At 34.4% G+C, this 54,137-nt stretch overlaps 2 protein-coding genes across 6 annotated transcripts; one reads left to right on the forward strand and one right to left on the reverse strand.

Annotated features, from left to right (window-relative positions):
- Nucleotides 1-1,514: 1,514 nt before the first annotated feature.
- On the forward strand, nucleotides 1,515-6,011 carry LOC128222302 (interferon-induced protein 44-like). Of its 4 annotated transcripts, none has more exons than XM_052931272.1 (7): nucleotides 1,515-1,581; nucleotides 2,020-2,549; nucleotides 2,724-2,792; nucleotides 2,979-3,176; nucleotides 3,479-3,622; nucleotides 4,999-5,170; nucleotides 5,475-6,011. In XM_052931272.1, exons 2-7 carry the CDS (start codon nucleotides 2,505-2,507, stop codon nucleotides 5,795-5,797), a joined length of 951 nt encoding a protein of 316 aa, XP_052787232.1. In that variant the 5' UTR covers nucleotides 1,515-1,581; nucleotides 2,020-2,504; the 3' UTR covers nucleotides 5,798-6,011. The 4 variants fall into 4 exon arrangements, with proteins under 4 accessions (XP_052787232.1, XP_052787235.1, XP_052787233.1 ...); XM_052931275.1 differs by having other exon boundaries at nucleotides 2,727-2,792; XM_052931273.1 differs by having other exon boundaries at nucleotides 1,533-1,581; nucleotides 1,887-2,549.
- Nucleotides 6,012-32,979: 26,968 nt separating this feature from the next.
- On the reverse strand, nucleotides 32,980-51,625 carry LOC128222630 (homeobox-like protein HDP1). 2 transcript variants are annotated; one of them, XM_052931718.1, is made up of 8 exons: nucleotides 51,379-51,625; nucleotides 44,084-45,942; nucleotides 38,710-38,834; nucleotides 38,139-38,250; nucleotides 37,366-37,497; nucleotides 35,635-35,742; nucleotides 33,622-33,829; nucleotides 32,980-33,309 (listed from the first exon to the last, which is right to left on the reverse strand). In XM_052931718.1, exons 1-8 carry the CDS (start codon nucleotides 51,455-51,457, stop codon nucleotides 33,029-33,031), a joined length of 2,904 nt encoding a protein of 967 aa, XP_052787678.1. In that variant the 5' UTR covers nucleotides 51,458-51,625; the 3' UTR covers nucleotides 32,980-33,028. The 2 variants fall into 2 exon arrangements, with proteins under 2 accessions (XP_052787678.1, XP_052787679.1); XM_052931719.1 differs by lacking the exons at nucleotides 32,980-33,309; nucleotides 33,622-33,829 and adding an exon at nucleotides 33,929-34,015.
- Between the last annotated feature and the right edge of the window lie 2,512 nt (nucleotides 51,626-54,137).

A 54,137-nucleotide genomic window follows, 5' to 3' on the forward strand; every position in this document is an offset into this window, starting at 1 on the left:
TGGAACTATATCCGAAATGAAGCATACAAAATTAGGGGCTATACTATTTACATTTTAAAGGAGTGCAACTTCGGTGTGTAACTTTGTCTGACAAACGAAAAATATATAGACTTGAAAGTTGGGGTGAGGTCCTTCACACCGTGAAAGGCTATTTTTGGTCATTAGTAGTGCACTCTGGTTGTAATTTGTTTATATCGTTTTTCCGGTTATGACATAGTAGTTTGCTAAGGCAATGTTCGTGACCCTGCTGCTTGTAGTTACAAATGAACTATGGCATATTACTGCTCAATGAGAAATTTGAAATAAACTCTACATTTAAAGTCGAATGCTGAAATATGTTTTAAATAGAAACTAAGAATTCTGAACCTTATATCACCAAGTATCTACCATGATAAACGTCGCTCTTCTCCACGAGTCACATCAGTTAAATATTGTATTCTTGTCCTTACACAATGTTATGCATGTAATTGTATAATGAATAAAAACATAAATAAATTTGATAAAACAATATTTGGCCAGCATAGGATACATACGTTCTCAATGCCAAACTGCGAAATATAAGTATATATATACATGAATATGTATATAATGTGTCTTGTTTCGTTTCAGAGGGCTTTGATCGATATGTTCCATTGTATGAGACCAATCAAAATGTTCGATCATTTCGACAACAAAACTACTAACAATTATAGATCATTAACGGCAACACGCATTACAAAGATATAATATACCTCTTCTAAAAAGCAAAGTTAATTAATTTCGGCCCGAAGACCGTGGCTCTCGGGATACATGTTGACAATTTCCGATACTTATCATAGGCGCATTTCTTTGATTTCTTATTATGTTATCGAGAAACCGCTTTGAAGTTCGTAAATAGTTAGAACACCGATATAAAATATGTTTATTTTTTTAAATAAAACGTTAGCAAGATATAGCAAGGCAAAACAACACATTTTTCGCTTACTTATCAATTAGAATTGTCGCTGATTAGACGCAGTGATTATTGAAAAGAAAGCAATATGCTTGAAAATCACTACATATTTACGCGCAAACCTGTCGTGTACGTTTTCATGATAATACAGTGTACCAGTCTCGGGTTTACAGAAGGCGACTACGCACTAGATATTGACATAAAGTGTATGGAACATTTTCCACACATTTATTGTCTGCAATTTAGTTGTTGGGGGGAATACGTTTTTTATTTAATCCGTAACATGTTTCTGGCTTGATATCATAATTTATTGTTCTACCGAGGTATACCAACTCATCAATTATTAGAACGTTAAACCTTTAAAACTCTTTTTATCCCCCCCCCCCCCCCATCATTCGAAATGCGTGATCAAACAATGTATTCTCACTTGAACATATCCTGATGCGTCTTTGATGTATTGATTCAAATTTCGTCTTCTTAAAGTATTTGAATAATCAAACCGTAATGAAAACAGCAACAGTTGTTCTGAGAAGTAAAACCGATATAACAAATACGACATAAAAGAGTAACGTCCCCTAAATTTCTGAAAGTCTACTTTCGCTTTCGATTTAATTACAGCGGTGGTAAAGAATTAATTAACATAAACACAGGTAATGTAACACTGATGAATGCTATGAAATATTAATTTCCATTATGCTTACGTGTATATGCACATCAAATGATTGTTTATTTATTTACTTATTTTATTCATTTTTATTTTTAGAAATGCACAAATTTAAATTTACAAAATCATAGTTTTGTTTTGTTTATTTATTTTGGCGAGCATATGAATACATATGTTTAACACAGAGCGGGTTTTAAAAACTCTTTACTGGAATGAATAGGGAAAAATGCTTGATAGGAATTTGTAATATCTGAGTCTGATGTTCGTTAATAATGGTCAAGTTCATAACAGCAGGTCAGCATCAACGATGTAGAATGACATTTGAGGCTTACAAATGGCTGGGTTCCCGAAACGGCAGTGATTCCATGATCCGGCAGGTGTTTGGCTTTTTATATAACATATATTTATAGCAACTGGCTTTCAGAATGACAGGAAAACTTACCAAATATCAGATGGACCAATTGGAAGCTTTTATTGGATCTGGACCAAAAGTATTCCGGCTCCTGTACAGCATAACCAGGGACGGTTGCGCCGCCACTGTGTTCCACCGGAAGTGTGACAACCAGGGACCGACCGTGACAGTTCTCTACAACCCACATGGCTCTGTATTTGGTGGGTACGCAGGCGTCAGTTGGCAGAGCAGCGTCGGTTTCCACACCGAGGATAATACTGCCTTCATCTTTCAATTGATGTACTCGGGAAAACGTGCTGTGAACATATTTCGACCAAAAGATGCGTCAAAAGCCATATATTGTAATTCAAATGACAGCTCAAATTTCGGATATCCAGATTTTAAAGCCTTTTCAAACACTGTGCCTTTGAATAACGACGGAACATTTAGTCTGAATGGCAGTATTTCTCTTGGACACTTTTATCATAACAATAACGTCTCGAACAAAGACATAAACAATGGAAGCATGGTTGTCACGGAAATGGAAGTGTATGCTGTTTTCGGTGAGGTTTTCCTCTTGCTTTCCATTATTTTCAAACTTTAAAATCTCATATTTAAGTGGATTATGTTTGTAAACGTAAGTCAATCATCTTAAAGTTTCTTCTGGAACTATGTTAAGCATATGTCGCAGCCTAGAGCATAAACTGAACACACTTAAATTTGGATTTTACCATCAGCAGATTACCCTCGAAAATCAACGGACACGCACAGAATATGGCGAAAAAACACCTGCTCTCACTGATGAGGTATATAAGTACTATAAAAATGTTTTATTTTTGGTTTGATGGATGTATATAATAGTCCCAATGCTTCGGTACACGCCAAGTTGACCGAAGCGTTCGTTTTGGATAATGTACGTTTTTGTAATAGTTTATCATCTCTAACCTGTCTGTGCTATTTTCTTAATGTTAATGGTTCTTGTCCTGTTTTAGTACATTTCAAAGTTAAAAGAAGAGCTTGCGTCAATAACTCCACCAAAAGGAAGTGGAATAACCGACTTCCAGTTATTACTTGTTGGCCCTGTCGGCGCGGGAAAATCCAGCTTCATCAATACCGCCATGTCCCCGTTCGCCGACAGAATTATGCATAAAGCCGCCGTCGGTACTTCATCGCAGAGCGTCACAAGAAAGGTACGGAATGGCACAAAACGTTTTTGATGGTTGTCTTATTCTTTGAAGCTAAGATATGATAAGTTTGTTCTGGAAATGAAACAAAGTAAAAAGTCTTAAATAGAAGTGGTTCTAAAGGCCATAATCTAAATGATGCTGATAATTCAAAAGTTCCATAAATGAATCAGAAATCCTTGTATACGCTCATGATAATGCATAAAACGACATTCGTCCAAACAAAAACCAAACAAAGAACATTCCAATGAACAGGTTTCTGTCTTCAACATAATGATAATCATGACGCATTAATATATTGTTTACAGTACATAACTTACCCAGTACGCAAATCTGGCGGCTCTTGTCTCAACCTCAGGCTTTGTGACACGCCAGGTATCGGGGACCATTCGGGATTGGATGCGTTAAACATTAACTTCCTGCTAGATGGTCATGTTCCCTCCTCCTTTGAGGTACTATTATATCATCAACGAATCAAATAGTATGAAGCTTCCGGTTAATTCATATGTAGCAAAGCTTAAAGCTATTGTTTTGATTAATTTGTCGTTTGAGGTAATTTCACAACAGGGGCTTCTATGAAATACCATTGCTGAAAAAGAGTGACACATTTGCTTTCCCAATTTTAGCTCTACTGGCCAAAGGCGAGAAGAGCTTATGCGATGGTAATGTGAACGTAGTATGTGCGTCTGTAAACAATTGTTTGTGAACACGATACAGGCTTCAGTTGTATCTCGATGGAACTTGTACAGTATCTAGATCTCCATTAGAGCTCGGTTCCTTTCGTAAACCAGCCAGATCCGCCCATGCATGCCTAGATTATGGGCCTTGATAGTATAAAAATGCTATTGTGTAAACAATTGCTTGTGAACACGATACAGTCTTCAGTTTTGATTTTAAGTCTATTATTTAGCCAGGTCCATATGAGCGAAGTCTATTTTTATCCAAGTTTACATGTCAAGTCACAATTGCGTGTGGATGTTTGTTCAAATTATGCCCCTGGGGTCATTAGTGGCCATGTCCCCGGGTTCACAGGTTTGGTATACTTAAATTGGGAAATGTTAAAAACCTTTTTGTCTGAAACAGCTGTGCAGATCCGTGCTATTTTGAACACGGCTTACATTCAGTGGTCCACTACCATGGTTGTTCAAATAATGCCCCTTGGGTCAAAACTGGCACTGCCCCGGGGGTCACAAGTTTCCTAGAGATTTATTTAAGAAATATTTTCAAAATCTTCTTGTTTCAAACCACAAGGCCCATACCTTTGCTATTCGTTGTGGAGCATCATACGATGACCGTCTAGCAAAACATTTAAAATAATGCCCCTTGGGCAAAAGCTGGCCCGACCCCTTTAGACTTTTTTATTTTTTAAAACTACGGCAATGAAATTTTGACCATGTGTACAGTTATGCAAACGAGCATCAATGTTGTCCTCGGATGTCCTTGACTTTGACCTTTTATACCAACTTTTTATTTTTAAAGCTACAGAAATGAAATTATGACCATGAGTACAGTTTTGAAAGCAAATATGTTTTACCCTCAGATTACCTTTACTTGGCACATATTAAAATAGTTCATGCAACTGATCTGCTTACAACACTCTGTCCTCAGATGTTGAACGAACAGCGTTTTCAGCTAACCCAAACACAAAAATTTAACTATATATTTGTTGCCTATTACCCATACGTACAATTCTCTGGATTGAAAATGACCACAAGAGCCATGCCAGTGGAGCATAGGCCCTCTTGGACCTCTTGTTTTATGATTTGGTATGTGTACCCTGTTCTAAAATGTAAAAATAACACGTGTTCACGTGTATATGCTCTTGCAGTTCTCTTGTTCGCGCCACATATCAGCAAAGACGCCTGGGTTTGTACACCGCCCATCGTTAGCTGAGGAAGCCCACTGTGTTGCTATTGTGCTGGATTCTTCTACAATAAATGACCTTCCCGCAGTGACCATGACCTTGTTAAACGACCTCAAAAACCTTGCGCTAGAAAAAGGTACGATGTTCATGACTTATATAGATATAAGCAAATTATTGATATTAACATATTATTGCAGAAATTAATCCGTCATTGTAAAATTTTATTTTTTTCAAATAAGATAATACAAATTTAATAATATGCAAATTAAGGCTGTTCTGATGTGCCATACTTTACATGGTCCTCATACTGACTTCTTTCGAATTTCAAACCTCTGTCACGTCCACTGATCGACATGTAGGTCAACACGTTTCTCTTCAACTAAAGTATCCACATTGTTCTCTTTTATGCCTTAAAATCAGTCTTGTTTTATCATGTATAGGCATACCACTTGCGATTATCATGACCAAAATAGACAAGCTTCACGAAGAAATTGCAGAAAATCTTGCCGACGTTTTCAAGCGTCCAGAGGTCAAGACTGCTGTTGACCAAGTCAGCGAGGCGTTTGGTATACCTCCAAACCACGTGTTTCCGGTGAAAAACTATCACAGCGAGATGGAAACCGAGATAGCAGTGCACGGGCTAGCTCTCCTAGCGCTTCGGAAGATGCTTTTTATTGCTTCAGATGCCCTGGAGGAGCGCACTTCCGCTAATGAAGAGAGGCAAGGGTCTACCGCCGACGTGACGGAATCTGATACTGCCTAGCGTGTTAAATCTTGGTCTTAGATATATTCACAGTTAACAATAGCGACATATACTAATGTCTTGATGCATTTTGGCAAACTGCCCACTTAAGAAAAATCGTGTTATTTCATGCACAGAAGGGTGCAACAAAGTTATATTTTATCAAATGTAGGGACATGGAAGTTTGCAAACAGACATTGAAGATGTAACTTGTTTGTGATAAAGATACAGTCGACATGGTTAAAATCATTTGATTCCCCTTAATCCACCGTCAAAAAGTGTCAACCACATTAGTCGTTGAATGAGTCCTTTAAGGTCCTCTCTATTTATCTATCCCGATATGGAAGAACTTCTTGTTTGTGTAGCTACTATTTTACAGAAGTATTGAAGATTTTGTGAAATCTCGGGCATATCAAAAACGCATGAAATTCATCTGCTAACAATAGCCTTTTCTCGTTGATTAAGCAGGACGCACATATTCTGTCATTTCTTTCTATGTTAAGATGCCGGCCAACTTCGATATTTAACCGGTGACTTGAACACCTAAATCGCGCGAGCGCACGAAAACAATTATGTGACAGGTTTATGGTAATATATTGTTCCGTATTGAGTAAGGATTTAACATGTTTATAGAGATCGCATCATGAAGATGTACTAACGGTTTCGCACCATCCCTGAGTCATACAGTTGATTAAGCGAAGTTTAAATTGCAGTTAATGTCGCCTACGTCTTGCCATAGCCAGACGTAGCCAAATCCATATTAATATAGAAATAATATTTCTCTTTTTACTTTTGTTACCCAATTTATTCTTCCAATGTCGTTTTGACGTAGTGCAACATAATTTCTACTTGCACATGTAGCTACGCCTTAAAAGAGGTATTAGAGAGGTTGTGAAACATTACTTCCATTTGAATATGTAGCTACGCCTTAACAGAGGTATTAGAAAGGGTGCGAAACATTACTTATTTTTGTACATGTAGTTATGCCCTAACAGAGGTATAAGAGAGGCTGTGAAAAATAACTTCTACTTGTACATGTAGCATTTAACTGAGGCATTAGAAAATATACCGAAGTAACGATCGTTAAAGCAAACATGGCGGCGGCCAAAGTGACCGCCGTGATGGTAGAAAAATGCGTCCATGGCCCTTCAAAACGGTGTACGAAGTCAGTTATCAACCCATCTACCGTCGGGGAAGTTCTTGCCGAAATTAACGTTGGGCATTCGAACTTGGAGACTGCTGGATTCACATGTATTGCCCATCGGGAGATTGGTGACGAAAATCCATTTGAGGTATAAACAAACACGATCAACAATGAGTTTCAATATAGAAATATTGCTGCTACATTGTGTAAACTCCTCGTATAAACAGACTGTCAAGTCTTAATTCCAGTCACACTTGTTGGCATCGAATTCGATCTGTGGAAGTTGGTCATCTCTTCTTTCCAAGCATGTTCGGAAATTGTTAAAAATGCACTTGTTATAGATCACCATAGACTCGATAGATCCATTTCCCAATGAAAGCTTCTCTGGCGCAATTGTTTGATGGTTTGTGGTGCTTTATGAAAGTAGTATGCCCATGCACCATTTAAAACCCCCCAGCCCATTCAACCTTTTTTTATTTGCCATTTAACAGGTTGGATAAATATTCCCGATGAAGGAACATACCTGGAGTGTTATATCCCGATGCAGGTATTTTGAAAATAAAGAAATGTGTGTATTCTCACTTTGATAGCCAAAGTCCACTACAACATGAAAATGCATGATCAGAGTAAAAGAACATTACACCAGAGCCGTAAACCTATCCATAAATAACGGTGACAGACTCATCCAGCCTTTCCTTGGAAAAGGTAGTTCGCTAATGCAATATAAGGGTACGGCGGACATGCGCTTTTGGGATATATTTGTACATGTTTGACGTTTCACGCGCATTCATTTGTTCGCAGTATATTGGTGTATATTTATTCATCGGGAATGCACCCAAGCCTGTTAAACAACTAACTAAATTTGAAAACAGCCACACATTACCCTGTGTGCCCATTTTGGCTCACCTGAAGCTATCACTGATGTGGAGTTGAAACGAATGTACAGAACAGTTTTGCTCTTATGTGATGATTGTAAAATGATGGGTAAAACACCAGTTGTTCAAAGGACAAATATGTAGAAAATATTAAAGAGATCACCACACATTGCAGTTGTCAGATGTTAAATTTGAATCAAACTGTAAGTAGTGTTCTGTTTTGTCAATCAAGACTGTATATAGGACCACGATTCGAACCTGGGTTTTACTCTCAGTAAACGATTGCATCCTGGCGCAATAATATGATTGAACATTATAGGGAAGTTTTTATGTCATATAATTAATGACAACTTAAATAGTTCCACTAAGATTTACTGCATAAATAGAATTGCTGTCTACAATGTGCATATAGCACACATTTATGACCTCTTATGTATGCTAACTGTAGCCACTGGAGGAACAAAGCCTACCTACCTACTCTTTTTCTTTGACCAATGCTGCCTAATCAGCACATACTGTTTAAGCTTTATATTCCTCGCAATGTCAACGTTTTTTTTCTAGATGACACGTTTATTGTAAATTACCTTGTTGACGAGTGCTACCTAAACCACACATTTTTTCGGCTTTATATTCCTCGCAATGTCAACGTTGTTTCCAGCTATAGATGACACGTATATTGTAAATGACCTTGTTGATTTTCTTTTTTCATGTAAAGAATAACTCTCTGCATTTCGTATTTTGAGCATTCAAATGCATCTGACAACAAAAAGCACAATTAGAATTGGTAACATACAGTAGATAAATTGGCACAATGACTATTGGTATCGTATATAAATTGACATAATGAATATTGGTATCGTACATAAGTTTTCACAATGAGTATTGGTTTGGTATATTACAACATCAAAACAAACAAAATGTGTATTGGTTTCGTAGGAAAATTGACACCATAAGTATTTGTATCGTAGATAAATTGACACAATGAGTATTGGTATCGTAGATAAATTGACACAATGAGTACTGGTATCGTAGATAAATTAACACAGTGAGTACTGGTATCGTAGATAAATTGACAAAATGAGTATTGGTATCGTATATAAATTGACAAAATGAGTATTGGTATCGTAGATAAATTGACACAATGAGTACTGGTATCGTAGATAAATTGACAAAATGAGTATTGGTATCGTAGATAAATTGACACAGTGAGTATTTGTATCGTATATAAATTGACAAAATGAGTATTGGTATCGTAGATAAATTGACACAGTGAGTATTTGTATCGTATATAAATTGACAAAATGAGTACTGGTATCGTATATAAATTGACAAAATGAGTATTGGTATCGTAGATAAATTGACACAGTGAGTATTTGTATCGTATATAAATTGACAAAATGAGTATTGGTATCGTAGATAAATTGACACAATGAGTATTGGTATCGTAGATAAATTGACACAATGAGTATTGGTATCGTAGATAAATTGACACAATGAGTATTGGTATCGTAGATAAATTGACACAATGAGTATTGGTATCGTAGATAAATTGACACAGTGAGTACTGGTATCGTATATAAATTGACAAAATGAGTATTGGTATCGTAGATAAATTGACACAATGAGTATTGGTATCGTATATAAATTGACAAAATGAGTATTGGTATCGTAGATAAATTGACACAATGAGTATTGGTATCGTAGATAAATTGACACAATGAGTATTGGTATCGTAGATAAATTGACACAGTGAGTACTGGTATCGTATATAAATTGACAAAATGAGTATTGGTATCGTAGATAAATTGACACAATGAGTATTGGTATCGTAGATAAATTGACACAATGAGTATTGGTATCGTAGATAAATTGACACAGTGAGTACTGGTATCGTAGATAAATTGACACAATGAGTACTGGTATCGTAGATAAATTGACACAGTGAGTATTGGTAGTGTAGATAAATTGACACAATGAGTATTGGTAGTGTAGATAAATTGACACAATGAGTATTGGTATCGTAGATAAATTGACACAGTGAGTATTGATATCGTAGATAAATTAACACAATGAGTATTGGTATCGTATATAAATTAACACAATGAGTATTGATATCGTAGATAAATTAACACAATGAGTATTGATATCGTATATAAATTGACAAAATGAGTATTGGTATCGTATATAAATTAACACAATGAGTATTGATATCGTAGATAAATTGACAAAATGAGTATTGGTATCGTATATAAATTGACACAGTGAGTACTGGTATCGTAGATAAATTAACACAATGAGTATTGATATCGTATATAAATTGACAAAATGAGTATTGATATCGTATATAAATTGACACAGTGAGTACTGGTATCGTAGATAAATTGACACAATGAGTATTGATATCGTAGATAAATTAACACAATGAGTATTGGTATCGTATATAAATTGACAAAATGAGTATTGATATCGAAGATAAATTGACACAATGAGTATTGGTAGTGTAGATAAATTGACACAGTGAGTACTGGTATCGTAGATAAATTGACACAGTGAGTACTGGTATCGTAGATAAATTGACACAGTGAGTATTGGTATCGTAGATAAATTGACACAATGAGTATTGGTATCGTAGATAAATTGACACAATGAGTATTGATATCGTAGATAAATTGACACAGTGAGTACTGGTATCGTAGATAAATTGACACAATGAGTACTGGTATCGTAGATAAATTGACACAGTGAGTATTGGTATCGTAGATAAATTGACACAGTGAGTATTGGTATCGTAGATAAATTGACACAGTGAGTACTGGTATCATAGATAAATTGACACAATGAGTACTGGTATCGTAGATAAATTGACACAATGAGTACTGGTATCGTAGATAAATTGACACAGTGAGTACTGGTATCATAGATAAATTGACACAATGAGTACTGGTATCGTAGATAAATTGACACAATGAGTACTGGTATCGTAGATAAATTGACACAATGAGTACTGGTATCGTAGATAAATTGACACAGTGAGTACTGGTATCGTAGATAAATTGACACAATGAGTATTGGTATCGTAGATAAATTGACACAATGAGTACTGGTATCGTAGATAAATTGACACAATGAGTACTGGTATCGTAGATAAATTGACACAATGAGTATTGGTATCGTAGATAAATTGACACAATGAGTACTGGTATCGTAGATAAATTGACACAGTGAGTACTGGTATCGTAGATAAATTGACACAATGAGTATTGGTATCGTAGATAAATTGACACAGTGAGTATTGGTATCGTAGATAAATTGACACAATGAGTACTGGTATCGTAGATAAATTGACACAATGAGTACTGGTATCGTAGATAAATTGACACAATGAGTATTGGTATCGTAGATAAATTGACACAATGAGTATTGGTATCGTAGATAAATTGACACAGTGAGTACTGGTATCGTAGATAAATTGACACAGTGAGTACTGGTATCATAGATAAATTGACACAATGAGTACTGGTATCGTAGATAAATTGACACAATGAGTACTGGTATCGTAGATAAATTGACACAATGAGTACTGGTATCGTAGATAAATTGACACAGTGAGTACTGGTATCGTAGATAAATTGACACAGTGAGTACTGGTATCGTAGATAAATTGACACAATGAGTACTGGTATCGTAGATAAATTGACACAATGAGTACTGGTATCGTAGATAAATTGACACAATGAGTATTGGTATCGTAGATAAATTGACACAATGAGTATTGGTATCGTAGATAAATTGACACAGTGAGTACTGGTATCGTAGATAAATTGACACAGTGAGTACTGGTATCGTAGATAAATTGACACAATGAGTACTGGTATCGTAGATAAATTGACACAATGAGTACTGGTATCGTAGATAAATTGACACAATGAGTACTGGTATCGTAGATAAATTGACACAATGAGTATTGGTATCGTAGATAAATTGACACAATGAGTATTGGTATCGTAGATAAATTGTCACAATGAGTACTGGTATCGTAGATAAATTGACACAGTGAGTACTGGTATCGTAGATAAATTGACACAATGAGTACTGGTATCGTAGATAAATTGACACAGTGAGTACTGGTATCGTAGATAAATTGACACAATGAGTACTGGTATCGTAGATAAATTGACACAATGAGTATTGATATCGTAGATAAATTAACACAATGAGTATTGGTATCGTATATAAATTGACAAAATGAGTATTGATATCGAAGATAAATTGACACAATGAGTATTGGTAGTGTAGATAAATTGACACAGTGAGTACTGGTATCGTAGATAAATTGACACAGTGAGTACTGGTATCGTAGATAAATTGACACAGTGAGTATTGGTATCGTAGATAAATTGACACAATGAGTATTGGTATCGTAGATAAATTGACACAATGAGTATTGATATCGTAGATAAATTAACACAATGAGTATTGGTATCGTATATAAATTGACAAAATGAGTATTGATATCGAAGATAAATTGACACAATGAGTATTGGTAGTGTAGATAAATTGACACAGTGAGTACTGGTATCGTAGATAAATTGACACAGTGAGTACTGGTATCGTAGATAAATTGACACAGTGAGTATTGGTATCGTAGATAAATTGACACAATGAGTATTGGTATCGTAGATAAATTGACACAATGAGTACTGGTATCGTATATAAATTGACACAGTGAGTACTGGTATCGTAGATAAATTGACACAATGAGTACTGGTATCGTAGATAAATTGACACAATGAGTATTGGTATCGTAGATAAATTGACACAATGAGTACTGGTATCGTAGATAAATTAACACAGTGAGTACTGGTATCGTAGATAAATTGACACAATGAGTATTGGTATCGTAGATAAATTAACACAATGAGTATTGGTATCGTATATAAATTGACAAAATGAGTATTGATATCGAAGATAAATTGACACAATGAGTATTGGTAGTGTAGATAAATTGACACAATGAGTATTGGTATCGAAGATAAATTGACACAATGAGTATTGGTAGTGTAGATAAATTGACAAAATGAGTATTGGTATCGTAGATAAATTGACACAATGAGTATTGGTAGTGTAGATAAATTGACACAATGAGTATTGGTATCGTATATAAATTGACAAAATGAGTATTGATATCGTAGATAAATTGACACAATGAGTACTGGTATCGTAGATAAATTGACACAATGAGTATTGGTATCGTAGATAAATTGACAAAATGAGTATTGATATCGAAGATAAATTGACACAATGAGTATTGGTAGTGTAGATAAATTGACACAATGAGTACTGGTATCGTAGATAAATTGACACAATGAGTATTGGTATCGTAGATAAATTGACACAATGAGTACTGGTATCGTAGATAAATTAACACAGTGAGTACTGGTATCGTAGATAAATTGACACAATGAGTATTGGTATCGTAGATGAATTGACACAGTGAGTACTGGTATCGTAGATAAATTGACACAATGAGTATTGATATCGTAGATAAATTAACACAATGAGTATTGATATCGTATATAAATTGACAAAATGAGTATTGGTATCGTATATAAATTGACAAAATGAGTATTGATATCGAAGATAAATTGACACAGTGAGTACTGGTATCGTAGATAAATTGACACAATGAGTATTGATATCGTAGATAAATTAACACAATGAGTATTGGTATCGTATATAAATTGACAAAATGAGTATTGATATCGAAGATAAATTGACACAATGAGTATTGGTAGTGTAGATAAATTGACACAGTGAGTACTGGTATCGTAGATAAATTGTCACAATGAGTATTGGTATCGTAGATAAATTGACACAATGAGTACTGGTATCGTAGATAAATTGACACAATGAGTATTGGTATCGTAGATAAATTGACACAATGAGTACTGGTATCGAAGATAAATTGACACAATGAGTACTGGTATCGAAGATAAATTGACACAATGAGTACTGGTATCGTAGATAAATTGTCACAATGAGTACTGGTATCGTAGATAAATTGTCACAATGAGTACTGGTATCGTAGATAAATTGTCACAATGAGTACTGGTATCGTAGATAAATTGTCACAATGAGTACTGGTATCGTAGATAAATTGTCACAATGAGTACTGGTATCGTAGATAAATTGTCACAATGAGTACTGGTATCGTAGATAAATTGTCACAATGAGTACTGGTATCGTAGATAAATTGACACAGTGAGTATTGGTATCGTAGATAAATTGACACAGTGAGTACTGGTATCGTAGATAAATTGACACAGTGAGTACTGGTATCGTAGATAAATTGACACAATGAGTACTGGTATCGTAGATAAATTGACACAGTGAGTATTGGTAGTGTAGATAAATTGACACAATGAGTACTGGTATCGTAGATAAATTGACACAGTGAGTACTGGTATCGTAGATAAATTGACACAGTGAGTACTGGTATCGTAGATAAATTGACACAATGAGTATTGGTAGTGTAGATAAATTGACACAGTGAGTATTGGTATCGTAGATAAATTGACACAGTGAGTATTGGTATCGTAGATAAATTGACAAAATGAGTATTGGTATCGTAGATAAATTGACACAATGAGTACTGGTATCGTAGATAAATTGACACAGTGAGTACTGGTATCGTAGATAAATTGACACAATGAGTATTGGTATCGTAGATAAATTGACACAGTGAGTACTGGTATCGTAGATAAATTGACACAATGAGTACTGGTATCGTAGATAAATTGACACAGTGAGTACTGGTATCGTAGATAAATTGACACAATGAGTACTGGTATCGTAGATAAATTGACACAGTGAGTACTGGTATCGTAGATAAATTGACACAGTGAGTACTGGTATCGTAGATAAATTGACACAGTGAGTACTGGTATCGTAGATAAATTGACACAGTGAGTACTGGTATCGTAGATAAATTGACACAGTGAGTATTGGTATCGTAGATAAATTGACACAGTGAGTACTGGTATCGTAGATAAATTGACACAATGAGTATTGGTATCGTAGATAAATTGACACAGTGAGTACTGGTATCGTAGATAAATTGACACAATGAGTATTGGTATCGTAGATAAATTGACACAATGAGTATTGATATCGTAGATAAATTGACACAGTGAGTACTGGTATCGTAGATAAATTGACACAGTGAGTATTGGTATCGTAGATAAATTGACACAGTGAGTACTGGTATCGTAGATAAATTGACACAATGAGTACTGGTATCGTAGATAAATTGACACAATGAGTATTGGTATCGTAGATAAATTGACACAGTGAGTACTGGTATCGTAGATAAATTGACACAGTGAGTACTGGTATCGTAGATAAATTGACACAGTGAGTACTGGTATCGTAGATAAATTGACACAGTGAGTACTGGTATCGTAGATAAATTGACACAATGAGTACTGGTATCGTAGATAAATTGACACAGTGAGTACTGGTATCGTAGATAAATTGACACAATGAGTACTGGTATCGTAGATAAATTGACACAATGAGTACTGGTATCGTAGATAAATTGACACAATGAGTACTGGTATCGTAGATAAATTGACACAATGAGTATTGGTATCGTAGATAAATTGACACAATGAGTATTGGTAGTGTAGATAAATTGACACAATGAGTATTGGTATCGAAGATAAATTGACACAATGAGTACTGGTATCGTAGATAAATTGACACAATGAGTATTGGTATCGTATATAAATTGACAAAATGAGTATTGATATCGAAGATAAATTGACACAATGAGTATTGGTATCGTAGATAAATTAACACAATGAGTATTGGTATCGTATATAAATTGACAAAATGAGTATTGATATCGAAGATAAATTAACACAATGAGTATTGGTATCGTATATAAATTGACAAAATGAGTATTGATATCGAAGATAAATTGACACAATGAGTATTGGTAGTGTAGATAAATTGACACAATGAGTACTGGTATCGTAGATAAATTAACACAATGAGTATTGGTATCGTATATAAATTGACAAAATGAGTATTGATATCGAAGATAAATTGACACAATGAGTATTGGTAGTGTAGATAAATTGACACAATGAGTACTGGTATCGTAGATAAATTGACACAATGAGTATTGGTATTGTAGATAAATTGACACAATGAGTATTGGTATCGTAGATAAATTGACACAATGAGTACTGGTATCGTAGATAAATTGACACAATGAGTATTGGTATCGTAGATAAATTGACACAATGAGTATTGGTATCGTAGATAAATTGACACAATGAGTATTTGCATCGTAGATAAATTGACACAGTGAGTATTGATATCGTAGATAAATTGACACAATGAGTACTGGTATCGTAGATAAATTGACACAGTGAGTACTGGTATCGTAGATAAATTGACACAATGAGTATTGGTATCGTAGATAAATTGACACAATGAGTACTGGTATCGTAGATAAATTGACACAGTGAGTACTGGTATCGTAGATAAATTGACACAGTGAGTATTGGTATCGTAGATAAATTGACACAGTGAGTACTGGTATCGTAGATAAATTGACACAATGAGTATTGGTATCGTAGATAAATTGACACAATGAGTATTGGTATCGTAGATAAATTGACACAGTGAGTATTGGTATCGTAGATAAATTGACACAGTGAGTACTGGTATCGTAGATAAATTGACACAGTGAGTACTGGTATCGTAGATAAATTGACACAGTGAGTACTGGTATCGTAGATAAATTGACACAGTGAGTACTGGTATCGTAGATAAATTGACACAATGAGTATTGGTATCGTAGATAAATTGACACAATGAGTATTGGTATCGTAGATAAATTGACACAGTGAGTATTGGTATCGTAGATAAATTGACACAGTGAGTACTGGTATCGTAGATAAATTGACACAGTGAGTACTGGTATCGTAGATAAATTGACACAATGAGTATTGGTATCGTAGATAAATTGACACAATGAGTATTGGTATCGTAGATAAATTGACACAATGAGTATTGGTATCGTAGATAAATTGACACAATGAGTATTGGTAGTGTAGATAAATTGACACAATGAGTATTGGTATCGTAGATAAATTGACACAGTGAGTATTGGTAGTGTAGATAAATTGACACAATGAGTACTGGTAGTGTAGATAAATTGACACAATGAGTACTGGTATCGAAGATAAATTGACACAATGAGTATTGGTATCGTAGATAAATTGACACAGTGAGTACTGGTATCGTAGATAAATTGACACAGTGAGTACTGGTATCGTAGATAAATTGACACAATGAGTATTGGTATCGTAGATAAATTGACACAATGAGTATTGGTATCGTAGATAAATTGACACAGTGAGTACTGGTATCGTAGATAAATTGACACAATGAGTATTGATATCGAAGATAAATTGACACAATGAGTATTGGTATCGTAGATAAATTGACACAATGAGTATTGGTAGTGTAGATAAATTGACACAATGAGTATTGGTATCGTAGATAAATTGACACAGTGAGTATTGGTAGTGTAGATAAATTGACACAATGAGTATTGGTATCGTAGATAAATTGACACAATGAGTACTGGTAGTGTAGATAAATTGACACAATGAGTACTGGTATCGAAGATAAATTGACACAATGAGTATTGGTATCGTAGATAAATTGACACAGTGAGTACTGGTATCGTAGATAAATTGACACAGTGAGTACTGGTATCGTAGATAAATTGACACAATGAGTACTGGTATCGTAGATAAATTGACACAATGAGTATTGGTATCGTAGATAAATTGACACAATGAGTATTGGTATCGTAGATAAATTGACACAGTGAGTATTGGTAGTGTAGATAAATTGACACAATGAGTACTGGTAGTGTAGATAAATTGACACAATGAGTACTGGTATCGAAGATAAATTGACACAATGAGTATTGGTATCGTAGATAAATTGACACAGTGAGTACTGGTATCGTAGATAAATTGACACAGTGAGTACTGGTATCGTAGATAAATTGACACAATGAGTATTGGTATCGAAGATAAATTGACACAATGAGTATTGGTAGTGTAGATAAATTGACACAGTGAGTATTGGTATCGTAGATAAATTGTCACAATGAGTACTGGTAGTGTAGATAAATTGACACAATGAGTACTGGTATCGTAGATAAATTGACACAATGAGTATTGGTATCGTAGATAAATTGACACAATGAGTACTGGTATCGAAGATAAATTGACACAATGAGTATTGGTATCGTAGATAAATTGACACAATGAGTATTGGTATCGTAGATAAATTGACACAGTGAGTACTGGTATCGTAGATAAATTGACACAATGAGTATTGGTATCGTAGATAAATTGACACAATGAGTATTTGCATCGTAGATAAATTGACACAATGAGTATTGGTAGTGTAGATAAATTGACACAATGAGTATTGGTATCGTAGATAAATTGACACAATGAGTATTTGCATCGTAGATAAATTGACACAATGAGTATTTGCATCGTAGATAAATTGACACAGTGAGTACTGGTATCGTAGATAAATTGACACAATGAGTATTGGTATCGTAGATAAATTGACACAATGAGTACTGGTATCGTAGATAAATTGACACAGTGAGTACTGGTATCGTAGATAAATTGACACAGTGAGTACTGGTATCGTAGATAAATTGACACAGTGAGTACTGGTATCGTAGATAAATTGACACAATGAGTACTGGTATCGTAGATAAATTGACACAGTGAGTACTGGTATCGTAGATAAATTGACACAATGAGTATTGGTAGTGTAGATAAATTGACACAGTGAGTATTGGTATCGTATATAAATTGACACAATGAGTATTGGTATCGTAGATAAATTGACACAATGAGTACTGGTATCGTAGATAAATTGACACAGTGAGTACTGGTATCGTAGATAAATTGACACAGTGAGTACTGGTATCGTAGATAAATTGACACAGTGAGTACTGGTATCGTAGATAAATTGACACAATGAGTACTGGTATCGTAGATAAATTGACACAGTGAGTACTGGTATCGTAGATAAATTGACACAATGAGTATTGGTAGCGTAGATAAATTGACACAATGAGTATTGGTATCGTATATAAATTGACACAATGAGTATTGGTATCGTAGATAAATTGACACAATGAGTATTGGTATCGTAGATAAATTGACACAATGAGTATTTGCATCGTAGATAAATTGACACAGTGAGTATTGGTATCGTATATAAATTGACACAATGAGTATTGGTATCGTAGATAAATTGACACAATGAGTATTTGCATCGTAGATAAATTGACACAGTGAGTATTGGTATCGTATATAAATTGACACAATGAGTACTGGTATCGTATATAAATTGACACAATGAGTATTGGTATCGTAGATAAATTGACACAATGAGTACTGGTATCGTAGATAAATTGACACAATGAGTACTGGTATCGTAGATAAATTGACACAGTGAGTATTGATATCGTATATAAATTGACACAATGAGTATTGGTATCGTAGATAAATTGACACAATGAGTATTGGTATCGAAGATAAATTGACACAATGAGTATTGGTATCGTAGATAAATTGACACAATGAGTATTTGCATCGTAGATAAATTGACACAATGAGTATTGGTAGTGTAGATAAATTGACACAATGAGTATTGGTATCGTAGATAAATTGACACAACGAGTATTTGCATCGTAGATAAATTGACACAATGAGTATTGGTAGCGTAGATAAATTGACACAATGAGTACTGGTATCGTAGATAAATTGTCACAATGAGTACTGGTATCGTAGATAAATTGACACAATGAGTATTGGTATCATAGACAAATCAAACACAATGAGTACTGGTATCAAAGACAAATCAAACACAATGAGAACTGGTATTATAGACAAGTCAAACGCAATGAGTACTGGTTTGGTTGATAAATTGACACAAATATTGGTTTCTTAGATAAATTGACACAACTACATGTATTGGTTTTGTAGATAAATTGACACATATATTAGTATCGTAAGTAAATTGACACACGTTTCGAATAGTAAATGTGTTAGCATCTAAGAATCGGTTAACTTGAAGATTCATATAATTGTGTTTATTTAACTATCTACAGTGGTGGATTCCTTCGTAATTAATTATAGATAAATTGAAACATAGTTTAATGATTAATGCTGTTGGTAACTAAGAGTCTGTTAGCTTGAATACATATACTTTCGGTTATATCATACCTATCGAAAGTGACGGGTACCTTCTTTTTGACTTACAGCGCCTTACAAAAATGTATTCATACATATTCCGTCAATGGGGTCTATTCATGATTGAGTCAACTCAGGGTAAATAGTGTTCCGACAAAACTTTCTTTCAATGGTAACCACATTAAATTAAATTCCAGGCGCATCTGTTCAATCTTGTCCTCTATTCCCGGACAGAAATGTTTAGACACCATCTTGAGTATTTCCATTCGACATTCGCGGAACCACAACACGTACAAACAAGTGTCGAGCATACAGTTGATTGTATAAACACCGTCAATAAACAGCTGTTGCAATCCTTTTGACGTGTCAAAGCCAAGGGATAATATAATAATTATTGCAATCGACGTTGAAATGATTATAAGTAAATATGCGAACACAATCATTGTTGCCTTATAATGTTGTAGCGATTTTGTGGTACTCTTAAATCGACCGGCTTTTGAAGGAATATGCTACATTCGCACAATTCTATATATTTTTATGTAGCAAACTATTGATGATACAATGACTCCAAAAATTCCTACAAAGAACATTGTGAAGGAAGCCTTGTTGCATGATCCGATGACGTCGAGCCACGTAAAATTTGGCGCAGCCAGGAAACATGCACCAAAACGTACACAGTAATATATTATCGACACTAAAAGCAATATGAAAAATACAATTTTCTTAATACTTGCAAGGGTGAATATTCTCATATATGTGTTTGGCCTGGTAAATACTATGAGCCGTTCAAGACACATTATTCCGACCATAAGATAGGTTAGCCAGGCAAAGTTGATGCTGAGTATTTGCACCATTACATTGGCAGTGTGGCCATCGATAAATTTTCGAATGGTAAATCCGATAACAGCTGAAACATCCATGGTTATCAGGACACTGGACAGAAACCTGCAACAATAAATTTGAAACATTTATTTCAACCGTTGAATACCAAAACATTTGTTTATAACATTTATGAATTATGGTGCTATCCGGGAACCTTGGATTCATTTCAATGAAAGAGTTGGCATTAAATTATTAATCTGTGTTGATCTACTGTGTTTTTATCCATAATACTGGTTACCTCTGATATTAGAGTATTAAAAAGGATAACTCCACTTCACGACTAAAACATATATATCGAAACGCAATTACTCCTTAGATTAATATTAACCTATTTCACCTCAAAACAACAAAAAATACACATGTAAAATATATTGACGAAGAAAACATTGCAAACGAGAAAAGAAAATAGCCGTTACTTCTACATTCATATATAGAGGTTATATAAATAAATAAATAAATAAATAAATGAATAAATAAATAAGTAAATAGAAAGATAAGATATATATGTATAAGAACGTATCTAACATCAACAAATTATTTTAGTTTTACAAGTTTACACATTTTTATTGGCAAATCGGCATCTAGCCTTTGGTCATTTACACATAGAATAAATATTGATTCGGCCAAGAAACAAACATACATAATATAATAATGCAAATATCATATCAAAATAACATTAAATTAAAAAGAATAGGTTTTATTTAAGGAATGAATTGCGGGGTTGGTGTCATTATTGGAGTATGAACGCAATTGGGCTGGCCAAAGTGTGTTGAGTCCGAATTCAAGAATTGTTAAAAAAATCTTAATTTCATTTAAGAATTTTTTTTAGTTATCCTTTCTTGCCCATTCTGTAAATAAAACAACTCGACTGTAACCGGAAACATTTTTTTCAAATGACGCCACAATAACGCGGGAAAAGATCAACCACTTAAAATCACGTTTAAACGTAAAGTTGAAACACTTATGGCAACAAACCATTTAAAATATAATAAATTAACTCTTTCTATAATGTTGATTTATAATTTACGGGACCTGCTTACACAATACAAACAATAACAAGATCAATAGTGTTCATGTATATTGTATTATGCGATGAATTGCGATCCGAACATATACGAAGATGACTGATGAACGCAATTGTCCAAAGGCAGTCCATTCAAGGAATGGAAGTTGAGGTGTAAATATATGCATATGAAAAACTATGTTGAGTACTGAAAAAAAAAAAATCAATAAACGAGTTAAACGATCTAAATCATTTTTAATTATTAACATTACTATTATTACCATTATAATCACTATTTTGATCATTACTATTATTATTATTATTATTATTTAAGCATTTTTTTCCTCTCAAATTCCATAGTTTCGGTAATAAATTAGCAACATTGTTGATAACCTTATCATTTTGACAGGATAACAAATGATTAAATTTGACTATGTCAGGCCAGTTTGATTTCATTTCATATTTTCTATGTGTATCAATTTAAGACAAACAACATAGAGGAAGGTGAAATTATAACTTAAAAGTATTCTGTGCACATAATTTACATTAACGTTCTGTCTTTATAACGTTGTTTCAATTTCCAAAATATATGAAGATAATCTGAATTGTAACCACTTATGTCTTAGTTGATATTATTATCGCAATTTATTTTCGTATTTAAATTCGCATTTGAATGTTTTATAACATATTTTATGTTGGGTTTATCTCTATAATTTTTCAAAATATGTGAAAATAATCTTAACTGTTCCAACTAATCTCTTAGTTTAAATTATAATTGCAATCTATTGTGTCGTATTTGAATTCACATTTATTTTTTTTATAATATTTTGTTTTGGACTGATTAGACCAAATATCACTTTATTGCTGTACGTAATGATTTCTTAGTCTTTGCACCAAATAAGGTATATATTTGATATCAGCATTAAACTAAATAAAATATTAAATAATAAAATACCCCGTTTAATGGCACAAGGTAAATGCCAAAGACATAGAACACAAAAAAAAACGCAATCACAAACCAGAAACGGAGAACAACAGTAGAAAACTCCACATGCACATATACTATATAAAAACACTAGGGGTATTTATCAAGGATTGTTAGGTATCGCCTTGGAACGGTCAGTAAAATGTAAAATTTTCTGGGGGTTTCAACCAGTTTGTGTGCAAAACCTCACTCTTGGCCATACAATCCAAAATACCACAAAACACAAAAGCAGTGTAGATATAAATTATGGTCTCGTCTTCTCAAAGGATTTATCTTGAATTGATAATCTTAAGTTGAAACTGTATTTAGTTTATAACAAGTCATTTGACACTGTATGTTGGCAAAGGCTTAGTCAAATCGCAGCTACAATTTCAATTGATCATGTTTTTTCTCTGATAGGAATAGACAAGAGGAAAAATTGCTACATGATATTTTAGAATTACAAAAAAAAAATTCAGAAACTAATAAGGATCAACTATTTATTTTAGAGACAGAGCTTAGTGAATTAAGAAACAATAAACTGAAGGGATTTGTAAAAAGATCTAGGGTAAATTGGGTAGAAAATGGAGAAAAGTCAACTACTTTCTTTGCAATTTACAAAAAAGAACTATTGCTGATAAGCATATACCATTTATTAAAAATGATGATGGTTCTCATATTTTGGAACAAGAGGAAATTTTGAAAGAAGCCTTGAAGGAAAATTTATCATGTGACTTTGATTTACAAACAGAACTTACTAATTTTAACTATAATGTACTTAACAATCAGCAGTTAAACTCTTTAGAGGGACTTTTAACGTACGAAGAGGTTGCAGATACTGTCAGACAAATGAAAAATGATAAAAGTCCAGGTTGTGATGTTTTAAAGTGAACTTTTATGAAATGTTTTGGAAAATTTTGAAAAGGCGTTTGATTCCATATATTTTAATTTCATTGAAAAAACTTTGTCTCTGTGTAAATTTGGTGATATGTTTAAAAAATGGATAAGAATTTTTATGTATAATACTGAAGTAGCGATCCAATTAAATGGACACCTTTCTGAGTTTTTTTAAGATAGAAAGAGGATGTAGACAAGGGGACCCTATCTCTCCATATTTGTTTATTTTATGTTCAGAAATTCTGGCAATTATGATAAGAAACAATTTGCTGATGATACATCAGTTTGGTTAGATGGTACTGAGGAAACAGTGAAAAAGGTTGTAGATTTGTTGTATCATTTTTCACAATTATCAGGGCTCAAAGTTAATTATGAAAAAACCAAATTAGTTTGGATAGGACCACTGAAATACTCATCACGGTCCATAAAAACGAAATTTACAATATTATCGGGCGATACTAGATTCAAATTGCTTGGGTTACATTTTGATGTAGATTTAAATCAAATGGGTAAGATGAATTTTTATGAAAAAATGTTAAAAGTTAAAAACAGTATCTCATATCGGAAAAAAAGGAAACTTACACCAATTGGCCGGCTTAATTAAGTCACTTTTACTACCATTATTCATACACCTTTTCATTAGCTTACCTAATCCAACAAATTATTTTATTAAAGAGCTAAACGATTTAATTTTTGGGTTTGCGTGGAATGGAAAAGCAAAAATTAAGAGTAACATTTTCAAAAAAAGATTTGCCAGAAGGTGGTATTAATATATGATATCAAACGTTATATTTATAGCTTAAAATTAAAATGGATAAGAAATTGTATATTGAATGGTTATACTAAATGTTTCGAATTAATGTCTGTATTATTTGATGTAAATAATTTCAGTGTACCTTGATTCAGGAAAGATGGAAACACAATTATATAGCAGAATATTTATTAAAATGAAACAAGCGTATGCTTTAGCGGATAGACACAAAAAATTATGCATAACTGTAGGAAAAGAAAAATATGACAACATTTAATATACCAAATACCAGTGCTGTTGAACCTAGTTGGACATATGGGAAGGCCAGTAAATGTATATATTGTATACGTTATGTGTTTTGCACTATATTCTCATACTGGGTAGCAACGTACACATGAACATTACTTATTTTTCTCGCAATATCAACGTACACATAAACACAACTTATATTCCTTGCAATGTCAACGTACACATGAACATTTCTTATATTCCGCACAATGTCAACGTCAACATGACCACAACTTATATTCCCTGCAATGTCATCGTACACATGGAAGGCTATTTATATTCCTCGCTATGTCAACGTACACATGGACACATACTTATATTCCCCGCAATGTCAACGTTCACATGGAAAATACTTATATTCCTCGCAATGTCAACGTTCACATGGAAAAATACTTATATTCCTCGCAATGTCAACGTACACATGGAAAAATACTTATATTCCCCGCAATGTCAACGTACACATGAAAAAAACATTATATTCCTCGCAATGTCAACGTAACCATGAGCAGTACATATAATACCCGTAATCGCAACGTACACTTGAGCACTAGATATATTCCCCGCAATGTCTACGTACGCATGTTAAAAATATTTATATTCCTCGCTTTGGCAACGTTGTTCCTACACGACGCGTACATTGTAAATGTTGTCTTTGTTGATTTATTTTTATTTTAAAATAAACTCTTTGCTTTTCGTATTTTGAGCATTATACTGCATATAACATCAAACAAACACAATGAGTATTGGTTTCGTAGATAAATTGACACACATATTGAATGAGAAATGTTTTCGGCATTTAAGAATTGGTTTACTTGAAGATACGTTCACTTGTGGTTTTATCCTCACTATCTAAAGTTGTTGATACTTTTTTCGTCCTTGATTGTAGATACATTGAAACACATTTTGAATGATTAATGCTTTCGGTAACATACAGTCTGTTAACTCAAAGATACATGGAATTTTGGTTATATCATCGCTATCAAAAGTGACTGCTACCGCCTAACAAAAATGTACCCATATATACTCCGTCGATGGGGTACAGTCATAATTGGGTCGACATAGGGTTAATAGTGTTCCCACGAATCTTTTCTATGGTAACCACGTTTAATAATTCCAGACGCATCTGTTGAATTTTGTCCTCTGTTCCCGGACAGAAATGCAGACACGCCATCTTGAAAATTTCCATTCGACATTCCCGGAACCACAACACGTAAAAACAGGTGTCGAGTATACAGTTGATTGTATAAACACCGTCAATCAACAGCTGTTGCAATCCTGTTGACGTGTCAAAGCCAAGGGATAATATAATAATTATTGCGATCGATGTTGAAATGATTACAAGTAAATATGCGAACACAATCATTGTTGCCTTATAATATTGTAGCGATTTTGTAGTACTCTTGAATCGACCGCTTTTGAAGGAATATGCTCCATTCGCACAATTCTATATATTTTTATGTAGCAAATGATTGACAAAATAATGACGCTGAAAATTGCTACAAAAAACATTGTTAAGGTAGCCTTGTTACATGATCCGATGACGTCGGACTACGTAAAATTTGGCGTCGTAAGGTAACATGCACCAATACGTACACATTAATATAAAATCGACATAAGAAGCAATATGCAAAATACAATTTTCTTAACATTTGATGTGGTGAATATTCTCATACAAGAATGTGGCCAGGTAAAAACTACAAGTCGTTCAAGACACATTATCCCGACCATTAAATAGGCTTGAAAGGCAAAGTTGCCGCTGATCAATTGAATCTTTATGTAAGCGGTTTTGGCCATCGGTGAATGTTCGAACGGTAAATCCGATCACAGTTAAAACATCCATCGTTAGCAGGACACTGGACAGAAACCTGCAACAACAGATTTGACAACAATAACAAGATCAATAGCTTTCATGTATATTGTTATGCAATGAATTACGATCCGAACATATCCGAAGATGTTGCGTTCATCGATTGATGAACGCAATTGCCGAAAGGCAGTTCATTTAAGGAACGGAAGTTGAGGTATAAATATTACGTGTTGATCTATTGTGTTTTCATCTATAATACTGGCTAAAACATATAAATCTAATCGGGGTCCAGGTGCAATTATACATTCGATTTCCATTTCTATAAATTGTGTTACTCGTTATATTGACCTATTTTACCGCACAACAACAAGAAAACCCTATAAAAAAATATTGACGAAGAAAATATTGCAAACGAGAAAAGAAAACAGCCGTTACTTCTAAATAAATAAATAAATGAAATAAAATAAAATAAATAAATGAAGATATATATTAAATAATTGAAAACAAACTTGTTTTAATTTTGCAAATTCACATGTTTCCATTGGCAAATCGGCATCTTGTCTTTGGCCATTTACACATAGAATAATTATTATAACACAAACATACAGAAAGAAATAATACAAATGTGCTGGCAAAATAAGATTAAATAAAATAAAATTTACCATTATCATCACCTTTTTGATCAGTACTATTATCACTGATATCAGCATTAATTTTTTAGAAAATATTACCATGGCCAAGATTATCTAACACACATTTGATTGATGAACATTTGTATTATTTTTATTTCTATTAAAATCATTTTACAAATTTCATTGTTCGATAAAAACGTTTAACATATGTGAATCTAGGTTATTCATGATCTTAGCCCGGTAGCCCAAGGCTCCTTTTTAAAAAAGAACAGAGAGTGGGAATCTACCCAGCTCATCAAACACAGCTGCATTCGAAGCCTTGGGCGTACTACTAAAAGCAATTTACAAAATTTGAGTGCAACTTACCACAACACATCATTTGAGTTGTTAATCCCCCATACCTCTGAGCCATACAAAATAATTGGTATGACATTTACTATCATTACCAACATCATCACAATTTTGATCATTACTATTATTTTTTATTTTGTTGATAACCTTGACAAGACAACGAATTATTGAATTTTATTTTATTCCATGCTTTCTACGTATATCACTTTAAGACGGGAAACATAATAAAAAGTGAAATGCTGACTCAACAGTATTCTGTGCAAATAATTAACATTTACGTTATGCCCTAAACCATTGTTGAAGCTACCTCTTTCAATTTACAAAAAAATGTGAAACTCTCAATTGTGCCAAATTATGTCTTAGTTTATATCATAATCGCAATCTATTGTTTTCGTATTTAAAATAGCATTTAAATATTTATCATATTCCGTTTTGACATGGACACTATGTCACTCCTTTGTTGTACGTATTAATATCTGAGTCTTTGCAACAAATTAGTAATATATTTAATATCAGCATTAAAATCATAGAAAATATTACAATAGTCAAGATAATCTAACACACGCTTGATTGATGAACAGCATAGGTTAGCATTATCATTAATAGTTCATAGAAAATATTACAATAGTCAAGATAATCTAACACACGCTTGATTGATGAACAGCATAGGTTAGCATTATCATTAATAGTTCAATTAATTTCATTATGGAACATAAGAAATCTGGGCTATTCATGATGACATAGTACATATAACTCCACACATGCACGTACCCATTCGCAACCGAAGAGGGAATGAAATAAACAGGATATATTCGGATGTGCCAATAATATATTGCAATACCAAACAACACAAAAGCAATATATTTAACTATTGGTCTCGTCTTGTCAAAGGATACTCCGAAATGTAAACTTTATTTAATTTAAAACAAGTCATTCGACCCTTTATGAAAGAAAGGCTAAGTCAAGCAGCAGGAACAATTTCAATTGATCTGTAAACTTGACTGTTTTCTCTGTAATTATTGCGGTTCCAATGAAATGCGTAACATTTGTATAAAGATGTTGAATAAATACCTGGCGTTTTTCGGTGTTCTCTTGGTCCGGTTGAGTGCGATGAGAGCAAGCAGGCTAAAGGCGATCAGCGGAATGTTGACACACGTGAACAACACCTTAATCCGCGTACTGTAGTCATCCAAGCTTGACAGAGAGGTCATGTTCACTGCCTGCGTTTCATTTGTCAAATACATCGTCCAGTTGCTACTTGTACTATTAGTGATAGCCATAACCGACGTTTAAACGTTCTGAATTGGTTCACGTAAGAATCCTGCTCCTAAGTTCAATTCAAAGTTAAGTTAATTTATTGTATATGTCTTTGATTAGGGCACAGCAGCTGAATATGCCGAAATGTACTGCCGCATGTAAAAAAAATTCCGTTATCATAGTCTTTAAGAGAAATGTCTTGGTTTCACATATTTACTGTAAATTACAAGGAGTACATTACTCCTTTTTATATACAAAGAATTGTTGAGCATGTACCACCCTAAACCTAATTGCCTTTTATAAAAATCATAATAATCACAACTTATACCGTGAGCATTGTTATTAAGTATTGTGTCCACACACTCTGTGTGTGAGAGATGGCAACTTTTACAAGAACCGGCAGAAATGTTAGTCAACCAACACATTTGCATTATAAGCATACTAAAGATATCACTAGTTGTTAACTACAAACTGTGGAAATAGTATTTAAATGATGGACTTGTGATATACAGAATGCATATCAGGTACCTCATTAGCACATTTTCACATTCAAGACACGTCAACATTTGTTACCATGATCATCAAACGTTGTCAAGTACAGACTGTAATTTGTCTATGCTATGCTGACATCATTACAATACGCATCCATTCTGGTATACGCCTTTTTACAATTCTTGAAAGAAAATGACATGGATGAAATAATCCATACACTGCCAACTTCGCGTTTCTTTGCAGATTTCGCACATCGCTGCGTTTTACCTTTACCGCGGACATCATCTTTTTAATATAATTTTCACTACCCAAGATGTAAGCAAAGATTTTTAACTCGACCCAAATCTACAAATCACTTGGTTCGTACACAAAACATAGTTTGATCCATGAAATTTATGCCAAAAATTTGCAACTGTGAACGTATTCAGACGCTAAAAAATTGTGACCTTATTCGTAAGAATCTACATTTTGAATACCCTCGTTAAACTTGTGTGCTTGTGAATAAATAATACATTGAATAATCCGTTTTTCAATCGTTTTACTGTGCTTTGTAATCTAATTATTTCCAGTTTTTGTATATGTGGCACTAAACCATACTTGTAATATTTGTTAAGAAGTAAATTAACAAATCACATTTAAACAAACACTTTGCTCTTTTTTGAATACAAACTAAATTCAATTTTGTTTTAGTAATTTTGACACTTACAAAAACGTACAATTATCTCTGTTCTTCCAATAAACCCCCGTGAAAAACAAACGGAGCTACTTGTACAAACTCTTCCTAAAGCCCTTTCGCAGATATGTTTTGGTATCAATGTCCTTATTGAACATACTTTCAACAGAATGGAACAGACACTTTATTCGACTTATACGATTATACATCGTCGTAATACAAAACGTTATATTTAACAAACACTACGCGATCGAGTGAAATCCTTTTTTCGAGCACGCTTCAATTTACCTGTACAATCTTCTATTTGTACCAACGGTACCTGTTAAAATACATTCATATCGCGGTAAGCCGCATCAAAACGATATGCCGCGTGCATGTTTTCGGAAGTCGTACGCGGTAGCAGCAGATGTACGCGATGATAACCCACACCACCGCGTTGGATACCGCGGAATATATCGCAGCGATGATGCAATCTCACCCGCAATGGCAACGCGTTTTTTTGCAAAAAAATAACAAAAACGTTTGGTTTGTAGTGTAGTGCTAGGGGAAGAAATATGTAGCATAGTGATAGGGGAAGCCATCCAGACTAGTTTCACAGTTAAAATCGAAGCGTAAACGCACACACTGGGCTGTGCTTCGAGGAAAAATAAAAGTTTATATGTATTACTATATGTTAATAGTTGGTTGTATTCACAGGGTGGAGCATATTAATTATAGCGTTATATATACTATTTTTAGTGTTGGCATATACACAATGGAGCTCATCTTCATTATCAACTTGGTCACAAATTATACAATTACGTTCAATTTATTGACAATTATGGGTCGCATATCGGCCAGTGCTTAATGGATGTACAGACATAAAATTGAAAATAAAGATTTTAAGTTTCAATCCTTATCAAATGCGTAGTTCAATATTTACTGGCACACATCTAAAGGTCAGTATTTTTGCTTTTCGTTATCGTTAAATATGAACCCACTTTTAAAAACACAAACATGTAAAGTGTGTTACATTCAAGATTTCTTGTAATGATGCTGAAAGGGCTAAACCCTGTTCCAAATTATGATGTTCAGAATCTTACGAACAATTCGAACGATGTATTTTAATTTTCTCGTTGTAGGACTTAAAAGTTTTGAAGCATTTTTATAACTTAAACACAAAAGTTTAAGAAGTTTACATTCATGTGACCTACTCACTGATTTCTATTTAAAGTGAGGATGTCAACCCCCGGTCCATGGAATCCGTAGTACCATTTATAGAAGGACTGATACCAAGGAGTCGGTTGTACGAAACCATCCGGAACTCCTCGGCCATTTTTTTCAAAAACAACCTCGGATGTATGCAGGTACATCAGTTGAAGTAGTTCGTAAAATTTTGAATTATATCATTAATTAAAAGTAGTGTTTTAGAGTTGTATTTATTGATCTAAGTTTAAGTTGATTGCCATTGAATTGAATTATTGCAAACATAATTAAGAATTCCAAGATTTAAGTCACAAAGTTTAACTGCTAAATAAAATTACTACGCGATCTACTTGCAGCGGACTTAAACGTACCACTTTTTGAGTATGTAAACCGTCCAAATACATCCGAGGTTGTTTTCGATAAAATGGCTGAGGAGCTCCGAATGGTACGAAACTTGGTGAACATGTCCACATGTTATCTTTTGGTTAGTTTGCACATATCAATGATTTGATTGGTTGATATTGTTAGTATTAATATCTTCTAATAAATATTGACCATTCAAATTTTCGGTTACATTTAAACAACCCGAAGAGTTAACTAGTTGTATACAACTGACCGCTGAATATGGAATAGTATAGTATCCAACAACAATATATGGACTTACAATCGTCTTACACTAAGCCCGCGAACATTAATAATGTTGATAAAATCTTGTGTATTTAATCGTCGTACGAGACTTATTTCCACGTTGGTAATGTTTTTCATAGCTCGAGAGAAGCCAACCATGTAGTCAGTGTATTCAAACATCTGGTAAATGCTCTGATAAACAAGTCGGTATGTTTTTCGTGGCTCGAGAGAAGCCAACCATGTAATCTGTGTATGCAAACATCTGGTAAATGCTCTGATAAACAAGTCGGTATGTTTTTCGTGGCTCGAGAAATGCCAGATGTAGTCAATGGTGACGAATTACTATCCACTCTCTTGAACGAGTTGGTATCTGAGCGAAATGTCAAACGCTGCCCGTGTACAAAATCGTAAATCCACAGTGCGGGCCAACGACATGCTTAATCATATTATGAGTCGAACCATTTTCACTGTTGACCAACATTCCTACGAAGTTTCATATGTGTAGGTCTACTACTAGTGTAGCCATATTTATCGCAAGACTTTTAGACATCTTTTTCAGGCATGGTTTTTACAAGTCCAGGGACATAACTCTTGTTTCAGGTGTGAAGGTGCAATACATTTGGAGCTAAATCCATAATAAAACTTTCAGATATTTTTAATAAGTCAAGGGCCACTACTCTTGTTATATACAGTCGAACCCCTTAGCCTCTGGGACCGGTGAAAATACATAGAGCCTAGGGGAATGCGAGCCAAGTGGGAATGCTTACTTAAAGTATAAAGAAATTGGTTCTGTACATCCATTCGAGCCAACGAGGAAATCGATCCAAACGATGTCGAGCCAACAGTGTTTAACTGTACGAAGTAAAATGCCGCAATAGTTGCAGGTGAACAATTTTACATGATGAATAACATTACAGTGTAATTGCATATGTGTAGTTGCAATTATATTGAAGTCGCTATTATCTATTTATGTAACAGAAAGACAAAAATACCACGCAAGGCTAAGTACATTCCCGACTGTTTTTCTATGGAAGACATACGAAAGAAGAGCAAACAATCAATAAAGTAAATCTCATTTAATAACAATAAATAAATTTGTTCCCCATATGTTCATTTTGAAATTTCAACATCAAAAACGTATCCCTCCCTTCTTGCCCGCTCTAGCAATCTCCTCGACTCCAAAATGAAAGTAGAAAAGTTAACTCTTGGATATTTCAACACCAATTGTTCCATAGTTGCCAAGGTAACCTTGTCACAACGAATAAGTCCGAGGTATTCCAAATACGCACACTGACTGGTTACACTTTTAACACCAATGTCAGTAATATCCTGACACCAGCCTATGTCAAGACACTTCAGGAACGGGCAGTTTGTGGCTACTGCTGCTATGCCTGCAATGTAATATTATTAGTAGTAGTAGTACATTGTAGTAGTAGCAGTACTAGTTGTAGTGGTAGTGGCAGTGGCAAAGCTACTATAGTCAACTTTGATAACACAAGGACGCCGGGAGCCGAGCTAGAACTGGAGTGATCTGATGTTTCGAACGACCCATTTAAGTCTTTTATAAAATGTCTTACAATGTATTTGCAAACATGTATATACACATATCAAGCAACCTTAAAAGCGAAGCTACTATATACACATAGCATGTACATCGTTATCATTTTATTATAAAATTAAGTAAAACCATAAAAGCAACAAACCTCTATCACTTATACAACAGGAAACACAGTACAGCCTCCATAATCCCGGCAGATTCTTACTGAGAGCCTCCAAGCAGTCATCATTAATGATTGCATTGAGAGAGAGGTTCAGACATCTGATATTCTTGCAATGGGACGAGATATAGGTCACAGTGTCTGGCGTCAGTCTTGGCAGATTGGAAAGGTCAAGGTTTGTCAATTTTGGCAGCTGAAACAAAAGAACATTGAATGTAAATTGAGTTTATCTTACTATCCACAGACAGTCAGCATTGATGATTGATTTCAGGGAGAAGTTCAGACATGTTAAATTCTTGCAATGGGCCTAGACATAGGTCACAGTGTCTGGCGTCAGTCTTGGCAGATTGGAAAGGTCAAGGTTAGTCAAATTTGGCAGCTGAAATAAAATAACATTGAATGTAAATAGAGTTTATCGAACTATCCACAAGCAGTCAACATTGGCAATTGCATTGAGGGAGAGGTTCAGACATGTGATATGCTTGAAATGGGCTGAGATATAATGTAGGTCACAATGTCTGGCGTCAGTCTTGGCAGATTGGAAAGGTTAGTCAATTTTGGCAGCTAAAACAGAAGAAAATTCAATGTAAATTGAGTTTATCCAACTATCCACAAGCAGTCAACATTGGTGATAGTGTTTTGGGAGAGATTCAGACTTGTAATTATACTGATATCTTTGCAATGGGCCAATGTCTATAGTGTCAGTCTAGGCAGATAGGATAAAAGGGTTAGCGAATTTGGGCAGTTGAAAAAAAAATAGAACGTTACATGAAACATTATGTTTATATAACTATACACAAGCAGTCAGCATTAATAATTGTGTTCAGGGAGAAGTCCAGAGATTTGATATTCTTGCAATGTGCTGAGATAAAGGCCACAGTGTCTGGCGTCAGTCTTTGCAGATTTGATAATAGGTTGGTTAAATTGGGCAGCTGCAAAAAGAGAACAAAGTTATTAATATGAATATTAAATTTATCTTAATATCCACAAACAGTCAAAATTGATGCTTGCGTTCAATACAAGTATGTATATTAATATCCACAAACAGTCAACATTGATGATTGTGTTCAGGGTGAAAGGGGAGTTTTTTACTGGACTGTAAAGAAACTTGAGGATTGTGAATTTGACAGAAAATACTAGGGATTATGTTTAATATAAGTAATAAGTTTCAACTTCCAAATGTTTAAAGTTTGTATGTATTCATAACCAAATTATAAGTTTGAACCAAAGCAAAAGACAAACTTTACAGACTTGAAAATTAAATTCATAAAAGGCAGTAAACTTAACTTAGCCATGTAATATCTAACTAATCTTGGTTCTTACCTTGCCAGGAATAAACAAACAATCTCAGTTCTTGCCTTTGCCAGATATAATCAACCAACCTTGGTTCTCACCTTGCCAGGAATAAACAAACAATCTCAGTTCTTGCCTTTGCCAGATATAATCAACCAACCTTGGTTCTCACCTTGGCAGAAATAAACAAATAATCTTGGTTCTTGCCTTTCGCCTGATATAATCAACCAACCTTGGTTCTCACCTTTCCAGGAATACACAAACAATCTCAGGGGTTGTCTTTGCCAGATATAATCAACCAACCTTGGTTCTCACCTTTCCAGGAATAAACAAACAATCTCAGGTCTTGCCTTTGCCAGATATAATAAACCAACCTTGGTTCTCACCTTTCCAGGAATAAACAAACAATCTAAGTTCTTGCCTTTGCCAGATATAATAAACCAACCTTGGTTCTCACCTTTCCAGGAATAAACAAACAATCTCAGGTCTTGCCTTTGCCAGATATAATAAACCAACCTTGGTTCTCACCTTTCCAGGAATAAACTAACAATCTAAGTTCTTGCCTTTGCCAGATATAATAAACCAACCTTGGTTCTCACCTTTCCAGGAATAAACTAACAATCTAAGTTCTTGCCTTTGCCAGATATAATAAACCAACCTTGGTTCTCACCTTTCCAGGAATAAACAAATAATCTCAGTTTTTACCTTGGCCAGGTATATTCCGCAATCGTCGGAGATGCCGCATGACATCAGGTTAAGGTTACGCATGTCTGTACAGCTTTTGGTTATGGATGAAAGGCCAGCATCTGTTACCTGTGCATGTAAATAAGGGATTGAAAAGTGGTCTAAAATCATAATCAATCATTTGAAATTATTGGTCAACAAAAACCAATTTTTGTTTTAAATAATTGAAAGCAAAATTTTCTTAAGATGTTAAAAAGAAGATACATTTAAATAATAAATGAACATGAATGCAAATTCCTACGTTGTAGTTTTGTTATCTTTAAATTGAATATTTTTTTCAGCAATAAAATATAATATATAATATATTATAATTATTCATCAGCTGCCAATATATATCCTTGACAAGTTGTCCACAGGTTATCTTTTGGCTAGGTAACGATTTGATTGTTTAGTATTTATTATTGGATATATATTGACTAATCAATATACATTTTGGACAACATTGTCCAAACCAAAAAGTAACCGGTTTCACACAATTGTCCATGATAACAAAATTATGCATACAGTATATAACTGTACACAGGGTTGGCCTACATTTTTTTATACATAAAAATGCCACACGGCCATAATTCATTCCAAGTTTATGCAATTGATTATTGGCAACCTCAATCTTAGGCCATCGACTCACTCACTCATGAGAGCTTAAGCAATTAATTAACAGCAAATTTAATCTTTAACGATTTACTCTCAAGATTTATATAATTTATGTAATTGATTATCAGAGACCTCAATTGTAAACTATCAATTCCCAGGTTATGCAATTGATAATTGGCAACATCAATCGTAGACCATCAATTCTGAGGTGATGCAACTGATTATCAGGGACCTCAATCGTAGACCATCAATTCCGAGTTAACAATTAATTATCAGCCACCTCAATTGTAAACTATAAATTCCTAGGTTATGCAATGATTAACAGCAATTTCATTCATAAACGATCACCTCTGAGATAATGCAATTGGTGATCAGTGACCTCAATCATAAACAATCGACTCTGTGGTTATGCGATTGATTATAGGTGACCTTAATAGTAAATAATCAACTCTAGTTATGTAATTGATTATCTGCTACCTCATTTGTAAACTACCACCTCCAAGGTAATGCAAATGAGGATATGAGACTTCAATCTTTAACAATTGATTCCAAAGTTATACAATTAATTAACGGCAAATTCAATCGTAAATGATCAACTCTGAGAATGCAGTTGATTATCGGTGACCACAATTTTAACAATGAAGGTATAAATCAGGAAAATTTACCCTGCAACTCTGATCTAGCTTTAGTTTTTATTATTTTGAGCAAAACATTGAAGATGTTATTATTGTCATATCCGTAACCATTGGACATTTTTAAAGATATATATTATATGTCAGAACTGCAAATCCTAACATATAGGGAAAATCTATAAATCACGAAAAATTACTCTGCTTCAGTGACTAGATAGCTTTAGTTTTTAGTATTTTGGGCAATACAATGTGGAATTAATAATTGTCATATCCGTAACCATTGGACACTTGTTAACATATATACAGTACGTAATAACTGCAATTCCTAGCATGTAGTGAATCAGAAAAATTAACTCTCCTACAGTGACCTACTTTTGATAAAAAAAATTATATTTTGAGCAAAACATTGTAGAAGTAATTATTGGAATGTCTTATCCATAACCATTCACAAATCAAGTAGACATACCCTACTGCAGTGATCAAGTTGCAGCTCTTGTAGTTTGGGGCAATACCTTGCAATGATCAACATGGTCCTGTCCGTGATTTTGGGGCACTGGTTCAAATGAAGTGTACGCAGTTCAGGACATGAAGGAAGCAACTGTAAAATAAACGTGGCTTATGATTAATTGAGATATGTCACAGAAACATGACAAAGGCCCCAAGTTGGACCCAATTATTGTATGAATAGCCTAGCCATTTGTATTTGTATTTTTTAATATATATACAAGGGCATGAACTTCATGAAAACATGGCTAAAACCCTATGATGTGATTTACCTTCATGCCATGAAGGTAAATCACATCATAGGGTTTTAGCCAGGTTTTCAAAAAAACAGGGTACTATAGAAAAAGGACAGTGTGCTAAGGTAGAAAAGGACATAATAATTATAGTGTCTGGCATTGCAGATTTCGAAAACTATGAACACAAAAAAGAGAGAAGGAAGTGTGCTTTATTTAAGTAATAATAAGTTTAAACTAAGTGTGTATAAGTTTATAATAATATTTTAAGCTTTAATCAAAACAAAAGATTTCTTTGATTTTCTTAAGCATTTAATTCTACAATTCTATGATAATCTGGACAACAGAAGTAAAAACATATATGTAAAAAATATATATTAATAGACATAAATTTGATAAAATGTATGAGATTTTTGTAAAAAAAAATCAATTTCACAAAGTTGAAATATTTCCCTTATGAATATGACCCAAGACCTGCCAATCATTTGAATGTATCTCTTACCATAGTGAGTGCATCATCTGTCACTTTACAGCAGCCATCCAAATACACATGTCGTAAAGCCAGGCTCTGCCTTTCGGCACTCTCAAATGCTGAGTCCATTATGTCAAAACACCTTAAAATACAAAATTGTAATTTGAAAATCCAAAAGAAAATGTCCTTATTCCTATGCACAAAACAAGTATCACAAAACCTATTCACTTCTTCCATAGCTGTGTATGGTCAAAACACATGAAAGACAGACCCAGCTTGCAACTGCAACTCCCTATATTGCAAACAAACACACTTATTTGGAGTATAGCAGCCTGAGCATGCGTGCTGTAAAAAAGGCGCTGACATTATTGGCTTATTGGCCAAGAAACAAATTTTATTTTATTTAAGTTTAGAGTTATGGTAAGCACAAAAAATATCCTGGGCCTTTAATAGGACATGCGCGCCTAATAGGACATTTACGGTATGAAATAACTTTTGTGGAATAAAATAAAATTGGAAAATTGATATTTCCTCTTCAAAAGAAACTTTCGCTACAACTACAAGTCTTCATTCCTCTTTGCACAAACTAAAAATCACTCACCTGATAAGTTTTAATGTAGTCAATCGAGTGGCAAAGTTCAACAGGTGAAGTACCCCATAAGATGAGATCAGTCGACAGTCGGTCAGGTTGATGGTTTGAATCCTGTCGTTGCTTTGCCTAACCAGCTGCAATGTACAAAGTTGGAACATAATAACGTTTACACTCAACTGGGCGGGCCACATTAACATGCATGTAGTAAGTATGTTTTATGCAATTATGCAAGTATTGAGTACAAAAACTTCCAGCAATGATCACATACAAATGGGCTATTTCAAAAAAAATGGTTAGAAAAGTTGAAAAATGGTCTAAATTTAAATCATCATTTAATACAAGGCTGTATGCCTAGTTTTGATGAACAATCTTTGTAGTATACAAAATTGGTTTTGTATAGAGAAAACAACTCATATTAACATTTTTATCCAACTTTTATTAAACTAAACATGGAATAAAAACACACAATACATGAACACTTTTAATGTCATTTTTTCTTGAAATAACCTAAGTTAACATGTCTCCCAATTATTATTTTAGTAGCTCTTATGTCAGCATACATTAATAGAATGTTGAATTACTCAGTCGCTCAAAATTTCTGAAGAATTTGATTTTTTGTACTTTTTTTACTGATGAAATGTAATATTCAAAGGTATTTTTTTATTTTCTATTTAAATTGTGCAATTAAATTTTAAAAAAAATACATTTTTGTAGAATTCAAACAATAACAAGTAACATTTACAAAGAAATCATAAGAGGCATTATGATTTCACTTCATGCAGCAAAAATAAAAACAGGAACAATATTTTAAGAAATTGTTACACTCCTGACATATGTAGATTAAAACCATTAAATAGATTTCACTTAAAATTTCTCAGTATAAATTAAAAGACATGCAATAACAAAGTAATTGATAGCCAATGAAACATTATTAAACAAATTTAGCATTAACACATTGCGATTTTACATAATCTGAGAAAGTTTTTTCAAAACCATAAAAAAGTGTTACTGTTACTTAATTCTTGCTCAACTTGTAAAAATTTGCAAAACTCAATTGAAATAACAGTAAAGCACTACAACAGTAACACTTTTATTTCATTTAACTTATGGTATTCAGTGTAAGTAACTAGATACAACTGTTCCGAATTGTTACACTCCTGACGAAATATTTCAAGTTCCAAGTTACTATGTATCAAATTTCAATTTTAACCCAAAACTGAGACATAAGTGTTGGCAGTGATAGTTTTCTTAGTATATCATGCTTGGGATGGCCATGATATATCATTTGTATTTGATCAGGTGTACATCCCATTTAAGGTAGCTCACAGCATTAATCTAATCTAAATATCTGAGCCATCCACTTTTAAGACATGTTCATTAGCAAGTCATGTTCATAAAATATCTGTCCTTCTATCATATATGATGATTAATTTACCCGGTAATGATATAAATTTATTGCACATCTACTATTGAATATTTATATTACCTTTGCTACTTTAAGTCAGAATTACACTAATACAGTGGCACTGACGTGACATTCGCAACACTTTATATATATTGTGGCCACAACTTAGTAAATTGAGTCAACAACTTTGTAACTTGAGGCCACAACTTAATTGAGGCCGCAGCTTATTAAAATGTGGCAACAATTTAGTTAATTGTGACCACAATTAAGTAACTACTATTTATTACTATGTTGTGGCCATGATTTAATAAGTCATGACCTCAAGTTACTAAGTTGTGGCCAAAATATAAATAAAGTGATGTCACCTCTGTGTCACTGTAGAGACTTCTTCTTTCTGCATACTGTTGAATTACCAGCCACAAAATGATCTGGTACAAATTGAAAGTAATGGCTCATACAGATTATGAATATAGTCCACACCCCAATTCTCACAGTCCCAGGTATAGTGTCAAAAAGACATTATCATACTGATATGTCAGACAGCTCTCTATGGTTTGTAAATTTGCCTGGGCTGCCTTTTTCGACACATTTATCTGCTGTTCTAGACTTCAATTTTGAACTTAGCAAATGGCGTTTAGGTACTGGTACATGACTTCCATTTACATGCATGGTGGTTTTTTGGGGGGCATGATTCTTAAATGCAGCTTTCAAGGTATACAGCTTATCTTCCCAAGCTGCTGGTTTTAACAGTGTACTTTTCAGTTGAGTATCTTTCCTCTTCTTGTATCTATTTAGACATGACATTCTTTGGCCTGACTATTTTTCTTGTTTGCAGATGCCCACTTACTTTTGACATTTTTGTTCTCATACTTTTGGACGGCCAACTTTGCTTACTTCAAGTGTTTCCTCCACAACTTCATCTTTGTCAACCAACTTTGATCGTCTGTTAGAAGCTGCGTTTTCAATAAAAGCTTTATTGTCTTGGCACAAGCTCTGGTGTTTTCTAAAAGATTCTTCATAACTCGGCAATTTTCTGATTTTTGCTTGCTTCTTGTGTTTCCTTATTTCTTTTTCATTTTTTGAAAATTTCACATTGTCATTATTAATTTTTTCTCGGTGTTTCCTAATTCTTTCCTCTGTTGTACTTTTAATGACTTTCTTTCTTGTATTTTAACTTTTCTTGTTTCTTAGTGCCCCTTTGAAACCTGGAAGGCTTACAATTAATTTGTCCCTATTTCCTTTGATATTTCTTCTGTAAAAAAATAGTATTCACACTCAAAACCTATATTTGGTCAGGAGTGTAACATTGAAGGACATGTCAAAAGTCATGCTGGAAATTAAAGTCACATAGTTTTAAATGAATTAAATTATAGAACAGGGTCATCAGTTTGCCTCATTGTAGCCAAAAAATACCATTTGTTGATTGTCTGTCACTGCATGATTTTTCTATTAGTTGCATAGGAATTAAGTTGTTTTAAATTCAAACATTTTTGATAACATTTATAGGCATAAAATTGGTTAAAACTTACCTTATTTACATCAGATTGAAAATGTATCCTTCACTTCTCATTTGAAATCTTAACATTTGTACAAATATACTGTTATACTTCTGAAAATGATGATACAATAATACGCCAAAAATTTGCGAAAAAATGTTACACTCCTGACGGGCACATATCATCTAAATGCTCAGTAACCAACCACTATTTTCACTAATGATAATTTCTTATGATCACTCAATGACATAGACTTCCAGGAAACACCCTAATTAGTACATTTGTTAACTGTTTGCCAACACTGTGTTTCATTTTATACCAAATGTTACACTCCTGACATTTTTAGGCCAGCTTCTTTCTAGAAAGCTAAGCATCAAAAAGAGTAATAACACACAAACAATATTGTACACATGTAATAATGATATATTATCCGAAACTTTAAATCAATAAATTGTAAGTTATATGATAATTCATCCGAGCTATACTTCAAAAAGAGTTTTTTAAAGAAAAAAAATGTGGAAAAATTCCTAACACACATTATCAGTATCAGTAATATTTCATGCATAAATAATGAAATATCGCTTAAATTTTTATATTACCTTGAAGTCAACATTTGTGTTTTTCTGGTTAATAAAGTTATTACATTGTCATTCGCCAATGTTGTTTACAGTAACGCTTTGAATTGAGAGCTTTTTGTAAAGTGTCACGTTTTTTTGTTACACTCCTGACAATTTTGGCCTGTTTTTTGTGCATAACTTTTTTTCCGCTGAAGCTAATTTAGTCAAACTTCCCGGATTTTTTGATGACACAGAAATACAAGATATGGGAAAGAAGAAATTATGATAATTTGTATATTATTCATTTTATTTAGAAAATACTCAAACTAGCCATTTTTTTGAAATAGCCCAAATTATATTTTACTGTAACGACCATGTATGAACTATAAGAGAGCTGCAGAGTGAACATCAATGCTCGTCTGTTGTTTCATTTGATCAAGGGGCATAACTTAACAATTATTCATGCCAGAGTAATGGCCCTTGATGAACATACATGTATGTGTGTATGCTTATATATATAGAGATATTCAAACGGATTTTGGTACACATGTTGCAAGACACATTATATGTATATTATATACAAAGTGTGTCTAGCAACATGTGTTCCAGGTCAATATCCATTTGAATATCTTGAGAGTTCCATAGCTACATGTATAGCCAAGCTCTTGTACAACAACGCCGACAATGAAGGCTATAGGACAATACCTCAATTTAAAAAAAAAAATAGATGTGCTAAAGATTATAAGAAATGTTGAAAACTATATAAATCTCGGCGGATTAGATTCGCCACTAGAAAGTTTTGTCAATGAGTATTGCTGACTTTCATTACCACACAGGAATGGTTAGCTGTAAATAACAATTTTATTAACATGTGCATGAATCACGATATTATACTTCAGCAAAAAAAATGGTTTGGTTAGGTTAACATTCTTTTCAAAAACAGGTAGGCTTTTTTTTAAATTAGCCTTTATATTAGAACGTAATTGTCATAAATGGAGAATGGTGTTAAAGTAATCTTCAGTGTAAAGCTTTAAAGGTTTTTAACTACATATCAAAACAATTTTTTGTAATATTTTCTTTTCTTATAAAATCGGTAGGGTCGGTGCCTATTTTGAAGGTAGGGTCGGGTAACCCGAACCAAATGTTTTTTTAGACCTAAGTTAAAGTTACTCAAACATGTATATATCTGTTGTCTTTAAATGCGCACAATATCTATAGGTCACAGGTGTCCGTCACGTAGCTTGATCACTAAAATACATGGCCCTTCAGTTCTTTGATAAAACAAAAATTGATAAAATGACATTTCAATAAGTTTATTATATATATATATACTTGTATATATTGACATTTTTTTAAGTTATACTCTTAGAAATTTATTGAAATGTCATTTTATTATTTTAATTATTTTTTGTTAATAGTTTTTTTTTTATCTGGCCTAACATTTTTTATCTGCAGTCAAATTATATATTTTTTGTAATCATCATTAAAAGTAAATGAGTTAAACATGATAATGCATTAAAATTAAAAAAAAAAAACCTATAATGAGCAGGGGCGGATCCAGGAATCAACGTTAGAGGGGGCGTAGGTTAGGGGCGCAACCTTTTGACATGCACCCCTCCATCTGAACCGAAAGTGTATGGCATAAACTGTTTGCATATGGATTGGGGGTTAAGCAATCAAGAAAAAATAACAATTTGTAGTTGGAAATGATGCATTATGGGCGTATTTTATTATTTTTTATCTCCTAAATTGACATAAAAAGTAAACTTTGACGATTTTAGAGGGGGCGCGCGCCGGATGCGCCCCCCTCTAAATCCGCTAGTGATGAGGCTATATTGTGTGCCTTTAAAGCCTACTTCATCTGTAAATATGTCTTGTGGAGTTTAATTAATCAAAATTTAAATTACAATAAGATGTTACCTCACCTTTAGGAAATTTTCATCTGTAACTCGATGTTGATTGGTCAGGTTGACTGCCAACCAGAGATCAGCATCACGGGTTACATTATACCAAGTTGTGCAGACACGACAAACAACCCTTAACAATTCATACACATTGAAGTTCTGAAAAATTTGCACTAATAGAGGGTAATGTAGATCATTTATGTTAAGTTTATTAGCACTTGCATCATTTTCTTTTGTGCCTAACAATTCAACATTCAGACTTGAGTCTATTGCAACTTCTGAATATTCTGCAGTTTGACTAGAGTAGGATGATGCAGTCTTGCTCTTTCCTATTGACTGCAACACCTCCTTGGAGGTTTTTGGCCTTGGAAAATTAAAATCGGAATATGATCTGCTACTACTAGGATTTTGAGAAATAAATGTTTCAGTCACTCCACTCCTTTCAAAACTTGGATAATTTCTCCTCGTGTTGTCATGCCTATTTATTGCATTTGCCATTACACTGTTAGAAAACATTTCAATGAAACCTGAGTCAGAAAGGATCTCAGCAACACCGCTAGTGTTAGCTTCAAGCACCACAGGTCTTTTCTGAATAGGTCTAACAGTTTCATTCCCTTTAACCTCATTTAAATTGTCATGCTGATCACTGTCAGGCTTTGCATTAACGAATTCAGGCAACCTATTGGTCTGTCTGCTTGAAGCAGATGGATGAATACTAAATTTAGGTTTTTCTAATCTAACATTATTACAATTGTTCCTGTTTCTCTCTATTTCATCATCATCTTTTAACTGATTCTCAAAACTTTCAACTTGTTGTTCATCATCATCTTGATGAAATAATTCTAAATTTACATACAATTCTTCTCCTGCACTTGTCTTAAAACCTTCTGCACTATAAGTACCTAATGTCCTTGTCCTTGAACTGTTTTCATTCACATTAGATGACCCTAATTTTCCATCAAAACTTTCTAAAGTTCTATCATGTATGGTATGTTCTTTGTCATCACTTTCAAGCTTAAACAAAGATTTCTGAACACCACTCTTGCCTATTTCCTTAGCACTTTTCAGAATTTGATTGCTCTCAAATGTATCTTCAACAACACCATACAAATCATCACTAGCATCAATAACAGCTTCATTTTTCTCGAGTTGTTCACCTCCTCTAGCACCTAAAGACTGCTCCAATCTTGTACCAAAGGCGCCAATAGCAAGTTTCTTTCTTTGATAATTAGTCTCTGCCATAGCTTGAATATTTTCAACAGAATTAGAAGAAACTGGGCTCCAGTCCGGAGCCAACTGTGGTTTGAAGCATGTGATTTCATTCACACTGCTACTTTGCATTCCTTTAATGGCTTTCTCTGAGTCTCTTAATTCTTTATTCACTTTAACATTTCCACCACTTTCAGTTTCATCTTCTCCACTATAATGTATGTTAACATTGTTATCATGCATTTCTTCAGTTCTTCTTTCATTTTCTTTACAATCATGTAAGTTAACATTCAATGTATTAAAATCATTCAATTCTTCAGTTCTTTTTTCATTTTCTCCATTATCAAGTATGTTAACATTGTAAATATCATTCATTTCCTTCGATACCTCGATCTGTCCACTACCCCTTTTTTCATTCCCTTTACTATCATGTTCTTCATCATTGTTTACATCATTCATATCTCCAGTAACTCCAACAATATCCAAATTATCAGGCCTTTGAATTGCATTATCATCTTTAAGAATATAACAATTTTCTCTGGATGAAGCAACATCTACATATTGTTTTTCCCTATTACATAAGCTAGAATGACCAGCTATGCTTGCCACAAATCCATCCGATAGTTCTGAATTCCCTTCGGCTGATAAGGAAGTGATGGTCATACCAGTTTCTGTAACAAGAAGAATAGCATAGGAACATAACGATATGCACAGATTGGTACATGTTTATAAGTGCTTCAAGTTGCAATCGACCAATGACCTCTCGCTTTGAAGGCAAAAAATTAATTTTAAAAGTCAAGAAAATAGATTCAAGATCAAATATGAGACAACTATTTTTATATCTAATATGAGTAACAAAAACATTTTAGAGAGAGAGAGAGTGGTCTAGTGATATAGGTGTGTGCCTCTCACCCAAGAGGTTATGGTTGCAAGCCCCACCAGGTTGAGAGTGGCCTAATGGTATAGGTGTCCGCCTATCACCCAAGAGGATGGGGGTTCAATACCCACCAGGGTGAGAGTGGCCAAGTGGTATAGGTGTCCGCCTATAACCCAAGCGGATGGGGGTTCAATCCCAACCAGGGTGAGAGTGGCCTAGTGGTAAAGGTCTGCCTATCACCCAAGAGGATGGGGGTTCAATACCCACCAGAGTGAGAGTGGCCTAGTGGTATAGGTGTCCGCCTATCACCCAAGAGGATGAGGGTTCAATACCCACCAGGGTGAGAGTGGCCAAGTGGTACAGGTGTCCGCCTATAACCCAAGCGGATGGGGGTTCAATCCCAACCAGGGTGAGAGTGGCCTAGTGGTAAAGGTCTGCCTATCACCCAAGAGGATGGGGGTTCAATACCCACCAGAGTGAGAGTGGCCTAGTGGTATAGGTGTCCGCCTATCACCCAAGAGGATGGGGGTTCAATCCCCACCAGGGTGAGAGTGGCCTAGTGGTATAGGTCTGCCTCTCACCCAAGAGGAGTGGGGTTCAATCCCCACCAGGGTGAGAGTGACCTAGTGACATAGGTCTGCCTCTCACCCAAGAGGAGTGGGGTTCAATCCCCACCAGGGTGAGAGTGGCCTAGTGGTATAGGTGTCCGCCTATCACCCAAGAGGATGGGGGTTCAATCCCAACCAGGGTGAGAGTGGCCTAGTGGTATAGGTGTCCGCCTATCACCCAAGAAGATGGGGGTTCAATACCCACCAGGGTGAGAGTGGCCTAGTGGTATAGGTACCCGCCTATAACCCAAGAGGATGGGGGTTCAATCCCAACCAGGGTGAGAGTGGCCTAGTGGCATAGGTCTGCCTCTCACCCAAGAGGAGTGGGGTTCAATACCCACCAGGGTGAGAGTGGCCTAGTTGTATAGGTGTCCGCCTATCACCCAAGAGGATGGGGGTTCAATACCCACCAGGGTGAGAGTGGCCTAGTGGTATAGGTGTCCGCCTATCACCCAAGAAGGTGGGGGTTCAATACCCACCAGGGTGAGAGTGGTCTAGTGGTATAGGTGTCCGCCTATAACCCAAGAGGATGGGGGTTCAATCCCAACCAGGGTGAGAGTGGCCTAGTGGTAAAGGTCTGCCTATCACTCAAGAGGATGGGGGTTCAATACCCACCAGGGTGAGAGTGGCCTAGTGGTATAGGTGTCCGCCTATCACCCAAGAGGATGGGGGTTCAATCCCCACCAGGGTGAGAGTGGCCTAGTGGCATAGGTCTGCCTCTCACCCAAGAGGAGTGGGGTTCAATCCCCATCAGGGTGAAAGTGGCCTAGTGGAATAGGTGTCCGCCTATCACCTAAGAGGATGGGGGTTCAATCCCCACCAGAGTAACTATCACCAGGCATCTCAACAAGGACACAGTATTGGTTTCTATGAAAATTTCAGAAATGGACTAAAAAATGATTCATATCAGCTGTCTTCAAAATTGATCTGATAACCATTTAAAAATGTACTAGGATATGCTTTTTTGACAAGGGCCAACCATTGGAAACCACTTTGATAACTCAGGAGTAAAGTGTGCCACTTGCCAGGTCAAACCCAGGAATACCTGAACATTAGCATGATGCTCTATTGACTCTTGACCTTTTTATAATAAACATTGAATCATTGATATATTGCCTTTGTTTGTATTTCATTATAAAACAGCTGACAATTTTACAAGGTTTTAAACCATGACCTCTGATGTCATGCTCATGAGCAATACAATGTAGCGTATAATTATTTGACATTTTTTACAAAGTGTAAACAATGGTAAGTGATGTTTTGCGAAAAGAGGCAAAAAGGCCTTTAACCAGGGCTGTGAACATTGAACGCATGTGTGATCACAGTCTCTTTCAATATTGATTTTCAAAATTTAAATAATAACATGTTTCAGGAGAAAAGTACAACGTATAATAAAAAATTGTCAACAAGAGCAAAAGTCACGTTCTGAATGGTTCTACAATTTCTTATGGTAAGCTAAACATTGTATTTGAAACTTTTTCAAATATTTTCTTGGAAGTAGATTTATTGATGCTATAATAATAGAAATTATTATTCAAACAAAATTAAGTTTAGGACAGATCATTATCAGAGGGAGCAAGACAAATCGGCCCCTTACCAAATCGGCCTACTACCAAATCGGCCCCTAAGACGTTTCGGCCCTGCCATTTCGTCCCCTTAATTAAAATGACTCGAGACGTTTCGGCCCCTTAGTGATTTTCAACAGAGACATTTCGGCCCCTTAATTTTATTTTATTTTTATCTTGAGTATAAAAAACCCATTGTAGGTCGTATTATAAATGTAAATGAGATCTGTAAATAAGTTGTAAATAACATCTTTAAATTTACAAATAGATAAATATGCATGAAAAACATTGATATGACTGATATAAAAAATATAATTAAAATCTAAATAACTATTAACCCTGATTTTTAATATAAAATGTTAGAAAATCTAAGAAAGTTTATTTGTTATAACTGTTAATTATTAATTGATCATTAAAGACTTTAAAGAAAATGTGTCTTTGAACCATGCGTTCTTTACAAGGCAAACGGTAAGTGTTGTGGGTGTGAAAAAGACATTCAAAGAAGTGTGAATGAATAATTGTCTTTAATTTTTTAATGTTATTTACAGTTGATTAAAGAAGATTTGAGTAATATAATCACCGTAAGTACATATATCAAATTGTTTCTAAAAGTGGGTACCATTTGTTTTAAACGTGTTGCTGTGCTACTGTTAAATTTTCATGTATTGGACATTATTAACGCGTTGTTGTTCTACTTTTATTTTATTGTGTAATGGAATTTTGTTAAAAATTGTAATGTCTGATTCGGATTTTTGTATTGAGTATGATAAGGTTGTGAGACCGTTGGCAGCATCGAGTCTGCGATACAGGTAGGTGCAAGTAATATGTTTTATAGACACAAAAAAACGTATGTATATAAATGTATAACAGTATCCAGGTATGGCTATGTTTACCGCTAAGTACTTCCATAACTTATGTAATTTAGATTAAAATGCACGTACCGCCAAAGGTATATCAAAGCTGTTGTCATTGACACTGGACTGGCTTTCGTGGTTTTTATTTTGCAATCATTCCTGATTACACGCGTGTCTGACTTGTGATTCCCTAGTATAAATTCTTTGCTTTGTTTCTTTGTTATGTTTATTGTATCAAAAATGGTAGTGTTTAAACATAATTCTGTAGATCCTTAGGACATACGCGATGTACATATTCTTGTTTCTTTTGTGTTGTATGTACCTTGCGGTATGTATAACACCGAAATCATTACCTTTTCATATTATACCTTAATATCGATAACATTCTCACAATATTTTTTATCAAACTTATGATAGAATAGAACTTATGTTATTAAGCAAGGTTTTTAAAAATGCCTTTACGTTTCAACCATTAATTTGTTATGTATGTGGTATACTATTGCTCCAGAATAATTATAAATTATTATTTTTGACAATTAGTGGCTTATCTATGCATAATTAGGAAATAATGTTTGTTTTATAGATATGACTTGCAAACAAGTGACAACTTGATAGTTCTACGGATATTCTACAACAAATATGCATTTTAAAAAGAGTAAAACAATATATCCGTAATAAAATAATAATATTCTGTTTGAGGTGCGAAGAGATAATTGGTATTATTCTGTAAGTGTGAGAATTAGCGGTTGGGAAAGTCGGAACAAACCTTGTACACGTATTTATAAGCTTGTAAACACAAAGTGTCATAATTCCAACGCCTGATACCCCTGTGGAATGTGACAATTCGCCATAAGACCGTCTGTCTAAAAACACCTTTTAAGCCAGTATGGTTTTGCATACGTATTCAATATAAGATTAATAATAGTTTTTTTTTTCATCCTTACCTGATTTAAAATATAAATTCATAAAATGTATGACTTATGTCTTACCATGTGTTTGTTTATTTATTATTAAATTGTAGTTAATAAGAAGATGTACTGTATATTAGTTCTTATAAAAAATATGTTTTCTTCTTTTCATAAATCATTATCCATCAATTCAGATGTTTCGCAGTTCGCCACTGCGGGATCGTTCCTTGATGAAACTTTAAATGAAGTATCCGTTCTAGACGCCAGGATCATGGATGAGTGGGACTCATACGATTCGCATGATGTCACCTGCGAAGAGTTCCTGAAAAATGTTGGTGCCATCTACGGCGGGCGATAGGTGTTTGGTCAAGACTGATGTTAGACAATGGACATGTCATTATACATAATATTAGCAACATAGTTATTTATATTTAAAGATTATTTAAAAAAAAATGAAGTTTAATTTTTTTTTCTTCAACTCTATTTCGTTTTATAAAAATACCTCGTGAATAAATCTTTACATGTTTTCAAGTGTACAGATATTTTCTTTAAATCTATTATTATCTATACCTTTGTATGTATGTATATAGCTTTGTCTATTAAAATAAAAAAAATGAAATTACATGTTTTTTACTTATATTTAGAAATAAAAAAATAAAATATAAATAAGGGCCGAAACGTCTCGGTAATCAGGGGCCGAAACATCTACGGGATGGGGACGATTTGGTAAGGGGTCGAAAAGGTAACCGTTTGAGCTAGGGGCCGATTTGGTAAGGGGCCGATTTGTCTGGTAGCGTTATCAGATGTCAGCGGCATAAACCCATCAGAGGAAAGCCGAGTTTGTAATTCCTCAGTAGCCTGATCACCCTCCAAGGGTCTAACATACAAAATATTTGGAACGTGGACAGACTAAAAAATTCATTGTGTTGGGCTGTTGGCAGTGATAGCGAAAATCCGCTGAGGGAAACGCAAAGTTGGTCTTGTTCATTGAGTGTACTGTAAATATTGAGTTTTACTCAGTTTATTTGAAGATATATTAGCCTCTTTCCAAATAATAATCAATATTTACCATCCAAATAAATTTCACAGACAGACACATTTGATATGACACCTGACATTCCACACATTATGCGACCCCACATTTGTCATTTGTGAAATTTCTGTTGTTTGTGCATCCAGCCATCTTAGTATACCATGACAACCAAGGAAACAGAAAGCTATGATAACCAATGAAACAAAAAAAATGCACACAGGTATCAAACAATGTTCATGCTTAACATGTGCAGTTTATTTACCTTCATCTGTGTTGACATCTTCCATTTTTTGTCTTTTGACACTCGGAATCGTCCGACTAGATTTTCTCGTATTGTTCATGACATTTCATTTAACTTATAAATTTATCCTGAGTGTGGCAAGTATAATGCGCTTATGGCATTATGAATAACACATATTCATTTTTCAACCCGGTTCTAAACTAAAACAATGCATATTTTAAGTTTTCATCTGATATTTTGACCTTTTTGGTTATTTTTCTAAACCGGATGTGTGAATTACGTCATCAGTTTGGGAGTAGAAAAAGGCCAAACCCGGCGACCGGTTTCTTAAACTTAAATTCGGTTCAATCTCACACCAGGTGTTCTCTCCTGACACTTGAACCAGATGTCAGAGACTTTGACCAATATTATTACACAGTATAGGAAAAAAGCGCTGCATAGAGTTAAAAAAGCGGCCATTCGTACAAACACTATACAATACCGGACCTGAACAGAAATAAAGATCATAATAATAAATTAATTAAGCCATAAATCGTACAGCATGTGTTTGAAACATAAATGTGCATTTATGTTACAACACTGTTACATATAAAATTGTCATCGCATATAAAGGATTGGTTACTGACATCATAGATTGTTTTTATACAAACATTGTATTTAGAATTTCCTTATTGAGTACCAACGGAATATTCTTGTGTTACCATTCAATCTTATGAATATGATCCAATACAGCAATATCAAGAGGGCCAACGTAAAATATTTTTGCGGAATCATAAGTGAGGGACATGTTAGATGTGGAACAAAATGGAGGTATGTTAAAGTATTTTGGTGTTTTCGGAGTATATTTTGACATAGTTAGTAAGTGTATGTCACTTTCATCGCAATATAAATACGCCTACCCGGAGGCCAGACGTGTTAAAGCTTTTTTCGTTTTTGAACCTATGTTTCTAGAAACCACGAACCAAACTAACATGCACTAAGGCCGGGAATAGAATCCGGAACGCCTTGTGTGAATCGATCACGCGCTATAACCATAGCGCTTACCGGACAATGATACATTGTAGTACAAAGCAAAAATGCATTTTTTTTCTTTCGCAGATATTTTTTATACTTATAAAATAATATTTTTTTCTGTTGAAACATTTTTCGCTTGACAATCTTAATGCTATTTTTAATTTGCTTAAAATATTCTTAATTCATTTTGAATATACAAATGGTAAATTTCACCCATTTTGAATTGAAAAAAAAGGTTATATTGACTAAGACTTATATTTATATTTTAACTTTCGATGTCTCACCTAATAACAATTATTATTATTATTATTATTATTATTATTATTATTATTATATTATTATTATTATTATTATTATTATTATTATTATTATAAGTCTAGAGATATGAAAAAACACACCATTTCATGTCGCATTTCAGGTAAATGGTAATATTAAAGTGTGTCTCTAATTTCACACACTAAGGCATATGATCCTATTAAAAATATTTAAACAAATGTGCAATTACAGCATACAGTACAGTTTGAAAAATAATTGTACGCAATTTATTTGAAATAATTATTCTTCTTCTTCCATATACTGAGCTGGGCTCATCAAAGAGCGTAAGTAGCTCAACGAGACTAGGCGTGGTGGTGGCACAGAGTGTCTCAAATGTTAATTTTTTTAAAACTATATACAGTGTCTGCTGTCATGTCTGGTGAAGAAGTGTCAGGTTACTCCGCTAAGAGCAACCTGAATGCATCCATGGTGGGCGTAGATACTGTGCTAGCAGGTAAGAGGTTCCATTCACGCACTGTCCGTGGGAAGAAGGAGTTTGCCAATACCTGGTCTGTTATTCGCTCCCGGAATAGCCGGTGTTGGCCCCTGGTTCGCGCATCGCCACTTTGGAGGTACCTGTCTGCGTTGATGTCTACAAGGTTATTTCGGATCTTGTACATAATGGACAACCGGCTGTGTTTTCGACGCTGTTCGAGGGACTCCCAGTTAAGGACTTTTGTCATGTTGGAGACGCATCCTGGGGTCTTTGTAGAATAGTCTTTGAAGACAAAGCGGGCTGCTCTACGCTGGACCTGCTCAATGGCTTTGATGTGGTTTTCCTGGTGTGGGTCTCAAACGGTGGCTGCATTTTCAAGTGAGGGGCGGACCATGGCCTTGTATGAAGCTTCCTTGACAGGTGGCGTGCATTCCCTCAGGTTTCTGCGTAGGAATCCCAGTGTCCGGTGATGCTTGTGATGTTGACTATGTGCTTCCCCCAGGTGAGGCTTTCAGTGATGGTGACTCCAGGGTATTTGCTGGCGTCAACTACTTCAAGTGTGTGGCCATGGAGACTGTATTTGGTGTCTAAGATATATCGACAACGAGAGGCGATTCTGATGACAGTACACTTATTGGGGTTGAAGCTCATTTGCCACTTTTCTTCCCACTTTTCCAGTGCCGCGAGGTTTTCCTGGAGGAGTTGTACATCATGGTCGTTCTCGATCACCTTGAAGACTGCACTGTCGTCAGCAAATAACTTAGATGATGATGATTTGATCACCTCTGGGAGGTCATTGATGAAGGCTAAAAACAACAGAGGACCAAGGATTGTCCCTTGCGGAACGCCGGATAGTACATCTGCTGTTCTTGACTTGGCACCATCAAGAACGACTTGTTGTTTTCGGATACTTAGGAATGACTGTACCCATCTCTTGATGTTTCCCCTAACACCGTAGTGGTCCAACTTGTGCAGTAGGCGGGCATGGGGGACTTTGTCAAAGGCTTTGGCAAAG

The sequence above is a fragment of the Mya arenaria genome, chromosome 16 (genome assembly GCF_026914265.1).
Source record: "Mya arenaria isolate MELC-2E11 chromosome 16, ASM2691426v1".
NCBI classification, from domain to species: domain Eukaryota; kingdom Metazoa; phylum Mollusca; class Bivalvia; order Myida; family Myidae; genus Mya; species Mya arenaria.

What these genes read in the sequence shown, in the direction of transcription:
- LOC128222302 (XM_052931272.1), top strand. Translation starts at nt 2,505, where the DNA reads ATGGAAGCATGGTTGTCACGGAAATGGAAGTGTATGCTGTTTTCG. An exon ending in CACCTGCTCTCACTGATGAG is followed by an intron (nt 2,793 to 2,978) that starts GTATATAAGTAC and finishes GTCCTGTTTTAG; the next exon opens with TACATTTCAAAGTTAAAAGA. An exon ending in CGCAGAGCGTCACAAGAAAG is followed by an intron (nt 3,177 to 3,478) that starts GTACGGAATGGC and finishes TATTGTTTACAG; the next exon opens with TACATAACTTACCCAGTACG.
- LOC128222630 (XM_052931718.1), bottom strand. Translation starts at nt 51,457, where the DNA reads ATGAACAATACGAGAAAATCTAGTCGGACGATTCCGAGTGTCAAAAGA. An exon ending in AGATGTCAACACAGATGAAG is followed by an intron (nt 45,943 to 51,378) that starts GTAAATAAACTG and finishes TTCTTGTTACAG; the next exon opens with AAACTGGTATGACCATCACT. An exon ending in CTGTTGTATAAGTGATAGAG is followed by an intron (nt 33,310 to 33,621) that starts GTTTGTTGCTTT and finishes ATTACATTGCAG; the next exon opens with GCATAGCAGCAGTAGCCACA.